Raw genomic sequence first — 72,089 nt, forward strand, 5'->3', positions numbered from 1 at the left:
GGGATGGGGGGCACCTTAATGGGGGGATGGGGGGGCACCTTAATGGGGGGATGGGGGGGCACCTTAATGGGGGGAGGGGGGGCACCTTAATGGGGGGATGGGGGGGCACCTTAATGGGGGGATGGGGGGCACCTTAATTGGGGAGGACGGGCTCGTGATAATGGCTGGAGCGGAATAAGTAGGAATATTATCAACTATATCAAACACGTAGTTTGATGCCATTACATTCGCTCCGTTCCAGCCATTATTATGAGCTGTCCTCCCCTCAGCAGCCTCCACTGGTGTGTATGTGTGTGTGTGTGTGGGGGGGGGGGTGTGTGTGTGTGTGTGTTTGTGTGTGTGTGTGTTTATGTGTGTGTGTGTGTGTGTGTGTGTGTGTGTTTGTGTATGTGCGTGTGTTTATGTGTGTGTGTGTGTGTGTGTGTCTGTGTGTGTGTGTGTGTGTGTGTGTGTGTGTGTGTGTGTGTGTGTGTGTGTGTGTGTGTGTGTGTGTGTGTGTGTGTGTGTGTGTGTGTGTGTGTGTGTGTGTGTGTGTGTGTGTGTGTGTGTGTGTGTGTGTGTGTGTGTGTGTGTGTGTGTGTGTGTGTGTGTGTGTGTGTGTGTGTGTGTGTGTGTGTGTGTGTGTGTGTGTGTGTGTGTGTGTGTGTGTGTGTGTGTGTGTGTGTGTGTGGGTAGCTTAGTGGGTAAGAGCGTTGTGCCAGTAACCGAAAGCTCGCTTGTTCTAATCCCCGAGCCGACTAGGTGAAAAATCTGTCGATGTGCCCTTAAGCAAGGCACTTAACCCTAATTGCTCATATAAGTTGCTCTGGATAAGAGTGTCTGCTAAATGACTAAAATGTAATGTAAAATCTGTGTGTGTGTGCTGTAGCTGAGGTCTCTTGGGAAAGTATTAGTGTGTCAGTTCCATGGTTCTTTTCTTTCAGTTCCACTGGCTGGTCCAGGAGAGCCTAACAGAGGGCCACAGACAGCTCATATGGAGGCTAAACAGTCATCACACTCAGGGGCTATTCATATAGCCTTCACTGGAGATGACAAATGGGTATACATACAATCTGTAAACATGAGCTGTTAGTTATGTTTATCTCAGGATTAATATTCTATAAATTTAGGTCATGTTTTCTCAGAGGCATTTCAGATAGCAGTCACATGTGATCGTATGATAACCGTCAAATGCGTGATCATTTACCACTATCAGATATTCTGATAAAAGTCCTCTCCTTCTCACGTTATCACACAACAACATGTATTTCCAAAAAGAAAATCCAGTCAATTTAGAAATGGGATCGAATGCATAATACCCATTATAAAACACACAAGAACAGCACAAAACAGACAATACAGTATGAAAATGTATGCACTCACTAACTGTAAGTCGCTCTGGATAAGAGCTTCTGCTAAATGACTAAAATGTAAATGTCAAATGTGTATTTTAAATACGTAAAGGAAGTAAGCTGTAAATGTGGGCATATTTCATGAATGTGATAAGACTTAATTTGCCAACATAAAAATTATAGACTGAAAAGTAGAAACAGCATTTAAATTCTACCTTATTCTGCCACTGCTATAGTGTTATCTATACTCCAGAGAAATAGAGAGCATATTCTATTGTAAAATGTTGTTTTAGCACATCATCTGAATGTAAAGCATCTGCCAATATGACATACACCACTTTCAATGAGCTGCTGCGTTTTCCATTGTGCTTTCCCCTATGGTTACAAAGCAAATTAATTAACATGATACAGAACAAGGTAGGATGCAAATGTTGGAGGCCTCACTTTAGACCTGGGTATCCCTTTGTCCCCCTTTCATTGGACCAAATGATTTCATTGGGTCTCTCTGATTGTGCTCAGACACAGGAAGGAGCATCCATACAAGCCACAATACGGTATCAAATTGAATTCCCATCAAAACGGCTGGCTGCCACAGAGGCCACAGCGGCCCGGGAGATCAATGAAGATCTGCATTAAAGCAAAGCGCTGGTCTGAGATGGGAGATTTCTCCCAAATAAAAGGGCCCTTCACCAAGAACAAAAAGGGGCCCTGAAAACCAATGGGATGTTTGGAGAGGAAGAAAGAAAAGAAATCAGTTGGGTAGGGAAGGTAAACTGTCTGAAATAAATACATTTCTTTCCCTGTCGTTTTGATTTACTGTTCTAAATCAACAAGTTCAAACGTACCATTTTTATGTTATTTTAAAATAAAACATATTTCACCTTTATTTAACCAGGTAAGCGAGTTGAGAACAAGTCCTCATATGGTAGCCGGATGTTTTTGATATATGACACATACTTGTTTTGGGCCAAGAGCTGGCAATCAGACTAGAAGTAAGACAAGTAAGATAAAAAAGTTTATCCAAAAAATGTCTAACAAGATAACAGGTTATTTAAAAATGTTTTAATAAGAGTTAAGTAATACATTTAGGAACTGTAGATCTGCAGAAACATGTTCTCACACGTGAAGACAAATAAACAAAGAGGCATTCATCCTGTTTATATTAGTTGCATTACATTTTGAAGGTATTATGAGGAACTAGTATGAAACATGACGTGCTGCACAGGCGAGCACACAATAAGTGACAGTGTCTGAATTAAAAGTCTTTGTCTGCTTTGTTCCCTGCCTTGTCAGGGACGGCTCCAGGCATAAGTGAGATAAGCGGTTGCTTAGGGCCCCCGGCTGCTAGGGGGCCCCCGACCCCCCTCCAAAAATGATATATACAGTACCAGTCAAAAGTTTAGACACACCTACTCATTCAAGGGGTTTTCTTTATTTTTTACTATTTTCCACATTGTAGAATAATAGTGAAGACATCAAAACTATGAAATAACACACATGGAATCATGTAGTAACCAAAAAAGTGTTAAACAAATCAAAAATATATTTTATATCTGAGATTCTTCAAAGTAGCCACCTTTGCCTTGATGACAGCTTTGCACGCTCTTGGCATTCTCTCAACCAGCTTCATGAGGAATGCTTTTCCAACAGTCTTGGAGGAGTTGCCACATATGCTGAGCACTTGTTGCTTTTCCTTCACTCTGCGGTCCAACTCATCCCAAACCATCTCAGTCGGGTGATTGTGGAGGCCAGGTCATCTGATGCAGCATTCCATCACTCACCTTCTTGGTAAAATAGCCCTTACACAGCCTGGAGGTGTGCTTTGGGTCATTGTCCTGTTGAAAAACAAATGATAGTCCCATTAAGCGCAAACCAGATGGGATGGCGTATCGCAAAGGGTGGCTACTTTGAAGAATCTAAAATAGAAAATATAGTTTGATTTGTTTAACACTTTTTTGGTTACTACATCATTCCATATGTGTTATTTCATAGTTTTGATGTCTTCACTATTATTCTACAGTAGTATTATTCTATAGTAAAAATAAAGAAAAACCCTTGAATGAGTAGGTGTGTCCAAACTTTTGACTGGTACTGTATATGTATATATATATACTGAACAAAAATATAAATGCAACATTCAACAATTTCAAAGATTTTACTGAGTTACAGTTCATATAAGGAAATCAGTCAATTGGAATAAATTAATTAGGCCCTAATCTATGGATTTCACATGACTGAGAATACAGAAATGCATCTGTTGGTCATAGATACCTTTAAAAAAAGGAAGGGGCGTGGATCAGAAAACCAGTCAGTATCTGGTGTGACCACTATTTGCCTCATGCAGCGCGACATATCTCCTTCTCATAGAGTTGATCAGGCTGTTGATTGTGGCCTGTGGAATGTTGTCCTACTCCTCTTCAATGGCTGTGCGAAGTTGCTGGATATTGGTGGGAACTGGAACATGCTGTTGTACAGGTGATCCAGAGCATCCCAAACATGCGCAATGGGTGACATGTCTGGTGAGTATGCAGGCCATGGATGAACTGGGACAATTTCAACTTCTAGGAATTGTGTACAGATCCTTGTGACATGGGCCGTGCGTTATCATGCTGAAACATGAGGTGATGCCTTGGGATGAATGGAACGACAATGGGCCTCAGGATCTCTTCACGGTATCTCTGTGCATTCAAATTGCCATCGATAAAATGCAATTGTCTACCTTGTCCGTAGCTTATGCCTGCCCATACCATAACCCCACCGCCACCATGGGGCACTCTGTTCACAATGTTGACATCAGCAAACCGCTCACCCACACGATGCCATACACGTGGTCTGTGGTTGTGAGGCCAGTTGGACGTGCTGCCATATTCTCTAAAATGACATTGGAGGCAGCTTATGGTAGAGAAATGAACATGAAATTCTCTGGCAACAGCTCTGGTGGACAATCCTGCAGTCAGCATGCCAATTGTACACTCCCTCAACTTGAGAGATTTGTGGCATTGTGTTGTGTGACAAAACTGCACATTTGAGATTGGCCTTTTATTGTCCTCAGCACAAAGTGCACCTGTGTAATAATCATGCTGTTTAATCAGCTTCTTGATATGATACACCCGTCAGGGTGGGTAGATTATCTTGGCAAAGGAGAAATACTCACTAACAGGGATGTAAACAAAATTTGTGCACAACATTTGAGTGAAATAAGCTTTTTGTGCGTATGGAAAATGTCTTAGATCATTTATTTCAGCTCATGAAACATGGCACCAACACATTACATGTTGCCTTTATATTTTTGTTCAGTGTATACACATTAGGAACCCATTCGGGGGTCTCAATCTACTGTTCAGAGTAGAAACAGTAGAATAGACAAGGTGCGAGTTCAAAATGTGGTTGTGCATCAACAGTTTTTCTCTTGTTTTGTCAGTCACTGACAGTCAATCAATAAAAGCTATGTCAGCTAACACTTTTTTGATTGGTAAGTTGGTCTAGCCAGTTATCTAAACTTGTAGTAATCATTGCCGAATACCGACCGGGGGGCCCCATTGATTATGTTAGTCACTCTCACTCAGATATCATTAGCATGGCATAAGTTATGGTAAAATGTGTAGAATTGCAGGAAATTAGCTTTAAAACTGCAGAAATGTATCTCCGCCCCATGGCAAAATGTGTAGAATTGTAGGAAATTAGCTTTAAAACGTAATCAAGAAGGGTGCCACAAAAAAATGTGCCCGCTTGGTAGGGGGCCCCCGAATCCCCCCAATCTCGCTTAGGGCCCCCAAAAGACTATAGCTGGCCCTGTTCCTTATTATAACAGAAACATCTGCAGGGAGACATGCAGCAACTGGATTCAAAAGGTGTGTGAATTGATTCCTATTCTTGATTTCTTTGTGATTTGTTTTGTATAACAGTGATTAGAAGATTTGTTCTCTGAAAACAGTTGGTGTTGAAAGGTTGTCTCTGTCAACTACTGCTAGATAAACAATATTTGTTTGGTTTGATACCTTAAATTCATCATTCTCAATCCTAAGTATCCTTTCACAACATATATTCCCACAACATTGTTGTTTTTTCTTCAGGTTTTGACCCTGATTTCAGGTGAATTATGATATTGGTTCAATGTAAATGCATGGTGTGAATGTCTCTGATGTCTTCTGTTCTGAAAAAGAGATAAACCGAGAACACAAAGCAATATTCCATTCCAAACTTTTTTGTGCAGATGCCACCCAAACAGTGTACTCCACTCTTTCACATTCTCAGCATGTTGTGTCCCAGCCCGCCACATATACCTCATTGATGCTGCTCGCAGAAGCAGAACATTCCAGCTGCCACCTGAACATCTCAATATTTTTTTGTTGTTGAAATTTCAAGCTTGTATCTTGTTGATAAATAATTTGCAATAGTATAATGTATCAGACTAGAACATATTTGCAGGGGGCCATCGAGGTTAAAGTGCCAATCTCACCTTTTTAATTTTTTTTTTGGCCCTGAAGACAGTGATTTCCATATATAGAGTGACCAGGGTTTGTGTTGAGCACGAGCAATCGGGATGAAGCGGGCTGTGACACATATTGCTGTCAGAGATTGGAAATGAGGCCTGCTAACCTGTAGGCAGACTCACTGGACCAATCAGCTTTGTGCATTGCCAATGCATTACCCGCCACTAAAAATAATTGTGACTGTGAAGTTTTTTATCTGAGTCGTTGACAAACTTTACTCTTCAATGCAGTTTTGTAGAAATGCATTCTTATCCCTCCTGGAAGACATGTATCTACTTGAAACCTGCAAAATGGTTGCCACAGGGAAGGATTTCTTTTAATAGACCACAATAGGTTCCGTATGGGACACATTGTGGTTTTGGTAACAGATAGGTACCCTGCTGTATGTTCATATTCATTTTAACTTTTATCTGAAATTATTATTTTCACTCTCGTAAATTGTTCTTTAGAATTTTGAGGCTGGTGCTTTTCAAAGTGACGATCAATCTGCGAAAGGAGACATCAACGAATACGAAAAATCAACAATCCAGGATAATTAGGTATAATATAGACCTAGTACTGTATGCAGGGTAAACATCAACATTGTTGCTGCATTTATCAATAAAATTAAAATGTGTTTGCATTTTTACCATAACTCAGCAACATTTCATACAAATAGCTGATGAGAAATATATTTATAATATCTAGACACAAAATCCAAATGATTACATCCACATTCTGGAGGGAGCATTTAAATGAATCCCATCCCAAAGAAAGAAAGAAAACACAGTGTTCGGTGGGAAGCAAACGATACATGTAATCTCCCTTTCAGATTTGGCTACATTGTGTGTGGGGACTTTCTCTTAGGCCCATAGCTTGGGGTCCTTTTCTTGTGGGGTCCCTGTGATACTTGGGCAGGGCCTCTCTGGTACACAATGCAGGAGCAGTGAGGCAGAGTGGGGTGTAGAGACCACTCTTAACCCTGTTCTCAGGGAGCAGGGACAAAAAAAAATCAATACACTGACCCTCTCCGGCAGGGGCCAAATGTAAACAAATTGAAAAGGATTCGGACTAAACAGATTGGTGACTGAAACACACAGACTCAATATGGGGACTCCTACAATTGGAATGCCTCCGTGGCACTTCCCTAAACACTTTGCACCCTGAATCGTGCCACTCACACCAACACGGCAGTTCATTGCGAATCTTGTTTTGTTTCGTTTGTGCGTCAGACTTTTAACTTCAGACTACAAACCAGCAGGTATAACGCCACACACTCAGTATCTAAAGTATTTGAATTGTGCAACAGATTTCAGATCTGCCGTTTGATAAACAGACGTGCTACAACAACATAAGAGCCAAGGCATCGCCAGCAGTGTAGAGGTCGTAGATTCTCAGTCCACCGCTTGCTTTCCAAATCCTCTTCAGATGAGCCCCAGCATCCCCAGTATCCTCCTACACTGTATAGAACCTAAAGGCACAGGCAGAGAGCTCTCAGCGTGTCAGTGCTGCACGCTACAAGTTTAATTAATGGTTCTATAAAAGGTTTACTTTTTTTAAATGAGAGAATATGTTGTAGCTCTTCATCAAAGCACTTCATATTTCAGTGAGGTGGAATGGTGGTAGCACATTTGTGAGGCAGAACTAATGCTATATAAATCTCAAGTAATAAGCAGGCCCCGGGGACATCATCTAAATGAAGATTTTACAGCAATTTGAACCTGCCTGCAATTTTGATTCCAGCCTTAAGTGCATTTGTTTAACAGGTGCTTGAGATGCAAGCGTTTCCCCTCTCCGAAGTGTTGCTATGTCTCCTTTATTAATTTCTGGATTGGGTGTGGGCAGGGGACTGTGAAGAGAAAGGGGAGTTTACAAACACTAACCAAAGGTTCAGAGGGGGGCTGACTCTTACATTCACCGTATCTACTTGCTTCATTTGCAAACTAATTATTTAAACCCCCACAATCTGTTTGGGGTCAGCTCTTGTGTATTTTGGATACGCTTGGCTATTAGCATCACTGAACGCTTCAGATGTGTCAAGCCTGCTCCCCCTCCAGTGGTAGTCACCTACTTTAATTTCCCTGCAGGCCTCAAAGGGGGATGGATTCAACTAAAATCACAAGCTGTTTTTTTGGCAATCCTTTGTGGCCTATAATGAATCTAATGAATATAAAGAGAGAGGGGGGAGGGATGGAGGGGGGAGAGAGGGATGGAGGGGGAAGAGGGACGGAGGGGGGAGAGAGGGACGGAGGGGGGAGAGAGGGATGGAGGGGGGAGAGAGGGACGGAGGGGGGAGAGAGTGACGGAGGGGGGGAGAGAGGGATGGAGGGGGGAGAGAGGGATGGAGGGGAATACATTTTGACCACGCTGTGTTGCTTTTCCTCAACGATTTGTGACCCACAACAATGGGACAAGGGTGAACGTTTTTGTACCCTTAATTTTCCTTTGTGTTTCAGCTTCATCACTTTCACAGCACCACATTCAGTCAACAGTTAGATAATAATTGTTGACTCCACTGTCACTCGGACAAAAGGGAGGCTTTAAGATGAATCCCTAACTGTCATCGAGCCAGTAGAGCAGAAAAGGTGAAAATAAAACAACAGTCGAGTCAAAAGTAATATTTGCCAGGAGTTCCTAAATAGAGCCCTGAGGAACTGCCCTTCTTGTTTAACACCACAGTACTGTGTTGCCAGTTCTCCAGCCACCTTTTAAACCTGCACTTCTGAGAGGACTTGTAGCAGGAGTTTGGCACATTAATTAAAGGTGGTACATCTGATAGGAGTGTGACTGTGTGCAGGTGTTGGCCAAGTGGAGTCGTGGTGTATCTGTCAGAGCAGAGCACTGATTTCACAGGCCCCTCAGGTGGCAGGATCAAATTAACAGATCCGTTGTTCACCTCTTAAACCCGAATTCAGGTCAGGCCTTAAAACTCAAAGGAAAAGAGAAACTTTTAAGAAACTCTCCTCAACACATTTGTGTCTATTCTACAAAAAAACACGTACAAAACCAGAACACACCAGTAGACGTGTGCATTATGGAATACTGCCCATGAGAATGTGGAGGTGTCATAACCCTAAACATAGGTTGTCTGATACTGGATACATTTTGAACTTTGAGGGTTATCTCTCGTGGACGGATATGCACATTGACAGGGTTGATTATTTAAAAAACAGTTGTGTGTCACTGGTTGTTGTGAGTATGTTTTCCCAGGCCCTATAATCATTTCTATTCATAAGCATGCATCAGCAGCTGCCTCTGTGCATTGGAGATGACCATTATGCATCTATACTGCCAGGGAGAAACATCTTTCCCCACTTTTAAAGTGACTCAAGGTTCCTTTCAGGTATCACTTGCCATCTTTAAAAAAAAAATCTATATACCTAGTTCGACTTTAATGGGTATCTAATTTGAGTTATCAGTTTACAGGGCAGTAAGTAATCATTTGCATGAGTGCCCTAAGCAAATATGCTTCCATAAGCAGCCCATAGAATAGACTGGAATGGATTATACTCCATATTGGCTATGCCCCGATGATCAATGCTTTTAGAAATAGAGAGACCAGATAGTTTGGTCTGTTGGCAAAATCTTTAAGTCGAAATTGAAGCATTTCCCGCAAAACCCTCTCTACTTTTAGATGTTGTTCATGATAATGCCCTTTAGCCCCATGCTAGTCTTAGTTCCTACTAGAAACTGATCCGATAGGCCCGTTTTCTCCATAAGGTCAATACCAGGTAAAGTACACCAAGCTGAACACACATATAATATGGATTTGCACTGTCCCCCCCACATTCTGAAATTGCATTTTTGGCCCCCCCAGTTTTATCATTGGAATGTGACACAAACGAGACAACGGTGTGATTTAGGACCATGCGGATGCCTCCGAGCGGTCGGGTAGGCTGTTTGGAGTGTTTATCTGGCTGGATAAAAATAACAATAATAAGTATTATGTCCCCCCCACTTCTAAAACCAAAGTTGCGCCCCTGGCTGTCACTATTAGCCTCTTCCTCTCTAAATTGTACTGCCCTGTTCTGTGGCCCTGTTATGTACGTCATTGTGTGTATTCCTATGTGAGCTTGTAGCTAGTCAATTTTTTACAACCTTTAGATTTGAGTGTTAAAGTATTCAGCTCACCGGTAATCTTTTTCATTTTCCTCGAAGAAACCATTGCGGTCTGACCAATGACAACAAGGCTGAGCAGACGGAAGGTCAGTGTGATTACTTGAACCTGTCGGCTTTACGTGTAAAGGGGCTAACGTTACTGTGAACCTTCTGCCACTCACAACACTACTACTAATAGTCCTTAAGACACAGAGAAAGCCTCTGGTACCGTTTGATGATCTGAAACCACTTTGCCTCTGAAGTCCTGATAGTCTACCTGATAAACTTTACCATATGGAGGAAAGCTTTTCCTTTCGATTACCGTAAAGGATTACTGTAAAGGATTACTGTAAAGGATCAAATCAGGTGTAGTTTTCACCTTTCAGAATCTCTTTCAAAAAGCTATCACAGATGGTAAAACACAACAGATATTGACAGATATGTTCTCTCTATACAAGTTACTTAACTCTGTACAATGGTGACGGACACCCATAGACGTATGACTTGCTGATAAAAGAGCTGTACATTGTGAGGAAAGTGAATTACATTTGAATGTTTTTACATTTTAGCAGACGCTCTTATTCAGAGTGACTTCCAGTAGTGAGTGCATACGTTTTCATTCGTACTGCCCCCCCCCCCGTGGGAATCAAACCCACAACCCTGGCGTTGCAAGTGCCATGCTCTACCAACTGAGCCACACGGGAATCGACACTCAAGGTAAAGCCATTAGTTTATAAGGAGTAAGAACATCTCCACCGTTAACTGTTACAATACAAGTCTTGACATATTAATCTTATGACGCCCTGCCCACTTGACCCAGCTCCTGATCAAACGTCCTGCCCATTCAAAAACAAGCAAAACTTTGTTGAATATGAATTACGTTTGTCAAAACTATTCAGAATGTCAACGATATGTTCGTTCAGTTTTGACGAACGTAATTTATATTTAACACTAATTGGGTGTGCCTTTGTTGCCAGGTGTCTTAAGGTGAATAGGCCTTGATAGAACACAGCAGGATGTTCCATTGTGTGGGGTAAATAGGGGTACATTTCAGAAGAAAACAGGTTCAGCATTTTACTGGGTTACATCAGGCTTGTGTGTCTTCTGTTTGTTCCTAGACAGCTAATCGCCATTGCCGGTGGTGGGAGCGCCACTGTAGGAGGTTGATTTCAGGAATATGTCAGAATGATATATCAGACACTCAGATGCAAATAACACCAGACAGACAAACGCTAGAAAACCAACTCTAGAGATGTAAAGACTACAAAGTCTACCCACTCTCTATTTCCCTCCCAGACCATAGTCAGTATTATAGTATAGTTATATATATATATATATATTATATTATTATATTATAATCCTCTGTAGCTCAATTGGTAGAGCACGGCGCTTGTAACGCCAGGGTAGTGGGTTGAAACCCCGCGACCACCCATATGTAAAAATGTATGCACATATGACTGCAAGTCGCTTTGCATAGTCTGCTGAATGGCTTATTATAGGATTATATTATAGTGTGATGTGCTTGTTTGTGCACTATTACTGCAAAAGACAAAACTGGAAGAGTTGTTTCCAGTACACTATATCACATTATGCCTGCATCAATCAAACCTTCAACCAGCTGACTACCATTGTGAGACTACCTAAACCGTAGCACGGCCTGCATGCGACCTCATTGCCATGCCTACAATGATATTAGTAAACCCCTGACGGTGTTGTACTGCCTCTTTAAAACCACGCTGTTCAAATATATATATATATATATATATATATATATTGGCTAAAAGTCTATAAAGATTGATCAAAGTGATAAAGAATTTGTATCAAAAGTGACTCTGATTAAAGCTATCGGTTTCACCGCCGTAGAGGTGATGCTATTTTGCATGTGTCTGGTAATTTCTCCCAAGGAAATAACATCAATGCTAAAAATATTAATAACGTTGATGTGAGGGGAAATGTCACTTGATCAATGAAAACAAATCATGTAGACTGTGCTATGATTATCTGGAGTAGTGTGAATATTAATGCTACTGTCCAAATCAATGCAGGGGTTGCATTCATTGTCTCGTCAGTGGAGTCACGGTAAAGACATTTTCTTCCTATTATATTCCTGTTGCATCAGTAAGAATGATGCATCCGGGAGATGGCCATAGATAACAGATCATTGTTGAACAGCCGGAAGAACAAAACATTACTGATTTTATACTTTCTAACTATTAAGAAGGGATGCTCACATTTCAATTAATGTTAGTTATTTTGGTGTAATTAAGACATTATCTGGGATCATTCAAATGTACAGTACATAGCATTAGTATGTAGTGCAGCCCTCTTCAATTAACCAGTGGTGGAAAAAGTACCCAACTGTCATACTTGAGTAAAAGTAAAGATACCTTAATAGAAAATGACTCAAGTAAAAGTGAAAGTCACCCAGTAAAATACTACTTGAGTAAAAGTCTAAAAGTATTTGGCTTTAAATAAACTTAAGTATCAAAAGTTAATTTAAATGCTAAAATATACTTAAGTATCAAAAGTAAAAGTATAAATCAATTCAAATTCCTTGTATTAAACAAACCAGACGGCCACATTTTCTTGTTTTTTTCAGACATAATTAGCAAACGAAGCATGTGTTTAGTGAGTCCGCCAGATAAGAGGCAGTAGGGATGACCAGGGATGTTCTCTTGATAAGTGTGTGAATTGGACAATTTCCTGCTAGACATTCAAAATGTAACGAGTACTTTTGGGTGTCAGGGAAGATGTATGGAGTAAAAGGTACATCATTTACTTTAGGAATATAGTGATGTAAAAGTAAAAGTTGTCAAAAATATAAATAGTAAATTAAAGATACCCAAAAAAGCTACTTAAGAAGTACTTTAAAGTATTTTTACATAAGTACTTTACACAACTGCAATTAACTGGTATGAAATACAAGACAGTACTGTGGAAACTTTTTGATTGGGGAGCACATCTTCTCATGACTCTACCCACAGTGAGTAGCCTAGCAAGGTACAGTTGAAGTCGGAAGTTTACTTAGCCAAATACATTTAAACTAAATGTTTCACAATTCCTGACATTTATCCTAGTAAAGGTTCCCTGTCTTAGGTCAGTTAGGATCACCACTTTATTTTAAGAATGTGAAATGTCAGAATAATAGTAGAGAGAATGATTTATTTCAGCTTTTATTTATTTCATCACATTCCCAGTGGGTCAGAAGTTTACATACACTCAATTAGTTGGGTAGCCTTCCACAAGCTTCCCACAATAAGTTGGGTGAATTTTGGCCCATTCCTCCTGACAGAGCTGGTGCAACTGAGTCAGGTTCGTAGGCCTCCTTGCTCGCACATGCTTTTTCAGTTCTGCCCACACATTTTCTATAGGATTGAGGTCAGGGCTTTGTGATGGCCACTCCAATACCTTGACTTTGTTGTCCTTAAGCCATTTTGCCACAACTTTGGAAGTATGCTTGGGGTCATTGTCCATTTGGAAGACCCATTTGCGACCAACCTTTAAAAATATATATATATTTTACCTTTATTTAACTAGGCAAGTCACAGTTAAGAACTAAATCTTATTTGCAATGACGGCCTACACCGGCCAAACCCGGACGACGCTGGGCCAATTGTGCGCCGCTCTATGGGACTCCCAATCACGGCCGGTTGTGATACAGCCTGGAATCGAACCAGAGGGTCTGTAGTGACGCCTCAAGCACTGAGATGTAGTACCTTAGACTGCTGCGCCACTCGGGAGCCTTTAACTGACTGCTGTCTTGAGATGTTGCTTCAATATATCCATACAATTTTCCTTCCTCATGATGCCATCTATTTTGTGAAGTGCACTAGTCCCTCCTGCAGCAAAGCACCCCCACAGCAAGATGCTGCCACCCCCGTGCTTCACGGTTGGGATGGTGTTCTTCGGCTTGCAAGATACCCCCTTTTTCCTCCAAACAAAACGATGGTCATTATGGCCAAACAGTTCTATTTTTGTTTCATCAGATCAGAGGACATTTCTCCAAAAAGTATGATCTTTGTCCCCATGTGCAGTTACAAACCGTAGTCTGGCTTTTGTATGGCGGTTTTGGAGCAGTGGCTTCTTCCTTGCTGAGCGGCCTTTCAGGTTATGTCGATATAGGACTCGTTTTACTGTGGATATAGATACTTTTGTACATGTTTCTTCCAGCATCTTCACAAGGTCCTTTGCTGTTGTTCTGGGATTGATTTGCACTTTTCGCACCAAAGTACGTTCATCTCTAGGAGACAGAACGTGTCTCCTTCCTGAGCGGTATGACGGCTGCATGGTCCCATGGTGTTTATACTTGCGTACTATTGTTTGTACAGATGAACGTGGTACCTTCAGGTGTTTGGAAATTGCTCCCAAGGATGAACCAGACTTGTGGAGGTCTACAATTTTTTCTCTGTGGTCTTGGCTGATTTCTTTTGATTTTCCCATGATGTCAAGCAAAGAGGTACTGAGTTTGAAGGTAGGCCTTGAAATACATCCACAGGTACACCCCCAATTGATTCAAATGATGTCAATTAGCCTATCAGAAGCTTCTAAAGCCATGACATCATTTTCTGGAATTTTCCAAGCTGTTTAAAGGCACAGTCAACTTAGTGTATGTAAACTTCTGACCCACTGGAATAGTGAAATAATCTCTGTGTAAACAATTGTGGGAAAAATTACTTGTGCAAAGTATGACAACCGACTTGCCAAAACTATAGTTTGTTAACAAGAAATGTGTGGAGTGGTTGAAAAAACAAGTTTTAATGACTCCAACCTAAGTGTATGTAAACTTCCGACTTCAACTGTATATACTGTGAGTAGCCTAGCTAGGTGTATACTGTGAGTAGCCTAGCTAGGTGTATACTGTGAGTGTCACGATCGTCGATAGATGAAGCGGACCAAGGCGCAGCGTGATAAACGTACATCTTTTATTGAAGTACACCACACGAACAAAACAACAAACGAAACGTGAAGTCCTAGGTTAACACAAACCTTTCGGAACAAGATCCCACAATGACTAGTGAAAACAGGCTGCCTAAGTATGGTACCCAATCAGAGACAACGAGCTACAGCTGCCTCTGATTGGGAACCACCCTGGCCAACATAGATCTAACCGATCTGGAACGAAAACCATAGCAAACAAAACATAGAAAATCCACACCCTGGCTCAACAATTAAGAGTCCCCAGAGCCAGGGCGTGACAGTGAGTAGCCTAGCTAGGTGTATACTGTGAGTAGCCTAACTAGGTGTATATGCTGGCATTATTGTATCATTGTCCATTAAATCACTGAGAGCAATGATAACATTTATTTCCTCAGGGCCTAGCTGGGCCTGGTTAGGTTGTAGTTTTCCTTGGCAGGAGGATGCTGCATGGGGTCAAACACACCACATCTCCCTAAAATAATGGCCCTGAATATCAGTTACATCTCTCATGAAAGCATTTTTCAATGGAGGGGACTTCTGCATACTTTTCCAGCGAATGCTTTTGAACTAGATATAATGTCATCCGTGCTGCAGAGATCTTCTGCCTTTGTGTATCTATCTGAGGAGAGAATATCTAGGCCTATCGGTTGGCCAGGGTGGTTCCCAATCAGAGGCAGCTGTAGCTCGTTGTCTCTGATTTGGAACCATACTTAGGCAGCCTCTCTAGAACAATGTTAAAAACAGATTAAGACCATTACCATTATTGTCATTTTTCAAAATATTTGTTTTGCAGTCAAAGTAAAAAAATAATATTATAGAGAATAACTACATCTCACTTTCTCTACAGGAGGGAAAAAAATCACAAGCTTATCTTTCCATCCAAATTGACCCAACTTTTTTTTTAAATCCCACGTGTCGCGCACAAACCCACATGACAGGCCACTTCAGACCTTGTGAGCTCACCAAACAAAGTTAGCCGAGGACATGGCTAGTTCAGTTTACTGTGTCAAACCCAGGGGACGGGGGAAAAGGGGGGTCATTCAACTGGCAACAACAGCACACAGTGATATCAACACGAGATGGGTGTGGGAGAAAAGCAGCAAAATGTTAAGTTGTTTGCTATACTTCATTTTCTCAGCTTCTACCTTTCAGTTTCCAACAAAGGTAGACTACTATTTTCGACATTATCAGGCAATATAAAGCTCATCGGAGAATCTGAGGTGTTAGAGTGTTTCTTTTTCATTTTCTGACAGTGAAACAGTGTCAGATTATCAGTCCATCTGTATTACTGGTTCGGCTTCAGTCAGATGCGTTCAACATAAAGACATGCGGCTCATGTCAAACTGCGCTGTGTGTGAGCGCTCTGTGACAGTCGTTTCAGCGGATAGTGTCACGATAATCTAAGAATGCGAGCAGTATTAAATACATCTCACATTTTCAGTGATAAAACTGCAAGACAAAAGCAAGTGACTAAATAGCTCATGCAAAGGAAACTTTTTATGAAAAGCACAACTGTTTGTAGCACGTAATTTCCAGTGGGAAAAAAACAACAACATCAACCACCAACATAATTCACTTAGTTAAATCTTTCTCCAAATAAATCAAATTAACAGCCCAGTTAGTATACTCAGTCCCACTTTATCAGGCATCCAGACCATTGTCCGTGGGGAGTTCACTTTTAGACTGACTGTTTACTGGCTGAAAGGCTAGGTATGCATCTGAAGCCACACAGGCAAGATAATGTATACCATGCAACAAAAGCAGACAAATCACTGTGCATTAAGACTGACCGTACAAAAGACAACAGCAGCTTGCATCAACACTATTTAGAACTCTCCACATGGCATTGAAGAGATGGGCGTGGCCTCAGTATTGCAGCGAAGCCGGCACATTGTGCGAAGGTGAAAAGAAGTCTAATGAACAGGAAGCCTTATTTGACAGAGCTGACAGTAACCATACAACGACGCCATTGTGGGCCTGCCACCAAGCCTGTGGGTCTCTACATTAGGAGAGAGTAACCCCAGAAGACACACCGTGCCGTTGGACCGACGTAAATGGAGGCCAACAATAACGGGGGTTATAACGGGGGTAGGTGAATGCACCAATTTGTAAGTCGCTCTAGATAAGAGCGTCTGCTAAATGACGTAAATGTAAATGTATATGTAAAGGCGCATCAATAAGATGTCTGCGCCTTTACTCAATGCTGCACGTTAACATGCACAGAACGTCACAGCTCTCATGACCCTGGATAAAAGCCCCCCTGGACAGATGGAACTTTAAAGTACATGTCGATTTTTTTTTACCAGGAAATCCTTTCATTTTAAAAGCAAGTTAAAATACATTTCACACTTTTAAAGTGGAATCAAGTTTAACAGGGAAAACTTGACACATATACACACACGGGGCCATGTACACACACACAGAAATACTTGAACACACACACACACACACACACACACACACCAATGGCCCCTGCCTCAAGCTCCATCAATCTTCTGACAAAGGGATGACCTCACCAATAAGCATTCCCTCCTTAAGCTTTAAGCAATAAGTAACCTTATTTACTGATGAGATGAGATCCCTATTGTCTAGCCCTCCACTTTGCTCTTTTATCTCGCAGCTGAGGAATCAAACAGCATTTTGCTAAGGTGACGGAGCATGCACAGGATTCAGAGCTAAAGCATACAAAGGATTTCCTATCTGGTGGCCTTTTCACACGGCATCAGGCTTAGCCAGTTGAAAACAGCAGGACCAGGTAGAGATCACTGCCTCACTAAGCCCGTGGGTTTTTCCAAAGTATCCCCCTGTTTTTTACAGGGGACTTACACTGCATGTGATATTTGAAATGTAAAAGAGCATTAATAGATGCTTGTCATTTTTCATGTTTGTAGAGAAAAATTATGATACTAATAATATATTTTGGTGTTTGTCAAATTAAGTCAGTATTATGATCTCTCACATGTTGAGCAGAAGGTATATTTTACAAATCATGCATTCCTGGACTTTCACAATTATTCATTACAAAGTGGTATTGATTACATGCAATTACGATGACTGATCTTCATTTGACAGTTAGGCTCTGTCCGAAGACAGTTTAGGGTAATGGGACATATAGCAGCCAAGAGAGCTTACCTTTCACTCCAGACAAGTACATCTACCACCTAGCTATATAATTACAGGTGTAACTAGTATCCAGTTCTTGGTAAGTCAGCTAGGGGTGGGGACAAAACTGCTGAGAGCATGATATGCCAAATACAATGGAAAGGGATGGCATTATGGCATTAACAATCAAGCCATTGCAATGTTTTTGACTAATAAATAAAGTCAGAATATGTCTTAATGTGAAATATTTTTCAACGTTGTCAACCTTTTGGATTCTATTTCCTTATATATAAGACTAATACAATATAGACTAATATAATATATAGACTAATACAATATAGACTGATACAATATAGACTAATACAATATAGACTAATACAATATAGACTAATACAATATAGACTGATACAATATAGACTAATACCATATAGACTGATACAATATAGACTAATACAATATAGACTAATACAATATAGACTGATACAATATAGACTAATACAATATAGACTGATACAATATAGACTAATACAATATAGACTGATACAATATAGACTGATACAATATAGACTGATACAATATAGACTAATACAATATAGACTAATACAATATAGACTGATACAATATAGACTAATACAATATAGACAGATACAATATAGACTAATACAATATAGACTGATACAATATAGACTGATACAATATAGACTGATACAATATAGACTAATACAATATAGACTAATACAATATAGACTGATACAATATAGACTAATACAATATAGACTAATACAATATAGTCTGATACAATATAGACTGATACAATATAGACTGATACAATATAGACTAATACAATATAGACTGATACAATATAGACTGATACAATATAGACTAATACAATATAGACTGATACAATATAGACTAATACAATATAGACTGATACAATATAGACTAATACAATATAGACTGATACAATATAGACTGATACAATATAGACTAATACAATATAGACTGATACAATATAGACTAATACAATATAGACTGATACAATATAGACTAATACAATATAGACTGATACAATATAGACTGATACAATATAGACTGATACAATATAGACTGATACAATATAGACTGATACAATATAGACTAATACAATATAGACTAATACAATATAGACTGATACAATATAGACTGATACAATATAGACTGATACAATATAGACTAATACAATATAGACTGATACAATATAGACTAATACAATATAGACTGATACAATATAGACTGATACAATATAGACTGATACAATATAGACTAATACAATATAGACTAATACAATATAGACTGATACAATATAGACTGATACAATATAGACTGATACAATATAGACTAATACAATATAGACTAATACAATATAGACTGATACAATATAGACTAATACAATATAGACTGATACAATATAGACTAATACAATATAGACTGATACAATATAGACTGATACAATATAGACTAATACAATATAGACTGATACAATATAGACTGATACAATATAGACTGATACAATATAGACTAATACAATATAGACTGATACAATATAGACTGATACAATATAGACTAATACAATATAGACTGATACAATATAGACTAATACAATATAGACTGATACAATATAGACTGATACAATATAGACTAATACAATATAGACTGATACAATATAGACTGATACAATATAGACTAATACAATATAGACTAATACAATATAGACTAATACAATATAGACTGATACAATATAGACTGATACAATATAGACTAATACAATATAGACTGATACAATATAGACTAATACAATATAGACTGATACAATATAGACTGATACAATATAGACTAATACAATATAGACTGATACAATATAGACTGATCCAATCATCTGATTGAACGTGTGGAGGAGAAGACAAACCATTGTGTTATAGATTGGAGAGGAAATACAGGGAAAGTTATAAGTCACATAGTTCTCCCAGTTTTTTTTAGTTCCACTTGAGTTTAACTTTTCAGGGAAAACAAACAAGAATTTGTTGTAATATCTGAAGCCTTCCAAGGCAAGAAACAACACAGAAAAAAATAAAACATATATTTTTTAACAAGATATAATGCCACTTTATATCACATTTCATCCAGTGTCAGAGCAAGTCTCTTAAAATGTGCTATTTGTTGTTTGTTTTCGGAGTGGTACATAGACAGTCATGTCAGGCCTTGGGAACTTGTCAGACATTCAGTTTGCCGGTGCTTTACAAAAGCTGAACACACAGTCTCAGGGGAATCACTCAAGACTCCCTATCTCTCCCCCCCCCATGTCACCAGACAAGAACAAAGCCCCCATAGTCATTTCTCCTAATTTCACTACAGCCTGTCGAAATCCTGTTTTCCTTTTCTCCCTCTCTTCAACAAGTACTTTATGCTGGGATCAGTCAGGTCTGAGCCGCCCACAAAAACCTGCGGCTCTCTCTACGCCGTCTTTCAGAACAAAGTTTGACACAACACAACTCCCTGCCATTCACTTCCCTACACCATGCAATTTGTTTCCATTTGTCAAACAGCATTATCCTCCACAAAAGGAAATGCTGGCACAATAAAAAGTAAAAAAACAAAAACAAACATTGTCCCATCAATCCAAAATGGCCGCTTGACTAGCTCTTTATTAGCCCTAACAAAACAACCTTTCACAATTTGCAGTACTTTCTCTTGTTATGGATACTTTTCATGGCACTATGTGTTCACTCAATTGATAATGAAACACCTTTTTACAGAATAAAATGCCTATACACACACCTCTTAAAAATCAGCACCACCATGTCATATGTCTCTTAAAATGCGGACAGGCTAACTGACACAGTCTAAATTCATCCATCATGTCATTCCTCCCCATTGTGCTGACTCTGTACAATGGGGAGGAATGACATGATGGATGAATTTAGACTGTGTCAGTTAGCCTTAGTTTATTAGTTTATTTCTTCATTGTGTGGCTGGCTAGGTTTCTCTTTGTGTTGCTCAGACGGCTATCTATTAGAGCTCCTTCAGCACTACGTTGACAGCATGGCTATTTCCCACCTATTCAGATATGTCTTAAAATGGCCCTATTTTGAGAAACGTGGAAGGTATCAGGTTAATAATACTTATTGTGTCAACTTTGTTGTTGCCTTTCTTGCGGCAGGCCTTATCGAGGGGCGAGCAGAGAGGATATATGCCGACTGTGATTGTAGATTGTGCCCTGAGTATTCCTATTGTGGCGTGCGCTGCAGTCCCAGACAGTTTGTGAATGCTGTCAACGCTGTGTCAGGTGTATTAGCACTTTGGAGAGCCAGGCTGCTCCAGTTGCTGTGTGCCTCAGCCCTCCCTCAGCCCTCCCAGGGCCCTAGCCACCAGCCTGACACCCGACACAAAGTAATCACAGATCACAGCATTTAATCACTGAAACAAGCACTCCAGAGGACCCCCGTGTCAATATCCCACTCTCTCATTATCTGTTCAGATTGCACATCCACACTGTCAGATAAACAGAGTGGAAAATTAAGATTAAAAATATGGTAATTTCATTTCAGGCAGCCGGCTTCTCTCACTGGCCCATTATGCTATTGATTACCTCTCAATTCAATTTCTCTTTCAAAATAAACTTTAATCTATTTGCAACCCAACAATTCAACTCCCGCGGGGCTATTTGAGAGTACGTAACCATTTAATGTGACGCAGGCTGAAATTTCACTGGCGTTAATGAATTGTGTAAATCAGGCAGCTTTGAAAGCACCTAATGGCCAGTTCACGACCCACATCTCAGCCGCTTTCTAGAGCCTACTTAACAAAGGCTAAATACTGCCATTTCGACTTAACTGTTTACTGACACCCCTCTCCAAATGTGGTGTGATTACCGCTTGTTCTCAGCTTGAGGATAGTAGTGATAGAATCCATTCATACCCAGAAGTCAAATTCCACAGATGATGAGAAATTATCAGTCACCCATAGAAACCTGGACTGGATTTATAAACACGCAGCAGCGGGATGATCAGGTGATCAGAGTGGGGGAAAACATGTTGATAGTACACACACTTGATTTCTTCAAAAGCATTCATGCCTTTTCATATCATGTTATAGCTTCTTTGAGTGGACATCTACTGTACCTGCTAAAACATAATCCATCTACTTTTGACCTGCTTTTCATTCAATAGCTTTATCCAAGAAAAGAGGTAGCGATATAGTCCTACTCCAATCTGGTTTTATAAGACAATCAATGAATACTGTGCAATTACATAGAATTGATATTCTGATCAAAGCACAATGATTCATTAAAACAATGAGACAGGCATATCCTCTCTGACCTTATTTGTCTTCAAACACAAGTACACACGAGGGGGCAGGTAGCCTGGCAGTTAAGCGCGTTGAGCCATTAACCGAAAGCTTGCTGGTTTGAATCCTTGAGCCGACTAGGTGAAATATCCGTTGATGTGCCCTTGAGCAAGGCACTTAAACCTAATTGCTCTGGATAAGAGCGTCTACTAAATGACGTCAATGTAAAATGAGTACAACATCAATTTGACTTAAAACTTTTCAGACTCACAGCCTGTGTATGCCGATCACATGCGACACATACGATGTCTTGAACAAGGCATTGTGAAATCAAGAGCTGGATGATATTTGGTCAGTTCTGGAACAGTTTGTGAGGCATCCTTGGTCCTGTATGGCTCAGTTGGAAAAGCATGGTGCTTGAAATGACACGATTGTGGGTTTGATTCCTGGGGCCACCAACACGTAGAAATGCATGCACGCATGACTGTCAGTCGCTTTGGATAAAAGCTTCTGCCAAATGCCACACAGTATATTATTATTATATTATCCTCATGTTGTGGACAGCACAGAGGGCCGCAGTACACGGGTCAAAGGTCATACAATGGTGTCCGGTCTGTCACAGCGCCGTCTCAAAGACGACACAGCTCCCCTCAGACGGGCTCATGTCCGTCAGTCCGTTAGTCACGTTGGAATGTGTTTTGTTCATATGGACCTGAAAGGGTCAAATTATAGACCCAAGCTACAGTAGAATCCGAGGGGGAGTCTGTGAATGGCTGATTTAGGATGGATCTCAGGCTGGATTGAGGAATTTGTCTCCCACAGGAGTATGAGATCATGCAAAGTGGTTATTTTGGTCTCGTAAGAACTATGAAATTCTGAGATAATCACAACAAAAAATCTAGACCTCAACACACTGGTTGCTAACCGAGTCTATGCTGTTTAACATGACTGTTTAGCACGGATACAAGATCTAAATCAAGATCTTTCAACCACTTTCAAAATGAACATACAAACGCTCATTCAACATGGCTATTGAAATATTGTTGTTTTCTACAGAGAGCCAAAGGTGTACTTTTATCTAGTTCCAGCCGGCATAAAGAGGCTATGACAAGCCAAGTATTTTGGTAACACAAATGCATAAGGAGAGGGGAAAACAGGTGAAAACGTTAGCCACAGTATCAGATATACAATTCACTTGAATCACGTCAGTGTACCTGCCTGAGAAACTGCAAGAAAGGTATGTTACGGGAACACAGGAGGTGGCGATGGGGTGAGGTTGTGTTTCTCTAAGCGGGAGGTAAGCTTGTCTTCTTCTTTATATGGTGTCGACTAAAGCTTAAACCATGTATTTAGATTGTAGGTAGGTATTGTAGTTAGGTATTGTAGGTAGTTTATCTAGGTAGTTATTGTAGGTAATTATTGTAGGTAAGTATTGTATTCGCTGAGCCCGGTGAAGCACAAGGCTAGCTAATCCACTACCTGGACCAATAAAGCTAGCTAGCTAGCGGGTAGCTACTGGTAACTATCAGCAACTGTGGATAGTTGTTTCCAATGTTACTTCACGCTTAAGAGTACCTGTAATTATGCCAGCTAGCTACCTACCATTCAGCTGTTTTTCTAACCTCATTATCTGAAGCGTTAACGTTAGGTAGTTAGTAGCTACTGTACTCGAAATGTAGCTAGCTTGTTGCTACCTGGATAGCTAACTAAACAATAGCTGGAACGACCTAGCTGTAATGTTTGGAGACGCTTTCTCTCCGTTGGGACATACGCGAACTGGCTAAGTCGATTCAGTAGCTAGCTTTACACTTAACTAGCTAACAGTAGCTACTAAGGGTAAGTTATAACCTACATTTATTTTTATTTTATTTTTACATACTGGTAACCAGAGTCGTTCAAAAGGAATTCAAGACATGGGTGACTAGTTAACGTTAGCTTGCCTCTCTCTGTGTGTTTCATACCATGGGAGGAGGGGTTGGTTCGTTGACAGAGAGCAATGGCTAGCTAATATGCTAACTATTCTAGCTAGCTAACTAACTGGCTGAATAAGTTGACGACGTACTCACTCAAACTGTCAAAACTAACCCCAAAACTTTTCACAACGTTAGACACGGACACGAATGATCTGTTTAGCGTGTTAACACACTATTTGTAGTTTGTTGTAACCGTGTATTGGTGCTAAACTGTGTTATTGGAAGCTAGCATGCTAGTTAGCTATGGCGTCATAGGATACGGTGCCCTGGGTGGTTTTCACGGAAGAATACTGTACCATGTTAGCTAGCTGAATAAACTAAGTTAGAGTCTATTCCTAAAAAACATTGAACCGATGTAGTTTACAACAATTATAATGTCTAAAGTGGAAGTTGGGAGAGTTATATTTGAGTGTTTCAGTGAAACGTAAGAGAGGGAGGCCCCGCTCTCTCGCTTTCCCAGATATTTTGTAAATTTCATTCCGATCTCCTTTGCATTATTGTAGCCTTTTCTGTAGCCTGTCAACTATGTGTCTGTCTATCCCTGTTCTCTCCTCTCTGCACAGGCCATACAAACGCTTCACACCGCGTGGCTGCTGCCACTATAATCTGGTGGTCCCTGCGCGCACGACCAACGTGGAGTTCCAGGTCTCCGTTAGCCTCTGGAACTGCCGTTCTGCGGCCAACAAGGCAGAGTTCATCTCAGCCTATGCTACCCTCCAGTCCCTCGACTTCTTGGCACTGACGGAAACATGGATTACCACAGAAAACACTGCTACTCCTACTGCTCTTTCCTCGTCTGATCATGTGTTCTCGCATACCCCGAGAGCATCTGGTCAGCATGGCGGTGGCACAAGAATCTTCATCTCTCCCAAGTGGACATTCTCTCTTTTTCCCCTGACCCATCTGTCTATCTCCTCATTTGAATAATAATAATATATGCCATTTAGCAGACGCTTTTATCCAAAGCGACTTACAGTCATGCGTGCATACATTTATATTTTTGTGTATGGGTGGTCCCGGGGATCGAACCCACTACCTTGGCGTTACAAGCGCCGTGCTCTACCAGCTGAGCGACAGCATGTGCCATGCTGTCACAGTCACTAGCCCATTCAAGCTTAACATCCTTATAATTTATCGCCCTCCAAGTTCCCTTGGAGAGTTCATCAATGAGCTTGACGCCTTGATAAGTTCCTTTCCTGAGGATGGCTGGGTGAACCTCACAGTTCTGGGTGACTTTAACATCCCTATGTCTGCCTTTGACTCATTTCTCTCTGCCTCCTTCTTTCCACTCCTTTCCTCTTTTGACCTCACCCTCTCACCGTCCCCCCCCCCCCTACTCACAAGGCAGGCAATACACTTGACCTCATCTTTACTAGATGCTGTTCTTCTACTAATTTCACTGCAACTCCCCTCCAAGTCTCCGATCACTACTTTGTATCCCTTTCTCTCTCGCTCTCCTCCAACACTACTCACTCTGCCCCTACTCAGATGGTAATGTTCCGTCGCAACCTTCGCTCTCTCTCTCCCGCTACTCTTTCCTCTTCCATCCTATCATCTCTTCCCTCTGCTAAATCCTTCTCCCTCCGATCTCCTGATTCTGCCTCCTCAACCCTCCTTTCTGCATCTTTTGACTCTCTATGTCCCCGATCCTCCCGGCCGGCTCGGTCCTCCCCTCCTGCTCTGTGGCTTGACGACTCATTGTGAGCTCACAGAACAGGGCTCCAGGCAGCCGAGTGGAAATGGAGGAAAACTAGGCTCCCTGCGGACCTGTCATCTTTTCACTCCCTCCTCTCTACATTCTCTTCCTCTGTTTCTGCTGCTAAAGCCACTTTCTACCACTCTAAATGTCAAGCCTCTGCCTCTATCCCTAGGAAGCTCTTTGCCACCTTCTCCTCCCTGCTGAATCCTCCTCCCCCTCCCTCCTCCCTCTCTGTGGATGATTTCGTCAACTATTTTGAAAAGAAGATTGACGACATCCGATCCTCATTTATTAAGTCAAATGACACCGCTGGTCCTGCTCACACTGCCCTACCCTATGCTTTGACTTATTTCTCCCCTCTCTCCAGATGAAATCTTGCGACTTGTGATGGCCGGCCGCCCAACAATCTGCCCGCTTGACCCTATTCCCTCCTATCTTCTCCAGACCATTTCTGGAGACCTTCTCCCTTACCTCACCTCGCTCATCAACTCATCATTGACCGCTGGCCATGTCCCTTCCGTCTTCAAGAGAGCGAGAGTTGCACCCCTCCTCAAAAAACCTACACTCGATCCCTCCGATGTCAACAACTACAGACCAGTATCCCTTCTTTCTTTTCTCTCCAAAACTCTTGAGCGTGCCGTCTCTAGCCAACTCTCCTGCTATCTCTCTCAGAATGACCTTCTTGATCCAAACCAGTCAGGTTTCAAGACTGGTCATTCAACTGAGACTGCTCTTCTCTGTGTCACGGAGGCTCTCCGCACTGCTAAAGCTAACTCTCTCTCCTCTGCTCTTATCCTTCTAGACCTATCTGCTGCCTTTGATACTGTGAACCATCAGATCCTCCTTTCCACCCTCTCCGAGTTGGGCATCTCCGGCGCGGCTCACTCTTGGATTGCGTCCTACCTGACAGGTCACTCCTACCAGGTGGCGTGGCGAGAATCTGTCTCCGCACCACATGCTCTCACCACTGGTGTCCCCCAGGGCTCAGTTCTATGCCCTCTCCTATTCTCTCTATACACCAAGTCACTTGGCTCTGTCATATCCTCACATGGTCTCTGCTATCATTGCTACGCAGACGACAAACAATTAATTTTCTCCTTTCCCCCTTCTGATAACCAGGTGGCGAATCGCATCTCTGCATGTCTGGCAGACATATCAGTGTGGATGTCGGATCACCACCTCAAGCTGAACCTCGGCAAGACGGAGCTGCTCTTCCTACCGGGGAAGGACTGCCTGTTCCATGATCTTGCCATCACGGTTGACAACTCCATTGTGTCCTCCTCCCAGAGTGCAAAGAACCTTGGCGTGACCCTGGACAATACCCTGTCGTTCTCCACTAACATCAAAGCGGTGACCCTATCCTGCAGGTTCATGCTCTACATCATTCGCAGAGTACCTTACACAGAAAGCGGCACAGGTCCTAATCCAGGCACTTGTCATCTCCCGTCTGGATTACTGCAACTCGCTGTTGGCTGGGCTCCCTGCCTGTGCCATTGAACCCCTACAACTTATCCAGAACGCTGCAGCCCGTCTGGTGTTCAACCTTCCCAAGTTCTCTCATGTCACCCCGCTCCTCCGCACACTCCACTGGCTTCCAGTTGATGCTCGCATCTACTACAAGACCATGGTGCTTGCCTACAGAGCTGTGAGGGGAACGGCACCTCCTTACCTTCAGGCTCTGATCAGACCCTACACCCAAACGAGGGCACTACGTTCATCCACCTCTGGCCTGCTAGCGCCCCTACCTCTACAGAAGCACAGTTCCCGCTCATCCCAGTCAAAGCTATTCGCTTCTCTGGCACCCCAATGGTGGAACAAGCTCCCTCACGACGCCAGGACAGAGGAGTCACTGACCACCTTCCGGAGACACTTGAAACCCTACCTCTTTAAGGAATACCTGGAATAGTTAAAAGTGGCCCCTCTACCCCCCCAAAAAAAAATAAATAAAAAAAATAAAGATAGTGGTTGTCCCCCTGGCTATCATAAGTTGAATGCACCAATTTGTAAGTCGCTCTGGATAAGAGCGTCTGCTAAATGATGTAAATGTAAATGTAATACTCCCAACTCAGGGATTCTCATTCAGCTCGAGAGCTTGGTATCAGATGATTGAATGTATTTAAAACTTGACTGACAACTATAGAAAGTTCACACTTGGTTCTCAGTATTTTACTCATTTCAGTTTGTGGCTGTGGAGATACAGTTCTCTCTCAAACTTTTTCTTATTTTAAAAAGACCTGTTTGAAGTTGCAATATTGTATCTGTAGTCCCTGACAGATGGAATTGAATGATGAATAGCTACCCAGACCTTATCTGGAGAGTGGCTGAAGGGGAAATACATCACAAATGAATTTCAAATAAATTGTTTTATTATATATATATATAAGGACGTGTTCTATTACTGTAATCCCCATAGAAAGTTGATCCCAAATTGAGACAAAGTTAAAACCCAATATTTCTAAATAGATATAAAGCAAAGAAAGCTACTTTTCTAGAATGGTTTCTGAAATGATTTGAGAATTACATTTTTGGAAATAGATTACACGGACGATTCTCCCGAGTGGCGCAGTGGTCTAAGGCACTGCATCGCAGTGTTAGCTGTGCCACTAGAGATCCTGGTTTGAATCCAGGCTCTGTCGTAGCCGGCCGCGACCGGGAGACCCATGGGGCGGCGCACAATTGGCCCAGGGTAGGGGAGGGAATGGCCGGCAGGGATGTAGCTCATTTGGTAGACCATGGCGTTTGCAACGCCAGGGTTGTGGGTTCGATTCCCATGGGGGGGGGGTATGAATTAAATAAATAATGTATGCAGTAACTGTAAATCGCTCTGGATAAGAGCGTCTGCTAAATGACGTAAATGTAAAAAAATATCTGGTTAATGTAAAATGACAAAAAAGGCTATTTGTATCATGAAATAAACTTTTGGTATAGAATACAGAAATACTTACAAGCCCTTAACCAACAATGCAGTTTTAAGAAATAATAATAATAATAAAAAGACTGTAAATGTGTGAACTGAGAGTTCTGACTGAGTTAGGACAAAGGAGGAGGGCCTGGTTGGTTGGGTGGAGCAGGGAGGCTGCCTCCTGGTTGGTTGGGTGGAGCAGAGGGCTGCTTCCTGGTTGGTTGGGTGGAGCAGGTAAGGCTGCCTCCTGGTTGGCTGGGTGGAGCAGGGAAGGCTGCCTGCTGGTTGGCTGGGTGGAGCAGGGAGGCTGCCTCCTGGTTGGCTGGGTGGAGCAGGGAGGCTGCCTCCTGGTTGGCTGGGTGGAGCAGAGGGCTGCCTCCTGGTTGGCTGGGTGGAGCAGGGAGGCTGCCTCCTGGTTGGCTGGGTGGAGCAGGGAGGCTGCCTCCTGGATGGCTGGGTGGAGCAGGGAAGCTGCGTCCTGGTTGGCTGGGTGGAGCAGGGAGGCTGCCTCCTGGTTGGCTGGGTGGAGCAGGGAGGCTGCCTCCTGGTTGGCTGGGTGGAGCAGGGAGGCTGCCTCCTGGTTGGCTGGATGGAGCAGGGAGGCTGCCTCCTGGATGGCTGGGTGGAGCAGGGAGGCTGCCTCCTGGATGGCTGGGTGGAGCAGGGAGGCTGCCTCCTGGATGGCTGGGTGGAGCAGGGAGGCTGCCTCCTGGATGGCTGGGTGGAGCAGGAGGGCTGCGTCCTGGTTGGCTTGGTGGAGCAGGGAGGCTGCCTTGTCTGTTTGTAGATCACTCTTTCCTGGTTCTGAAGCAGAGCGTAGGGCTCATCATAGTCCTGGATCCTCCCAGCATCTAGAACCTGCAATCAGACACAGGGGAGAGTAGTAGGGCGAGGGCCACACAGCCTACATACTTACCTGCTTAAAAACTATCACTGGTGAGTGATCCACACAGACAATAGAGGGTGAGTGGGAAACTGTAGTTCTTTACTGTCTCAGAACCATCCATGGGCTCCCGAGTGGCGCAGCGGTCTAAGGCACTGCATCTCAGTGCTTGAGGCGTCACTACAGACTAGTTTGATTCCAGGCTGTATCACAACCGGCCGTGATTGGGAGTCCCATAGGGCGGCGCACAATTGGCCCAGCGTTGTCCGGGTTTGGCCGGTGTAGGCCGTCATTGTAAATAAGAATTTGTTCTTAACTGACTTGCCTAGTTAAAGAAAGGTAAAAAAAAGTTAATAATAATTCATGTGACTCACGCCTTCAACAAACACCAGGGTTTGTTTCTGCCTGACGGGGCTGTGGACATTCCCTGTTGGTGCTGTGAAAGTGTGTCAGCCAGATGGTCTAAGCATGGTTATCCATGCATTTATCCATGCATGCATTTCAGCACCGCAAGGGTGATCCTCAACTGTGTCAAAGGCAACGGATCTGCGCAGACGACACCATTTTGTACACATCTGGCCCTTCATTGGACACTGTGTTAACAAACCTCCAAACGAGCTTCAATGCCATACAACACTCCTTCAGTAGCCTCCAACTGCTCTTAAACACTAGTAAAACTAAATGCATGCTCTTCAATCGAACGCTGCTGGCACCAGCCCACCCGACTAGAATCACCACTCTCGACGGGTCTGACCTAGAGTATGTGGACAACTTCAAATACCTAGGTGTCTGGTTAGACTGTAAACTCTCCTTCCAGACTCACATTAAGAATCTCCAATCCAAAGTTAAATCTAGAATCGGCTTCCTATTTCGCAACAAAGCCTCCTTCACTCATGCTGCCAAACATGCCCTCGTAAAACTGACTATCCTACCGATCCTTGACTTCGGCGATGTCATTTACAAAATAGCCTCAAACACTCTACTCAGCAAATTGGATGTAGTCTATCACAGTGCCATCCGTTTTGTCTCCAAAGCCCCATACACTACCCACCACTGTGACCTGTACCCTCTTGTTGGCTGGTCCTCACTACATGTTCGTCGTCAAACCCACTGGCTCCAGGCCATCTATAAATCACTGCTAGGCAAATCCCCGCCTTATCTTAGCTCATTGGTCACCATAGCAGCACCCACCCGTAGTCTGCGCTCCAGCAGGTATATCTCACTGGTCATTCCCAAAGCCAACACCTCCTTTGGCCGCCATTCCTTCCAGTTCTCTGCTGCCAATGACTGGAACGAATTGCAAAAATCTCTGAAGCTGGAGACTCTTATCTCCCTCACTAACTTTAAGCATCAGTTGTCAGAGCACCTTACCGATCACTGCACATGTACACAGCCCATCTGAAATTAGCCCACCCAACTACCTCATCCCTATATTGTTATTTATTTTGCTCTTTTGCACCCCAGTATCTCTATTTGCACATCATCTCTTGCACATCTAGCATTCCAGTGTTAATACTAATTGTAATTATTTTGCACTATAGCCTATTTATTGCCTTACCTCCATAACTTGCTACATTTGCACACACTGTATATTATTTTCTGTTGTATTTTCTGACCTTATGTTTTTTTTACCCCATATGTAACTCTGTGTTGTTGTTTTTATCGCACTGCTTTTCTTTATCTTGGCCAGGTCGCAGTTGTAAATGAGAACTTGTTCTCAACTGGCTTACCTGGTTAAATAAAGGTGAAATAAAAAAAAAGAAAAGGACCATCATGTCTCTGTCATCACAGGCAACGTAAACCAGGTAAAGAATAGCTCCTTTTCTAGGATCTCCACAAAGGCCTAGCATTACATTCTGGCTACCTTTAAACAAGGTACAATTGGCAATGCCCACTCTATAACATCATAAGTCTAATTTTGGAACAGTAACACATAGTATTATAGAACTAGTGTCATCAACAACAGAACACTGTATCTCTGCCTTAGCTAGCTCCATAGAACATATGCAAGCCTATGAGTTTCCTACTCAAGAAAACTCTCCCATTCATCAAGGGTGCAGCTTAATCATTTGGACGAGACAATTCAGGTGTGTCCCAAGTCTGTTCTACCAAACAGCGTGACAATCTGGGGGCGTTTGACCCTTGGCTTTTCTCTTTGCTCCTCTCAATGGCCAGCCAGTCACAGGGTCAGCCAGTGTCCTGGCGGATAGGAAACAAATGCTGCCACAAACGGCACTAATTGGCACCTCTGCAGGCAGTGGGCTGGAAGAGGCCAAAGTGTCACGGGGGCCACGGGCTGGCCTGGGTACCTCTCTTCCCGCCTGGCCTCACTGAGAGGGGGTATGACAAGGGAGTGATGGGTCCGGCTGTCACTTAGAGCTAAACTCTGTGTAGTACTTTGCTGGAATGGCTGATTGTAAAGTCTGACCCTGAGCTATTATTTGATACTGTATTGTACAGTAGGAAGAAGAAATGTGTGCAAGCTATTTCATATCAAGTGTATCTACAGTACTGTGAATGACTCAGTGAAGATGAAGAAGAATGGCTATTACTTTGCCTAAGAAGAAGTGCAGACGCAGTGCTAGCCTCACCGAGATCAGGTCACAGTCGATGATATGATGGTGTTGAATCGGCGGGTGATGGTGAGCACAGTACACACTCTGAACGTCTCCCTGATGGTCTGCTGGATGAGGCTGTAAGCTCTACAGGAGCAGGGGGAAGAGAATATCTCAGCATCCACACAGAAACAATACTCTCTTCCTTTACCCCTGGGCAGGGATTTTATTTTACACATCAAAACAAAGCTAAGGCTAATCCTTAGCTAGATATGGGCAGCTGTACTGAAGTTCACAGGATAGAGTTACAGTGTCACAGTACCAGAGGCCATAGCTTTGAATGACTCCCTGCACATTGACTCGGTACCAGTAACCCCTGTATATAGCCTCGCTATTGTTATTTTTACTGCTGCTCTTTAATTATTTGTTACTTTTATTTAGTATTATTTTATATTGTTTTATTTAGTGTGATTTTTGGTTGTTGTATTCTTTCTTAAAACTGCATTGTTGGTTAAGGGCTTGTAAGTAAGCATTTCACTGTAAGGTCTACACCTGTTGTTTTTCGCACATGTGACAAATACAATTTGATTTGATTTGATTTATGCATGAAGGTTTAAAACATTCTATCTACTTTCATGTTTTAGTTAGATATTTTTGTTCATTATGTTTTTGTTCTATGAAGGTAAAATGGAATGTATGGGAAGGACTCAAGTTACAACATGAGTTACAACATTACAGTGACAACTAGCAGAAACATGAAGGTCAAAGTGTTCTCACCTGGGGTCCATGTTAGCAGTGTTCTCACCTGGGGTCCATGTTAGCAGTGCTCTCACCTGGGGTCCACGTTAGCAGTGTTTTCAACTGGGGTCCACGTTAGCAGTGTTCTCACCTGGGGTCCACATTAGCAATGTTCTCACCTGGGGTCCACATTAGCAGTGTTCTAACCTGGGGTCCACGTTAGCAGTGTTCTCACCTGGGGTCCATATTAGCATTGTTCTAACCTGGGGTCCATGTTAGCAGTGTTCTCACCTGGGGTCCACGTTAGCAGTGTTCTCACCTGGGGTCCACATTAGCAGTGTTCTCACCTGGGGTCCACATTAGCAGTGTTCTCACCTGGGGTCCACATTAGCAGTGTTCTAACCTGGGGTCAACGTTAGCAGTGTTCTAACCTGGGGTCCACATTAGCAGTGTTCTCACCTGGGGTCCATGTTAGCAGTGTTCTCACCTGGGGTCCATGTTAGCAGTGTTTTCACCTGGGGTCCACGTTAGCAGTGTTCTCACCTGGGGTCCACATTAGCATTGTTCTAACCTGGGGTCCATGTTAGCAGTGTTCTAACCTGGGGTCCACGTTAGCAGTGTTCTCACCTGGGGTCCACATTAGCAGTGTTCTCACCTGCGGTCCACATTAGCAGTGTTCTCGCCTGGGGTCCACATTAGCAGTGTTCTAACCTGGGGTCCACGTTAGCAGTGTTCTAACCTGGGGTCCACATTAGCAGTGTTCTCACCTGGGGTCCATGTTAGCAGTGTTCTAACCTGGGGTCCATGTTAGCAGTGTTCTCACCTGGGGTCCACGTTAGCAGTGTTCTCACCTGGGGTCCATGTTAGCAATGTTCTCACCTGGGATCCACGTTAGCAGTGTTCTCACCTGGGGTCCATGTTAGCAGTGTTCTCACCTGGGGTCCATGTTAGCAGTGTTCTCACCTGGGGTCCACGTTAGCAGTATTCTCACCTGGGGTCCACGTTAGCAGTGTTCTAACCTGGGGTCCATGTTAGCCGTGGCCTCGTTGATGATAAGGATCCGGTTCCGTCTGTGGATGGTGCTGGCCAGATAGACCAGTTGCCTCTGACCCACGTTGAAGTTGGAGCCAGACTCAGCCAGCACCGTCCCCAGCCTGGCAGGCAGCTCCTCCACCACAGCCCTCAGCTGCACCTGCAGAGAGAGGAGATGGAGCAGGGACCCTCCATTACCTCTGGAGAAAGGCCTCCCAGGGGGATCTCTTTAAAGAGCCATCCAACACACCATTAACCGGTTGGCACTATGCAGGGCCAGGTCCATAGATGACTTTGGCCACTGCCTCTTGCTTTTATCCATGCCAGCAAACCCATTGAGGAGCGGGGAGACTGGGGACCAGGAGCTGGAGTCCTTCGCTGTGGGGGAAGCCTGCCTTCATCCCCCACAGCACAACACAGCATCTCCCCAGCACTTTGAATGACTCCCAGTTACAAGCTGCCTGAATGGCAGCATTGTGCAGCTGGAACGAGGGATCCCCCCATGGGCCGCCAAGGGGGAAGCATTCAGAGCACATCGCTGGAGTACCTCTCCCAGCGCATTCCACAGGTCCTCGTCTGTGCGCTGGCTGAAAGGGTCCAGATGAAGAGGACAGGGCCCTGCATAGGGATGGATGGATATAGAAAGAGAAGGCCATGGCCAGTTAGGATAATGACAAGGGGGAGACGTTTTGAAAGAGTTAAGACAGCTTGCATAGAGCAGTGCTATGTGTGAGGGAGAGAAGAGTTGTTCACAATGGGGCCTGCGTCGCCACACTCAGGAGCCATGTACAGTGGGGAAAAAAGTATTTAGTCAGCCACCAATTGTGCAAGTTCTCCCACTTAAAAAGATGAGAGAGGCCTGTAATTTTCATCATAGGTACACGTCAACTATGACAGACAAAATGAGAAAAAAAAATCCAGAAAATCACATGGTAGGATTTTTAATGAATTTATTTGCAAATTATGGTGGAAAATAAGTATTTGGTCAATAACAAAAGTTTCTCAATACTTTGTTATATACCCTTTGTTGGCAATGACACAGGTCAAACGTTTTCTGTAAGTCCTCACAAGGTTTTCACACACTGTTGCTGGTATTTTGGCCCATTCCTCCATGCAGATCTCCTCTAGAGCAGTGATGTTTTGGGGCTGTCGCTGGGCAACACAGACTTTCAACTCCCCTCCAAAGATTTTATATGGGGTTGAGATCTGGAGACTGGCTAGGCCACTCCAGGACCTTGAAATGCTTCTTACGAAGCCACTCCTTCGTTGCCCGGGCGGTGTGTTTGGGATCATTGTCATGCTGAAAGACCCAGCCACGTTTCATCTTCAATGCCCTTGCTGATGGAAGGAGGTTTTCACTCAAAATCTCACGATACATGTCCCCATTCATTCTTTCCTTTACACGGATCAGTCGTCCTGGTCCCTTTGCAGAAAAACAGCCCCAAAGCATGATGTTTCCACCCCCATGCTTCACAGTAGGTATGGTGTTCTTTGGATGCAACTCAGCATTCTTTGTCCTCCAAACACGACGAGTTGAGTTTTTACCAAAAAGTTCTATTTTGGTTTCATCTGACCATATGACATTCACCCAATCCTCTTCTGGATCATCCAAATGCACTCTAGCAAACTTCAGACGGGCCTGGACATGTACTGGCTTAAGCAGGGGGACACGTCTGGCACTGCAGGATTTGAGTCCCTGGCGGCGTAGTGTGTTACTGATGGTAGGCTTTGTTACTTTGGTCCCAGCTCTCTGCAGGTCATTCACTAGGTCCCCCCGTGTGGTTCTGGGATTTTTGCTCACCGTTCTGGTGATCATTTTGACCCCACGGGGTGAGATCTTGCGTGGAGCCCCAGATCGAGGGAGATTATCAGTGGTCTTGTATGTCTTCCATTTCCTAATAATTGCTCCCACAGTTGATTTCTTCAAACCAAGCTGCTTACCTATTGTAGATTCAGTCTTCCCAGCCTGGTGCAGGTCTACAATTTTGTTTCTGGTGTCCTTTGACAGCTCTTTGGTCTTGGCCATAGTGGAGTTTGGATAGTGACTGTTTGAGGTTGTGGACAGGTGTCTTTTATACTGATAACAAGTTCAAACAGGTGCCATTAATACAGGTAACGAGTGGAGGACAGAGGAGCCTCTTAAAGAAGAAGTTACAGGTCTGTGAGAGCCAGAAATCTTGCTTGTTTGTAGGTGACCAAATACTTATTTTCCACCATAATTTGCAAATAAATTCATTAAAAATCCTACAATGTGATTTTCAGGATTTTATTTTCTCAATTTGTCTGTCATAGTTGACGTGTACCTATGATAAAAATTACAGGCCTCTCTCATCTTTTTAAGTGGGAGAACATGCACAATTGGTGGCTGACTAAATACTTTTTTCCCCCACTGTATGTCTCAGTCACCAGATCTCAACCCAATTGAACACTTATGGGAGATTCTGGAGCAGGGCCTGAGACAGCGTTTTCCACCACCATCAAGAAAAAAACAAATTATGAAATTTCTTGTGAAAGAAAGGTTTCGCATCCCTCCAATAGAGTTCCAGACACTTATAGAATCTATGCCAAGGCACATTAAAGCTGTTCTGGCGGCACGTGGTGGCCCAACGCCCTGTTAAGACACTTTATGTTGGTCTTTCCTTTATTCACTTGGCTGACTTTTCTCCAGGCTATAAAATGCAGCTTGGAGCAGGTCTGTGTGGACTGTGTGAGCTCTGTGTATTTACAGTGAGCTACACACCTGTATCAAGGTTCAGTCGTACAACCACCCTTAAGAGAATAAATACAGCTCTTTATTGTAGTGCAGTCAAAACAGCTCGCCTCTCCAAAGGCACTGTTCCAGCATGCCCTTGTGTTTGCTGTTAACCTGGCAAACAGGAGCACGGCTAAATGTAATCACATCAAGCCTCCTACAACATATTTATTCAGAAATCCTACCCCAATGTACAGGGGACTCTCCTTTCTATCCATAACAAAAACATCAGGCCATTCACGGAACACTATAAAGCTAGCAGTGTTGGGGAAGCTACTCTGAAAATATACTGTAGTTTACCAAGCTACCAAATACTTCACACTAGAAGAAGTTAAGCTACACTAAAGCTACCCTTAAGAAAAATATAGTTTACTTAACTGAAGTTACTTAAAAAAAACAGTTCACTACTTCCAAACTACTTTGTGAAAAAATATCAGATCTAAATCTGAAATGTCATAGACTACAAATTGCAAGAACAGATCTGTAGTCAGATGTTAAATGAATGTCTAATTTAGCCTATTAAACACCATAAGTGAGAATTAGGGAGGTCTGATGCCAGTAGTTAGCTACACCACAACATGGCTAAACTGAAAACACTACCACGTTTTGAATTTAGTTCAACGACCACCAAGCTACTGCAAAATGTAGTTAAATTATTAGTTGAACTACATGTAGTTCACTACTCTCCAACACTAAAAGCTAGATAACATTTTCATGGGATAATTTCCTCATTATTTTATCACTAAATACTTGAGGGCTTTTCTTCTGCGACACACAACAGAGTTTATGGGCATAATGATAAGATGATGATGAGAAACTGTCCCGTCCACAATGCAGTGGAGGGAAGACTATAATACATCAACTTTACTCAAGATGCTAATCTGACCTCCTATCAAGATAGAATGTTGACCTGGCAACGGCAAGATAGAATGTTGACCTGGCAACGGCAAGACAGAATGATCACCTGGCAACGGCAAGATAGAATGTGTGTGAACACACAAACATACACACGCCTCAACAGACTTTTGTGTCAGTCTCGAAAAACCCATGGCAAGTGTTCAACTTTGAGCAGATCCCTTGAAAACAGAGCTGTGAATTTGAAGCATTCAGAAGTGCATCCCTTTCTCTCTAAAAACCTAAAAATGGTTCCACCTCTCTACTCCCAATGAGCTTTTCCCTGCCACCAGCAGACAGACTTGTCATTAAGCCAGCTCAGGTCCCAATTCAGACTATATAGTTTTGTACTCGATGTTAAGTTGAAAAAACACCTCCAACAATCATAAGGCCTTTGCCGACAAATTCATTTTGAGATTTTATTCCTGAGATTTCAATAGAACCTAAAATTGATTATTTGTAATGCCATATACTAATAAAAGTTTATCATATTCAAATCTGAGGGGAGCTGGAGAATAATAAAAGTCCTCATTGGCAATTTATAGATTACATACAATCTGAAGATTCCACATCATGGCCACAAGCATCTTATATCAAGTTATTTTCTATTTGAAAGGCTGAGTGAATATCACTTATACTATGAGATATGTCAGGGGAGATATAAAAAACGAGTTTGAAATGTACATTTGTACAGTGGCTTGCGAAAGTATTGACCCCCCTTGGCATTTTTCCTATTTTGTTGCCTTACAACTTGGAATTAAAGTGGATTTTTTGTGGGTTTGTATCATTTGATTTACACAACATGCCTACCACTTTGAAGATGCAAAATATTTGTTTTTGTGAAACAAGAAATAAGACAAAAAAACGGAAAACTTGAGCGTAAATAACCATTCACACCCCCCAAAGTCAATACTTTGTAGAGCCACCTTTTGAAGCAATTACAGCTGCAAGTCTCTTGGGGTATGTCTCTATAAGCTTGGCACATCTAGCCACTGGGATCTTTGCCCTTTCTTCAAGGCAAAACTGCTCCAGCTCCTTCAAGTTGGATGGGTTCCGCTGGTGTACAGCAATCTTTAAGTCATACCACAGATTCTCAATTGGATTGAGGTCTGGGTTTTGACTAGGCCATTCCAATACGTTTAAATGTTTCCCCTTAAACCACTCGAGTGTTTCTTTAGCAGTATGCTTAGGGTCATTGTCCTACCTGAAGGTGAACCTCCGTCCCAGTCTCAAATCTCTGGAAGACTGAAACAGCTTTCCCTCAAGAAATTCCCTGTATTTAGCGCCATCCATCATTCCTTCAATTCAGACCAGTTTCCCAGTCCCTGCCGATGAACAACATCCCCACAGCATGATGCTGCCACCACCGTGCTTCACTGTGGGGATGGTGTTCTCAGGGTGATGAGAGGTGTTGGGTTTGCGCCAGACATTTTCCTTGATGGCCAACAAGTTCAATTTTAGTCTCATCTGACCAGAGTACCTTCTTCCATATGTTTGTGGAGTCTCCCACATGCCTTTTGGCGAACACCAAACATGTTTGCTTATTTTTCTCTTTAAGCAATGGCTTTTTTTCTGGCCACTCTTCTGTAAAGCCCAGCTCTGTGGAGTGTATGGCTTAAAGTCGTCCTATGGTCAGATACTCCAATCTCCACTGTGGAGCTTTGCAGCTCCTTCAGGGTTATCTTTGGTCTCTTTGTTGCCTCTCTGATCAATGCCCTCCTTACCTGGTCAATGAGTTTTGGTGGGCGGCCCTCTCTTGGCAGGTTTGTTGTGGTGCCATATTCTTTCAATATTTTAATAATGGATTTAATGGTGCTCCGTGTTCAAAGTTTCAGATATTTTTTTATAACCCAACCCTGATCTGTACTTCTCCACAACTTTGTCCCTGACCTGTTTGGAGAGCTCCTTGGACTTCATGGTGCCGTTTGTTTGGTGGTGCTCCTTGCTTAGTGGTGTTGCAGACTCTGGGGCCTTTCAGAACAGGTGTATATATACTGAGATCATGTGACAGATCATGTGACACTTAGATTGCACACAGGTGGACTTTATTTAACTAATTATGTGACTTCTGAAGGTAATTGGTTGCACCAGATCTTATTTAGGGGCTTCATAGCAAAGGGAGTGAATACATATGCTGTGAGAGTGTGATTTGAAGGAGTCAGGCGCAGGAGGGTAAATCACAGAATAAAGAGTTTATTCCATAGTACACAGTTACGCTGGATAGCGTCAACAGCACAGTGCGTAATACAGGCGCACTGGAACACAATACAGGCACACGGGGAGAAATAACCCCGGCAATACAAAGTACGGGTAGCTCAATCGAGCTACACTCATCTTCACATAAAACAATCACCCACAAGGACAAGGGGGCAGAGGGAACACTTATACACGGACTAATGAGGGGATATGAACCAGGTGTGTGTAATTGACAAGACAAGACAAATGGAATGATGAATAATGGAGCGGCAGTGGCTAGTAAGCCGGTGACGACGAACGCCGAAACCTGCCCGAACAAGGAGGGGAGGCAGCCTTGGTGGAAGTCGTGACATATGCACGCACCCCTTTTCCGTTATTTATTTTTCAGAATGTTTTGAAACAAGTTATTTTTTTCATTTCACTTCACCAATTTGGACTATTTTGAAATCCAATCTTGGTAATATTAGTAATACCAATCATACTACGCGTCTTTCAATCTTGCCAAAATAAAGGAAACAAATGAGCAAATGAGGGCTACAAAGTACGTATATTGAAAGCAGGTGCTTCCACACAGGTGTGTTTCCTGAGGTTCCTGAGATTTTAACAGAGGAAAAATAAGACATGAATCTTTACTCATTGATCATCTCTATTCTGTATGTGTGCAGATAGAGTGCTGCTACTCTGAGCTAAGTCACGTCACTTATGAGTTTAGAACAGAAGTCATCTAATACTACCTCCCCACCCCCCATTCTGCCCTGTTTGTGGCTTTACCCATGATGCAACTGCCTTTCCCCCTGTCAGAACGAGCAGTGCCCAAAATGAAAACATCTCTTCCAGATCACTCAGAAAAACAAAAACAATAACAGTTTTAATACAGGAGTGAATCTTTATCTGGTAAGCTATTGCTACAAAAAACTCATCAAAGTCATACCATAGACCTTAAATTAATAATGCACTTGTTTTGAAGAAATCTTGGCTGCAGAGTGTGAAATGTTCAACACTTGGGCTAAATTATGTTGGTAGGCCTATGAGGGGGACTGTGAGGATGGGGGTGGTGGAGAAGAGAGAAGTCTTCTAAGCAGCTTTTCTGATGTTTCGGGGGAAGAGGGCTAATCTCCTGTCACTGACAGGAAAGGGAACTGATTTGCTCTACTCTGCTCTGAGCTGGGCCATGGGAGTCTTTTCCCCTCGTCGCCGCAGAGCACTGACACTCACCCGCGGGATGGCATTTTCCTAAATCCATATCACTTTCAACAAGCGAAAATAAAGTTAAACTGTCTCAAGGCATCCGTTTGCCTCACTTTCCAAAATCCCCTGAGTGACGACTTTGCTTTGAAACCAACACGGACGTAAAAAGCAGGCCAAAACTCACAAAGGTGGGAGGGTTTGGGTTATCAATAGAAGAGCTTTGCACCTCCTTCAGGGTTATCTTTGGTCTCTTTGTTGCCTCTCTGATTAATGCCCTCCTTGCCTGGTCTGTGAGTTCTGGTGAGCGGCCCTCTCTTGAGAGGTTTGTTGTGGTGCCATATTCTTTATATTTTTTAATAATGGATTTAATGGTGCTCCGTGGGATGTTCAAAGTTTTTTTTATAACCCAACCCTCGGATTCAGATTCCCAAAGATGGGCTTCTAATTAATCAGCAATATCACATTGCTGCTTGGATTCAAACAAAGAATATAAAAAGCTATCTGAATTCAATCTAGACATCACCTTGTGGAATCACTATACGCAAGTATGGACATTGAATAGTAGTAAATGTAACACCTGGACACCTTTTCTCTGGATCTGAATACCGTGATTATGTTCTTCAGGACTGTCCGCGCTGTAGGAGAAGTTGACCCGGTCGAAGGTGATGAAGCCCTGCCTGGCCCAATCAGGCGGAGGGTGTTTGTCCATCTCCCAGGGTGCTTCACTCTCCAGTTCTGTGTGCTCCAGCACCCTCTCCACTGACGTCATCTGGACAGTCAGAACATTATTACAGAACCAGTGTTATTCTATGGCCATGAACAGGATCAGCTATACATTAGCATTTTAAAAACAAACATTATTTCACCTTTATTTAACTAGGTAAGCCAGTTGAGAACAAGTTCTCATTTACAACTGCGACCTGGCCAAGATAAAGCAAAGCAGTGCGATAAAAACAATAATAACACAGAGTTACATATGGAATAAACAAAAACGTACAGTCAATAACAGAATAGAAAATCTATATACAGTGGGGAAAAAAAGTATGTAGTCAGCCACCAATTGTGCAAGTTCTCCCACTTAAAAAGATGAGAGAGGCCTGTAATTTTCATCATAGGTACACGTCAACTATTACAGACAAAATGAGATTTTTTTTCCAGAAAATCACATTGTGTCATAAGGTGCTGAAGGTGGGTGTGGTGTATGAATCAGGCGCAGGACGCAGAGGCTCAGTCCAAAGGCTTTAGTGCAAAATTCACACAAAACAAAAGCACAATAAGCCTGAAGGCGAATACTAGGCGCACACAGGCGACAAAATAAACGGCGCACAAAACATGTGCAAAGTAACCACTCCAAAACACTGGAGGGAAATAGTAGCTCCAACACGTAACAGAAGCGCAATCACACACAAACACAGACACACACAACGAGAACTAAATAGAACACTAACGAGGACTAACTAGACACAGGTGTAAAACATTAAGACCAAACCAAACGAACATGAAACATAGATCGGTGGCAGCTAGTACTCCGGGGACGACGACCGCCGAAGCCTGCCCGAACCAGGAGGAGGAGCAGCCTCGGCCGAAACCGTGACACATTGTAGGATTTTTAATGAATTTATTTGCAAATTATGGTGGAAAATAAGTATTTGGTCAATAACAAAAGTTTCTCAATACTTTGTTATATACCCTTTGTTGGCAAGGACACAGGTCAAACGTTTTCTGTAAGTCTTCACAAGGTTTTCACACACTGTTGCTGGTATTTTGGCCCATTCCTCCATGCAGATCTCCTCTAGAGCAGTGATGTTTTGGGGCTGTCGCTGGGCAACACGGACTTTCAACTCCCTCCAAAGATTTTCTATGGAGTTGAGATCTGGAGACTGGCTAGGCCACTCCAGGACCTTGAAATGCTTCTTACGAAGCCACTCCTTCGTTGCCCGGGCGGTGTGTTTGGGATCATTGTCATGCTGAAAGACCCAGCCATGTTTCATCTTCCATGCCCTTGCTGATGGAAGGAGGTTTTCACTCAAAATATCACGATACATGGCCCCATTCATTCTTTCCTTTACACGGATCAGTCGTCCTGGTCCCTTTGCAGAAAAACAGCTCCACCCCCATGCTTCACAGTAGGTATGGTGTTCTTTGGATGCAACTCAGCATTCTTTGTCCTCCAAACACGACGAGTTGAGTTTTTACCAAAAAGTTCTATTTTGGTTTCATCTGACCATATGACATTCTCCCAATCCTCTTCTGAATCATCCAAATGCACTCTAACAAACTTCAGATGGGCCTGGACATGTACTGGCTTAAGCAGGGGGACACGTCTGGCACTGCAGGATTTGAGTCCCTGGCGGCGTAGTGTGTTACTGATGGTAGGCTTTGTTACTTTGGTCCCAGCTCTCTGCAGGTCATTCACTAGGTCCCCCCGTGTGGTTCTGGGCTCACCGTTCTTGTGATCATTTTGACCCCACGGGGTGAGATCTTGCGTGGAGCCCCAGATCGAGGGAGATTATCAGTGGTCTTGTATGTCTTCCATTTCCTAATAATTGCTCCCACAGTTGATTTCTTCAAACCAAGCTGCTTACCTATTGCAGATTCAGTCTTCCCAGCCTAGTGCAGGTCTACAATTTTGTTTCTGGTGTCCTTTGACAGCTCTTTGGTCTTGGCCATAGTGGAGTTTGGAATGTGACTGTTTGAGGTTGTGGACAGGTGTCTTTTATACTGATAACAAGTTCAAACAGGTGCCATTAATACAGGTAACGAGTGGAGGACAGAGGAGCCTCTTAAAGAAGAAGTTACAGGTCTGTGAGAGCCAGAAATCTTGCTTGTTTGTAGGTGACCAAATACTTATTTTCCACCATAATTTGCAAATAAATTCATAAATAATCCTACAATGTGATTTTCTGGATTTTTTTTCTCTCAATTTGTCTGTCATAGTTGACGTGTACCTATGACGAAAATTACAGGCCTCTCTCATCTTTTTAAGTGGGAGAACTTGCACAATTGGTGGCTGACTAAATACTTTTTTCCCCCACTGTACAGTGTGTGCAAATGTAGTATGTTATGGAGGTAAGGCAATAAATAGGCCATAGTGCAAAAAAAATACAATTTAGTATTAACACTGGAGTGATAGATGTGCAGAAGATGATGTGCAAATAGAGATACTGGGGTGCAAATGAGCAAAATAAATAACAATGTAAATAACAATATGGGGATGAGGTAGTTGGGTGGGCTAATTACAGATGGGCTGTGTACAGGTGTAGTGATCGGTAAGCTTCTCTGACAACTGATGCTTAAAGTTAGTGAGGGAGATAAGTGTCTCCAGCTTCAGAGATTTTGGCAGTTCGTTCCAGTCATTTGCAGCAGAGAACTGGAAGGAATGGCGGCCAATGGAGGTGTTGGCTTTGGGGATGACCAGTGAGATATAACTGCTGGAACGCATATTATTGGTGGGTGCTATGGTGACCAATGATAAGACGGGGATTTGCCTAGAAGTGATTTATAGATGACCTGGATCCAGTGGGTTTGGCGACGAATATGTAGTGAGGGCCAGCCAACGAGAGCGTACAGGTCACAATGGTGGGTAGTATATGGGGCTTTGGTGACAAAACGGATGGCACTGTGATAGACTACATCCAATTTGCTGAGTAGAGTGTTGGAAGCTATTTGGTAAATGACATCGCCGAAGTTAAAGATCGGTAGGGTAGTCAGTTTTACGAGGGCATGTTTAGCAGCATGAATGAAGGAGGCTTTGTTGCGAAATAGGAAGCCGACACAAAGCTCTCCCTCGCCCTCCATTTGGCAAATCTGACCATAACTCTATCCTCCTGATTCCTGCTTATAAGCAAAAAGTAAAGCAGGAAGCACCAGTGACTCGGTTAATAAAAAAGTGGTCAGATGACGCAGATGCTAAGCTACAGGACTGTTTTGCTAGCACAGACTGGAACATGTTCCGGGATTCTTCAGATAGCATTGAGGAGTACACCACATCAGTCACTGGCTTCATCAATAAGTGCATCGATGATGTCGTCCCCACAGTGACCGTACGTACATACCCCAACCAGAAGCCATGGATTACAGGAAACATCCGCACTGAGCTAAAGGATAGAGCTGCCACTTTCAAGGAGCGGGACTCTAACCCGGACGCTTATAAGAAATCCCGCTATGCCTTCCGACGAACCATCAAACAGACAAAGAGTAAATACAGGACTAAGATTGAATCGTACTACACTGGCTCTGACGCTCGTCGGATGTGGCAGGGCTTGAAAACTATTACAGACTACAAAGGGAAGCACAGCCGCAAGCTGCCCAGTGACACAAGCCTACCAGACGAGCTAAACCACTTCTATGCTCGCTTCGAGGCAAGCAACACTGAAGCATGCATGAGAGCACCAGCTGTTCCGGATGACTATGTGATCATGCTCTCCGTAGCCGATGTGAGTAAGACTTTTATGCAGGTCAACATTCACAAGGCCGCAGGGCCAGATGGATTACCAGGACGTGTACTCCGAGCATGTGCTGACCAACTGGCAAGTGTTTTGACTGACATTTTCAACATGTTCCTGACTGAGTCTGTAATACCAACATGTTTCAAGCAGACCACCATAGTCCCCGTGCCCAAGGACTCTAAGATAACCTGCCTAAATGACTACCGACCCGTAGCACTGACGTCTGTAGCCATGAAGTGCTTTGAAAGGCTGGTCATGGCTCACATCAACAGCATTATCCCAGAAACCCTAGACCCACTCCAATTTGCATACCGCCCCAACAGATCCACAGATGATGCAATCTCTATTGCACTCCACACTGCCCTTTCCCACCTGGACAAGAGGAACACCTACGTGAGAATGCTATTCATTGACTACAGCTCAGCATTCAACACCATAGTGCCCTCAAAGCTCATCACTAAGCTAAGGATCCTGGGACTAAACACCTCCCTCTGCAACTGGATCCTGGACTTCCTGACGGACCGCCCCCAGGTGGTAAGGGTAGGTAACAACACATCTGCCACACTGATCCTCAACACGGGGGCCCCTCAGGGGTGCGTGCTCAGTCCCCTCCTGTACTCCCTGTTCACCCATGACTGCATGGCCAGGCACGACTCCAACACCATCATTAAGTTTGCCGACGACACAACAGTGGTAGGCCTGATCACCGACAACAATGAGACAGCCTATTGGGAGGAGGTCAGAGACCTGGCCGTGTGGTGCCAGGACAACAACCTCTCCCTCAACGTGACCAAGACAAAGGAGATGATTGTGGACTACAGGAGGACTGAGCACGCCCCCATTCTCATCGACGGGGCTGTAGTGGAACAGGTTGAGAGCTTCAAGTTCCTTGGTGTCCACATCACCAACGAACTATCATGGTCCAAACACACCAAGACAGTTGTGAAGAGGGCACGACAAAGCCTATTCCCCCTCAGGAGACTGAAAAGATTTGGCATGGGTCCTCAGATCCTCAAAAAATTATACAGCTGCACCATCGAGAGCATCCTGACTGGTTGCATCACCGCCTGGTATGGCAACTGCTTGGCCTCCGACCGCAAGGCACTACAACTACAGAGGGTAGTGCGTACGGCCCAGTACATCACTGGGGCCAAGCTTCCTGCCATCCAGGACCTCTATACCAGGCGGTGTCAGAGGAAGGCCCTCAAAATTGTCAAAGACTCCAGCCACCCTAGTCATAGACTGTTCTCTCTGCTACCGCACGGCAAGCGGTACCGGAGTGCCAAGTCTAGGTCCAAAATACTTCTCAACAGCTTCTACCCCCAAGCCATAAGACTCCTGAACAGCTAATCATGGCTACCTGGACTATTTGCACTGCCCCCCCACCCCATCCTTTTACGCTGCTGCTACTCTGTTAATTATTTATGCATAGTCACTTTAACTCTACTCACAGTTACATATTACTTCAACTACCTCAACTAGCCGGTGCCCCCGCACATTGACTCTGCACCGGTACCCCCCTGTATATATAGCCTCCCTACTGTTATTTTATTTGACTTCTGCTCTTTTTTTCTCAACACTTTTTTTGTTGTTGTTTTATTTTTTGTTAAAAATAAATGCACTGTTGGTTAAGGGCTGTAAGTAAGCATTTCACTGTAATGTCTGCACCTGTTGTATTCGGCACATGTGGCCAATAAAATTTGATTTGATTTGATTTGATTTAACTTTGGATTGGAGATGCTTAATGTGAGTCTGGAAGGAGAGTTTACGGTCTAACCAGACACCTAGGTATTTGTAGTTGTCCACATATTCTAAGTCAGACCCGCCGAGAGTAGTGATTCTAGTCGGGCGGGCGGGTGCAAGCAGCGTTCGATTGAAGAGCATGCATTTAGTTTTACTAGCGTTTAAGAGCAGTTGGAGGCCATGGAAGGTGTGTTGTATGGCATTGAAGCTCGTTTGGAGGTTTGTTAACACAGTGTCCAATGAAGGGCCAGATGTATACAAAATGGTGTCGTCTGCGTAGAGGTGGATCTGAGAGTCACCAGCAGCAAGAGCGACATCATTGATATACACAGAGAATAGAGTCTGCCCGATAATTGAACCCTGTGGCACCCCCATAGAGACTGCCAGAGGTCCAGACAACAGGCCCTCCGATTTGACACATTGAACTCTATCTGAGAAGTAGTTGGTAAACCAGGCGAGGCAGTCATTTGCGAAACAAAGGCTATTTAGTCTGCCAATAAGAATGCAGTGATTGACAGAGTCAAAAGCCTTGGCCAGGTTGATGAAGACGGCTGCACAGTACTGTCTTTTATCGATCGCGGTTATTATATCGTTTAGGACCTTGAGCGTGGCTGAAGTGCACCCATGACCAGCTCGGAAACCAGATTGCATAGCGGAGAAGGTACGGTGGGAATCTAAATGGTCGGTGATCTGTTTGTTAACTTGGCTTTCAAATACTTTCGAAAGGCAGGGCAGGATGGATATAGGTCTGTAACAGTTTGGATCTAGAATGTCACCCCCTTTGAAGAGGGGGATGACCGCGGCAGCTTTCCAATCTCTGTGGATCTCAGATGATACGAAAGAGAGGTTGAACAGGCTAGTAATAGGGGTTGCGACAATTTCGGCGGCTATTTTTAGAAAGAAAGGGTCCAGATTGTCTAGCCCAGCTGATTTGTAGGGGTCCAGATTTAGCAGCTCTTTCAGGACATCAGCTATCTGAATTTGGGTGAAGGAGAAGCGGGGGCGGCATGGGCAAGTTGCACCGAGGGTGCAGAGCTGGTGGCCGGGGTAGGGGTAGCCAGGTGGAAACCATGGCCAGCCATAGCAAAATGCTTATTGAAATTCTCGATTATCGTAGATTTATCGGTGGTGACAGTGTTTCCTAGCCTCAGTGCAGTGGGTAGCTGGGAGGAGGTGCTCTTATTCTCCATGGACTTTACAGTGTCCCAAAACTTTTTGGAGTTAGTGCTACAGGATGCACATTTCTGTTTGAAAAAGCTAGCCTTTGCTTTCCTAACTGCTTGTGTATATTGGTTCCTGACTTCCCTGAAAAGTTGCATATCGCGCGGGCTGTTCGATGCTAATGCAGTACGCCACAGGATGTTTTTGTGCTGGTCAAGGGCAGTCAAGTCTGGGGTGAACCAGGGGCTATATCTGTTCTTAGTTCTGTATTTTTTGAATGGGTCATGCTTATTTAAGATGGAGAGGAAAGCACTTTTGAAGAACATCCAGGCATCCTCTACTGACGGAATGAGGTCAATATCCATCCAGGATACCCGGGCCAGGTCAATTAGAAAGGCCTGCTCGCTGAAGTGTTTTAGGGAGCGTTTGACAGTAATGACGGGTGGTCGTTTGACAGCGGACCCATTACGGACGCAGGCAATGAGGCAGTGATCGCTGAGATCCTGGTTGAAGACAGTGGAGGTGTATTTAGAGAGTAAATTAGTCAGGATGATATCTATGAGGGTGCCCATGTTTACGGATTTAGGGTTGTACCTGGTAGGTTCCTTGATGATTTGTGTGAGATTGAGGGCATCTAGTTTAGATTGTAGGACGGCCGGAGTGTTAAGCATATCCCAGTTTAGGTCACCAAGCAGTACGAACTCTGAGGATAGATGGGGGGCAAGTAATTCACATATGGTCCAGGGCACAGCTGGGGGCTGAGGGGGGTCTGTAGCAAGCAGCAACAGTGAGAGACTTATTTCTGGAAAGGTGGATTTTTAGAAGTAGAAGTTCAAACTGTTTGGGCACAGACCTGGATAGTATGATAGAGCTCTGCAGGCTATCTCTATAGTAGATTGCAACTCCGCCCCCTTTGGCAGTTCTATCTAGATGGAAAATGTTGTTGTTCGGAATGGACATTTCTGAATTTTTGGTGGCCTTACTAAGCCAAGATTCAGACACTGGTAGAACATCAGGGTTGGCAGAGTGTGCTAACGCAGTGAATAATTGAGCCGGTCTCCGCATGTATGGGGTGTGGGACAAAGGAGCTCTCTGAGGCTGGTTGAGCTGAACTTGGGGCTCTACAGTGAAATTGTATAATAAGAACTAACCCAAACAGCAAATGGCTAGGCATATTGATATGGGAGAGAGGCATAATACAATCACAGGTGTTATTCGAGAGGGCTAAGACAACAACTGGTAATGGCGACGAAAGTTTGGGCTGAGGATAAACAGATAAACAGGATGGGGTACCGGGTAAAGGAACAGTCCAGCAGGCATTAGCTGTGTAGTTGAGTGATCATAAGGTCCAGTGAACAGCACTAAGTAAGTCCGGGAGCAGATCGTAGGCTTCTAAAGCACAGGCGAGCAGGAGGCACGGCTGTTGATTGCTCGTGCTAGCGGGCCGGGGCTAGCAGATGGATCTTTGTGGTCATCGCAACGGGAAGCCTGTTGATACCACATCAGACGATTACGTCGGCAGACCAGTCGTGATGGATCGGAGGGGCTCCGTGTCAACACTATGAGGTCCCGTCCGGTTGACAGAGAGGTAGATAGCCGGGAGATGGGCCTGGCTCGAGGCTAGCTCAAGGCTAACTGGGGCTAGCTTCAGACAGTGGTGATTAGCCAACAACAACAACAGCCACTCGGTTGCAGCTAGCTAGTTGCGATGATCCGGTGTTAAGGTCCAGTGATTCCGGCAGAAAATCCGATATGCTCTGGCTCGATAGCACGATATGCAGACTGTGCAGACTGGCCGATAATTGTCCAGGTTAGAGCTGGCTGGTAGGCAGTGCAGGCCACGGACAATGGTGAAGACCACTAACGGTGGCTAATAGCAAGTAGCTAGTTAGCTGGCTGGCTAAAGGTTCTGGATAAAAATAAATAATAGAATCCGTTCCACATTGGGTGAGGCGGGTTGCAGGAAAGTATATTTAGTTAATTGAGAAATATATACGAAAATATATACGAAAAAGAAAAAGAAAAAACAGGCTATTTACATGAGGACACTATAGAAAACACGACCGCACTGCTACGCCATCTTGGATGACTAGAATCTACTAGATCTATATTTCACATATTATTTGAACGGCAATATTGGACTGTTTTATCTTTGTATTTATTGAACTATTCTTTAACCAGGTAAGTCAACACATTGATGTTTCAGTAAATTAGATTGTACCATGTTCTTCAACGCTGCTCTCTGTCTGACTCCCCACTGGAACATCCCGATGAGGGTCACTGCATAGGACACAACCAGGCCCATACAACCAGGCCCATACAACCAGGCCCACACAACCAGGCCCACACAACCAGGCCCACACAACCAGGCCCACACAACCAGGCCCACACAACCAGGCTCACACAGCACCTGCCTTCAAGTCTGTCACAACAGCATAAAGAGAGACTCACTCACTGTACTCTATATGCAGATATATATGGGTTATTCTATGGCAGCCATACCATACTGTTCCATTCCTGAGGAACAGGCAGCTTCAGGCAGTGATGCTGATAAATATGGAGCAGATGCCATCCAGACGCACAGCGAACCATCCGGACGTGGTCAGGAATAAGAACCAGGCCTCTGTCAACAAACACAGAATAATTCATAACTATTACATTACACAATATCAGAATTGTAATTATGTGTGTAGAGTTGTAGTTAGATGTAAATTCTGACCAGAGTGAAGGTCTTGATGTGTGTCAACCATCTGCTGGATCCTCTACTGGCCTTTGAAGGCATGGATGGTCCACAGCAGGCCGTGGAGGGAAGAGAACAGGTGGAAGAAGACTGGTCTCCGGGCTGTAGGGGAACATAATACTGAATGAAGAAGTGTAGAAGACTGGTCTCCGGGCTGTAGGGGAACATAATACTGAATGAAGAAGTGTAGAAGACTGGTCTCCGGGCTGTAGGGGAACATAATACTGAATGACGAAGTGTAGAAGACTGGTCTCCTGGCTGTAGGGGAACATGATACTGAATGAAGAAGTGTAGAAGACTGGTCTCCGGGCTGTAGGGGAACATAATACTGAATGAAGAAGTGTAGAAGACTGGTCTCCGGGCTGTAGGGGAACATAATACTGAATGAAGAAGTGTAGAAGACTGGTCTCCGGGCTGTAGGGGAACATAATACTGAATGAAGAAGTGTAGAAGACTGGTCTCCGGGCTGTAGGGGAACATAATACTGAATGAAGAAGTGTAGAAGACTGGTCTCCGGGCTGTAGGGGAACATAATACTGAATGAAGAAGTGTAGAAGACTGGTCTCCGGGCTGTAGGGGAACATAATACTGAATGAAGAAGTGTAGAAGACTGGTCTCCGGGCTGTAGGGGAACATAATACTGAATGAAGAAGTGTAGAAGACTGGTCTCCAGGCTGTAGGGGAACATAATACTGAATGAAGAAGTGTAGAAGACTGGTCTCCGGGCTGTAGGGGAACATAATACTGAATGAAGAAGTGTAAGTAGAAACACTTATATTACAAACAGTGTCTCCATTCCATTTCTTTCAAAATAACACATCATATTGCTATTCTGTAGAAAGCTGGTTAAATCTCACTTGAATACAGGCACAATAACTCATTTCATTGTATGTTCTGCCATTGTTAGGCTATAAAAGCTGAGCTGACATGATAGTTAAAGTCACACTCCAGCTATTTTGGAACTTTTCGTGTTTAAAAACAATATTCCACATACAGTTGAAGTCAGAAGTTTACATACACCTTAGCCAAATATATTTAAACTCAGTTTTTCACAATTCCTGACATTTAAGCCTAGTAAAAATTCCCTGTCTTAGGTCAGTTAGGATCACCACTTTATTTTAAGAATGTGAAATGTCAGAATAATAGTAGAGAGAAAGATTTATTCAAAGTTTTATTTCTTTCATCACATTCCCAGTGGGTCAGAAGTTTACATACACTCAATTAGTATTTGGTAGCATTGCCTTTAAATTGTTTAACTTGGGTCAAACATTTCAGGTAGCCTTCCACAAGCTTCCAACAATAAGTTGGGTGAATTTTGGCCCATTCCTCCAAACAGAGCTAGTGTAACTGAGTCAGATTTGTAGGCCTCCTTGCTCGCACACGCTTTTTCAGTTCTGCCCACATATTTTCTATAGGATTGAGGTCAGGGCTTTGTGATGGCCACTCCAATACCTTGACTTTGTTGTCCTTAAGCCATTTTGCCACAACTTTGGAAGTATGCTTGGGGTCATTGTCCATTTGGAAGACCCATTTGCGACCAAGCTTTAACCTTCTGACTGATGTCTTGAGATGTTGCTCCAATATATCCACACAATTTTCCTTCCTCATGATGCCATCTATTTTGTGAAGTGCACCAGTCCCTCCTGCAGTAAAGCACCCCCACAGCATGATGCTGCCACCCCTGTGCTTCACGGTTGGGATGGTGTTCTTCGGCTTGCAAGTAACCCCCTTTTTCCTCCAAACATAACAATGGTCATTATTGCCAAACAGTTCTATTTTTGTTCCATCAGACCAGAGGATATTTCTCCAAAAAGTACGATCTTTGTCCCCATGTGCAGTTGCAAACCGTAGTCTGGCTTTTTTACGGAGGTTTTGGAGCAGTTGCTTCTTCCTTGCTGTGCGGTCTTTCAGGTTATGTCAATATACAGTGAGGGAAAAAAGTATTTGATCCCCTGCTGATTTTGTCCGTTTGCCCACTGACAAAAAAATTATCAGTCTATAATTTTAATGGTAGGTTTATTTGAACAGTGAGAGACAGAATAACAACAAAAAAATCCAGAAAAACGCATGTAAAAAATGTTATAAATTGATTTGCATTTTAATGAGGGAAATAAGTATTTGATCCCCTCTCAATCAGAAAGATTTCTGGCTCCCAGGCGTCTTTAATAGAGGTAACGAGCTGAGATTAGGAACACACTCTTAAAGGGAGTGCTCCTAATCTCAGTTTGTTACCTGTATAAAAGACACCTGTCCACAGAAGCAATCAATCAATCAGATTCCAAACTCTCCACCATGGCCAAGACCAAAGAGCTCTCCAAGGATGTCAGGGACAAGATTGTAGAGCTACACAAGGCTTGAATGGGCTACAAGACCATCGCCAAGCAGCTTGGTGAGAAGGTGACAACAGTTGGTGTGATTATTCGCAAATGGAAGAAACACAAAAGATCTGTCAATCTCCCTCGGCCTGGGGCTCCATGCAAGATCTCACCTCGTGGAGTTGCAATGATCATGAGAACGGTGAGGAATCAGCCCAGAACTACACAGGAGGATCTTGTTAATGATCTCAAGGCAGCTGGGACCATAGTCACCAAGAAAACAATTGGTAACACATTACGCCGTGAAGGACTGAAATCCTGCAGCGCCCGCAAGTTCCCCCTGCTCAAGAAAGCACATATACAGGGCCGTCTGAAATTTGCCAATGAACATCTGAATGATTCAGAGGAGAACTGGGTGAAAATGTTGTGGTCAGATGAGACCAAAATCGAGATCTTTGGCATCAACTTAACTCGCCGTGTTTGGAGGAGGAGGAATGCTGCCTATGACCCCAAGAACACCATCCCCACCGTCAAACATGGAGGTGGAAACATTATGCTTTGGGGGTGTTTTTCTGCTAAGGGGACAGGACAACTTCACCGCATCAAAGGGACGATGGACGGGGCCATGTACCGTCAAATCTTGGGTGAGAACCTCCTTCCCTCAGCCAGGGCATTGAAAATGGGTCGTGGATGGGTATTCCAGCATGACAATGACCCAAAACACACGGCCAAGTCAACAAAGGAGTGGCACATTAAGGTCCTGGAGTGGCCTAGCCAGTCTCCAGACCTTAATCCCATAGAAAATCTGTGGAGGGAGCTGAAGGTTTGAGTTGCCAAACGTCAGCCTCGAAACCTTAATGACTTGGAGAAGATCTACAAAGAGGAGTGGGACAAAATCCCTCCTGAGATGTGTGCAAACCTGGTGGCCAACTACAAGAAACGTCTGACCTCTGTGATTGCCAACAAGGGTTTTGCCACCAAGTACTAAGTCATGTTTTGCAGAAGGGTCAAATACTTATTTCCCTCATTAAATTGCTAATCAATTTATAACATTTTTTACATGCATTTTTCTGGATTTTTTTGTTGTTATTCTGTCTCTCACTGTTCAAATAAACCTACCATTAAAATTATAGACTGATCATGTCTTTGTCAGTGGGCAAACATACAAAATCAGCAGGGGATCAAATACTTTTTTCCCTCACTGTAGGACTCGTTTTACTGTGGATATAGATACTTTTGTACCTGTTTCCTCCAGCATCTTCACAAGGTCCTTTGCTGTTGTTCTGGGATTGATTTGCACTTTTCACACCAAAGTACGTTCATCTCTAGGAGACAGAACGTGTCTCCTTCCTGAGCGGTATGACGGCTGCGTGGCCCGATGGTGTTTATACTTGCGTACTATTGTTTGTACAGATGAACGTGGTACCTTCAGGCGTTTGGAAATTGCTCCCAAGGATGAACCAGTGGAGGTAAAAAAAAAAAAATCTGAGGTGTTGGCTGATTTATATTTTATTTTCCCATGATGTCAAGCAAAGAGGCTCATATTGACTCAAATTACGTTAATTAGCCTATCAGAAGCTTCTAAAGCCATGACATCATTTTCATTTTTAAAAATGTTGGGGTAGATCAGCTTAATATTGCAGATAGATTGTAACTTATATCAGGCACAGTCAACTTAGTTTATGTAAACTTCTGACCCACTGGAATTGTGATACAGTGAATTATAAGTGAAATAATCTGTCTGTAAACAATTGTAGGAAAAATTACTTGTGTCATGCACAAAGTAGATGTCCTAACCGACTAACAATACATTTGTGGAGTGGTTGAAAAACTAGTTTTAATGACTCCAACCTAAGTGTATGTAAAATTCCGACTTCAACTGTACACCCAGTCACTGCAAAGATAGAGGCGTCCTTCCTAACTCAGTTGCCGGAGAGGAAGCAAACCGCTCAGGGATTTCACCATGAGGCCAATGGTGACTTTAAAACAGTTACAGAGTGTAGCCCTTTCCTGCAGTCAAATGACCTAGTGTCCCCATGGGTGGAATGTTATTCATATTTTTAATAAACATTTAAAAAACCCAGCAGAAAATCTGGTGTTTCTATGTCAAGCAGTTTTGTTACATTTCAGTCTTTTGTGATGTGTATAAAGTGTAATATTGGGATGCAAACTCAAAATTGTATACATTTCAGCTCTATATCTGACATGGTACAGGTGTCTCCTTTTTTTAAGCCCATAACCATGTGTGTGAGGTGTATACTTTCAGTAGATATATTTAGGACTACCAAGAAACACTCTTGTTTGACTCTGATTTAGTCCACTGCAGTAAAAGGTTAATGGCTGTGATAGGAAAAAACTGAGGATGGATCAACAACATTGTAGTTACTCCATAATACCAACCTAAATGACAAAGTGAAAAGAAGAAAGCCTGTACGGAATAAAAATGATCTAAAACATGCTTCCTGTTTGCAATAAGGCACTAAAGTAAAACTGCAAAACATTTGGAAATAAATTAACTTGATGTCCTGAATACAAAGCATTATGTTCGGGGCAAATCCAACACAACACATTAACAAGTTTCATATTTTCAAGCATAGTGGTGGCTGCATCATGTTATGTGTATGCTTGTCATCAGAAAGGACTGGGGAGTTTTTAGGATAAAATAAATGGAATAGAGCTAATCTCAGGCAAAATCCTAGAGGAATACTTGGTTCAGTCTGTTTTCCAACAGACACTGGGAGACAAATTCATCTTTAAGCAGGACAACAACCTAAAACACAAGGCCAAATATACACTGGAGTTGCTTACCAAGACGACATTTAATATTTCTGATTGGCTGAGTTATAGTTTTGACTTAAATAGGCTTGAAAATCTATGGCAAGACTTGAAAATGGCTGTCTATCAATGATCAACAACCAACATGACAGAGCTTGAAGAATTTTTGAAATGCAAATATTGTACAATCCAGCTGTGCAAATCTCTTAGAGACTTACCCCAAAAGACTCAAGGCTGACTCACAGTTATAGTTATTTAGTTCAGTTACCTTCACTTTCTTGGGTACAGGAACAATGGACATCTTGAAGCAAGTGGGAACAACTGACTGGGATAGGGAGAGATTTAATATGTCTGTAAACACTCCAGCTAGCTGGTCTGCACATGCGCTGAGGACACGGCTTGGGATGTTGTCTGGCATTGCGAGGGTTAACACGCTTAAATGTCTTATTCACTTCAACCACGGAGAACGAGAGGTCACAGTCCTTGTGAGCGGTGGTGGCCCGTGTCGGTGGCACTGTGCTTTCCTCGAAGCGGGTGAAGAAGGTGTTTAGCTTATCCGGGAGCAAGGCGTCGATGTCCGCAACGGGGCTGTTTTTCCCTTTATAATCCGTGATTGTCCGGAGTCCCTGCCACATACGTCTCGTGTCTGAGCCATTTAATTGTGACTTTGTCTATGTACTGACGTTTTGCCTGTTTGATGCTTTATGGAGGACATAGCTGGACTGTTTAAACTCGTCCATGTTTCCACTCTCCTTGCCGTGGTTAAATGTGGTGGTTCACACTTTCAGTTTTGTATGAATGCTGTCATCTATCGTCACATTGGGAACAATATCCTCTATGCACTTCCTGATGAACTCAGTCACAGAGTCAGTGTATACGTCAATGTTATTCTCAGAGGCAACCGGAACATATCCCAGTCCACGAGATCAAAACAATCTTGAAGCATAGATTCTGATTGGTCAAACCAACGTTGAACAGTCCTTACCATGGGTACTTCCTGTTTAAGTTTTTGTCTATAGGAGGAGCGGAGCAGAATGGAGGTGTGATCTGATTTGCAGAAGGGAGGTTGGGGGAGGGCCTTGTAGCTGTCCCGGAAAGGGCAGTAGCAATGGTCAAGAATTCTCGTTGAGCGAGTAGTGCAGGAGATGTGTTGATAAAAGTGTTTTCCTCAGATTTGCTTTATTAAAGTCCCCAGCTTCAATAAATGCGGCCTCAGGATACGCGTTTCCAGTTTACACAAAGTCCAGAGTTCCTTGAGAGCTGTCGTGGTGTCAGCTTGAGGGAGAATATACACGGCCGTGACGAAGACCGAAGAGAATTCTCTCGGGAGGTAATGCGGAAGGCGTTTGATGGTGAGGTATTCCAAAAGAACACAGAGGGAGAGAACAGAGACTGAACACAGAGGGAGGGAGACAACAGAGCTCAACATCAGCCCAACATCAGTTCAGTCAATGAACTCCTGCTGACTTGTGGGTTAGTAGGTTTGAGGCAGTTAACCTCCTGCAACATATTTTGCCATGGAGAAGAGAAAAATGTGTCATTTTATAGCTAATCTCATGCTATAAAAAAAAAAAAATCCCATGAGGCTGGGATAAAAATGTGTAGTTTTAAAGCTCCTTTCTCCAATTCTACACCTTTCGCCATTGCTTATGATGTTTTCATATGCTATCTGGGGGGGGGGGCCCAACGACATGTTCATGTGCTATCTGGGGGGGCTCTTCCTCTGTGGCTCACCTCACCAACCCTAACCCTAACCCCCGGGGGCTTTCCCTTCGACACCTGAGGTTTCAGCCTCCCTTGACGAGTCGCTGTGGCCTCAGCCAGTAGGCATCGTATAGTCACTGTGACAGGCTGAGAGCAGTGGGAACCACACTGTTGGTGTCTGATACAGCAGCATACCCCTCATATAGGCCTCAATAACACAATGACTCGTCACTCTTGTTAATGGCCACCTGACACAGGTAGACCGCTGGCCACATGCAATCTGATGCCTGAACGGGAGGGACTGCAGGCGGTGACACAGCAGCACTGACGACAGAGAGAGAGGGCATTGCAGTGCCTGATTTCACTGTACTATGAGGTGACTGTCATTGTTTTAACTTCATGGATAGAGTAGATAGTACTCTATTCACAAATATGACCTTTGTATGGGCCTATAGTGTCGTGGTATTCTTATAGTACAAACAATAATACAATTAAATCTGAAAATGATTTAAATTGAACTAAACAGTTTAACTTGGTAGATTGAATTATGATATACCTGTATGAGAGTCCTAAAAGATATACTGCCGCCACAAATTTCATGTGCACTAGATTGCTGATAAAATGGAAACCTCACACCCTGAAATTATAGACAACCTCCGAGATGACTCCTAAGAGAGGAACAGGTTAGGATCAGTATGTTACCTTCTATGGTCTCAGACCAGCCCTCCCAGATTAACATTTAATTTAGCACCTTAATTACGGATGAAATCGGGCGATTAAGCGCACGTTTAAGCATGATCACCTTCAATGTCGTTTTATGATGAAAAGCCACTCAATTCTGTTTACAGTGCAGATAAGAAGGTATTACCAGCCCCACCATCGCCGCGCTGCAGCACACACAATCAAACTATCAAACTACTGAGCACAACTGATCCCGAGAATTTCACAGTACATAAATTCCAATCTAGGCCATGATGGAAGGCTACCGGACTGCAAAGTGAGATTGGAGTGACGCACACTATTACCGCATGTTATCCAAGCTCACACTGTGTCAGTGAATCCCAAACTACCCCCTCGCCCCTAGCAACCAAACTACCCCCTCGCCCCTAGAAACCAAACTACCCCCTCGCCCCTAGCAACCAAACTACCCCCTCGCCCCTAGCAACCAAACTACCCCCTCGCCCCTAGCAACTCACTCGGAGGGCAACAAGCTCTCACAGTCTCACTGCAGAATTAGACGTTCATCCACGTTCTCCAAACGTCAAAATGTCAAAATTGCTCCAAATGTCAAATTACACAAAGTGTTTTTGTCAGTGTTTGACTTGGACTGAAATAGGTGCCGGTACTGATTTTTGGGTGCCGGTACTGTTTACATTTAGGTGCAGGAGATCCACAATACTTTTGAGCTAATATTCTATAAGAGGAACAGGAGCTCAAGCAGTAGAACTTTTGAGGTGCCGGTACTCGAGTCAAGCACTGGTTGTTGTTGCTTCTGCTGCGCTGTATCCTTCCATTTCTCCAAAGTCAAATTTCAAAGTTAAGGGTTAAGTTTAGGCGCTCATTCTTATGGTTAAGGTTTGGGATAGGGTTAAAAAGCAGTGTCCACGACTGGGATCCAACACGCAACCTTCTGATCCAGAGTCATGGGATTACGCCCCCCACCCCCGTCCACAACGCCCTAGCAAAACCCAAGCCTACTTGATGGTATTAGCGCTCACTTTTGCCCCTAGTGGACGGTTTTGAAGGCATTTCCAGACGTCCTCAGAAGATGGATAGATGTCCAATTTTGACGTCAATCTTGAACGACCTGGCTGCGGAGGGCCCTCCTTTATCAGGTGTTGCTGACGAAACTCCAGGGGTGACTTCCAGAGAGTGGCGATGGGATCAATATACCCATCAACTTCGGGACACACTCCTGACTTGAATGATGCAATTAATGTTCCACTTTTAAATAATAAAACAAGCATGAAATTCCCCCTGTTGCTTTACAAGATATAAACCTCAGTAAGAGTTAAACATTTAATTTGGGAGGTATTTCATCTGTTACATGTGTCAAGTCTCAAAATCAGACATAACCAAATGCACGTGTCATATAATTAGACACGCCTCTCCATTCTTTTGTATGATATTGCACAAACGCCAAACATATCGCAGTGCGTGTCAGGATAGCACTTCGCTCTGAAGCCTTCAGCCTCGCTGGTTCGGTCAAAGTGGCTATCTGAGGGTCACGTGCAAATGGCGGAGGCGCACGTGAACGCTCAAATGGAGGGCCGAGGGAGAAGGGGAAAGGGGTGATTTGGGATTCAGCCAGCCAGTGACTGGCACAACTATTTACACGTTTCAACAAATGTGTATTGTATTTTCTGTCAAGCTGAAATGACACTATGGCTGCGTCCGAAATCTGGCATCCCTACTACATATTTCAAATCAAATCAAATCCAATTTATTGGTCACATACACATGGTTAGCAGATGTTATTGCGAGTGTAGCGAAATGCTCGTGCTTCTAGTTTCGACAGTGCAGTATCTAGCAAGTAATATCTAATATCTATTTAAACGGCATACTGTGTACTAATTGTACTGCATGCTATTTAGAACCTTCTGTTCAGTAAAAATGATTGCAGTAAGCAACAAATAGCATACTATGCTCATCCTACAGAGAATGAGTAATCTAATGCGCAAATGTTTTGATTCCGTCCATTCGTTTATTTTGGTACAGCGTGTCCCCTCAGCTGATTATCACCTGTTGTCAGAAAACACGTTGGTCTCGAAATACGATTATCTTCCTCAATAGACGGGTTGGTTGGTTGTTTAGGAACAAAAAACCGACTTGTGTGCAACTATGGGGCAAAACAGACAGGGTTGGCTTAGATTGTTGACAACATGTTACAGTTGTTGGTTAGCTAGCTAGGAGACTTTGAGCCATAGCATAGTCAAACTGGCATCAGTCAAAACACCTCAAAACAAGACATGGTAACTAGAACAACATAGAACTAGCTGAAACAAGCTACGATTCCCCACATGGGAGTTTCTTGTCATTGTTGCAAAAAAAAAAAAAAAAGCCTACTATTTAGAATGCAAGTACCGGTATTCGGAGATGGCCATTATTTCAACTAACTTTTCTTTTTTTCATTTCGCTACAGTGATATGTCATGATGTACAGTAGCATGCAACACTAGTACAATCCTTTTCACATCCCTAGGATTGGACCAAACTGCCGTGGTTGTAGTCTTGTGTAAAGTCTATCTACTATTGGTCTACTGCTGCTGGACCCAGTGTGCACTACACTACTGTCTAGTGTGAGTGTCTGACAGTAGGGTCATCTGAGGCGGAGGAAGGAGATAGGAAGCAGGATTCATTAGTCCTGCTTACTGCCTCTCCTTCTCCCCTGGGCAACACTGTCGCCAAGGCCCTAGCTGTTTGGTCTCAGCCTGGTCTGCCGCTTATCATGTCAGCATCGGAGAAAACCACGGCCCCCACCCACACTACACACAGATGAGCCTCGATAAGCACAGACCCACACCCCCCTCACCAAGCCCCTGTCCACGTCACATAGATCCCCCCCCCCCCCCATCCCCCCTCCTCTGCCTGTCCAAGGCGAGCCATAGCCCGCTGCACATTAAAGTGGATAAAAGCTTTTGTATATAAACAGTTTAAATAAAGCATTACCTTTAATTGCTCTTTAGCCAGATAATAAAACTACTGTAGGCATGCGATGCCATGCAGCCCATTCAGGCTAACAGGGCACACTGCTGGGCCCAAAGACCATTGACATCTCTACTGACCCCTAATTGCTTTATTTTGGAGGTGATACCATCAAGTCTTTGATGTCCAAATAAATGTAGAAAATTGAAGTTAATTGCTATATTTGTGCTGGGCGCTGATAGTGACTGTTGCTCCACAGTGGAACATAAACACATCCCTCCGGACATGAGGACTTCTTTACAACTCCTTTTCATCCTCCCTGTATTTAGGGATAGTGTGCAGGGTTTCTGAGAGAGAGAGAAGTCTGCTGGGAAGAAAACGCAAACAAAACCGGAAATAGAGGGAGAAGAAGAGTCAAGTTAAATTCAACAAAAACTGTCATTGCTGATTTTGTTTCACACCACACACTTTCCCTGACAGAGTAGGGTTAGGATTTCCCTGACAGAGTAGGGTTAGGGTTTCCCTGACAGAGTAGGGTTAGGGTTAGGGTTTCCCTGACAGAGTAGGGTTAGAATTTCCCTGACAGAGTAGGGTTAGAGTTTCCCTGACAGAGTAGGGTTAGAGTTTCCCTGACAGAGTAGGGTTAGGGTTTCCCTGACAGAGTAGGCTTAGAGTTTCCCTGACAGAGTAGGGTTAGGGTTTCCCTGACAGAGTAGGGTTAGGGTTTCCCTGACAGAGTAGGGTTTCCCTGACAGAGTAGGGTTAGAGTTTCCCTGACAGAGTAGGGTTAGGGTTTCCCTGACAGAGTAGGGTTAGGGTTTCCCTGACAGAGTAGGGTTAGAGTTTCCCTGACAGAGTAGGGTTAGAGTTTCCCTGATAGAGTAGGGTTAGGGTTTCCCTCACAGAGTAGGGTTTCCCTGACAGAGTAGGTTTAGGGTTTCCCTGACAGAGTAGGGTTAGGGTTTCCCTGACAGAGTAGGGTTAGGGTTTCCCTGACAGAGTAGGGTTAGGGTTTCCCTCACAGAGTAGGGTTAGGGTTTCCCTCACATAGTAGGGTTAGGGTTTCCCTCACAGAGTAGGGTTAGGGTTTCCCTGACAGAGTAGGGTTAGATTTTCCCTGACAGAGTAGGGTTAGAGTTTCCCTGACAGATTAGGGTTAGGGATTCCCTCACAGAGTAGGGTTAGGGATTCCCTGACAGAGTAGGGTTAGGGTTTCCCTGACAGAGTAGGGTTAGGGTTTCCCTCACAGAGTAGGGTTAGGGTTTCCCTGACAGAGTAGGGTTAGGGTTTCCTTCACAGAGTATGGTTAGGGTTTCCCTGACATAGTAGGGTTAAGGTTAAGGTTTCCCTCACAGAGTAGGGTTAGGGTTTCCCTGACAGAGTAGGGTTAGGGTTTCCTTCACAGAGTAGGGTTAGGGTTTCCCTGACAGAGTAGGGTTAGGGTTTCCCTGACAGAGTAGTGTTAGGGTTTCCCTCACAGAGTAGGGTTTCCCTGACAGAGTAGGGTTAGGGTTTCCCTGACAGAGTAGGGTGTCCCTCACAGAATAGGGTTAGGGTTTCCCTGACAGAGTAGGGTTAGGGTTTCCCTGACAGAGTAGGGTTAGGGTTTCCCTGACAGAGTAGGGTTAGGGATTCCCTCACAGAGTAGGGTTAGGGATTCCCTGACAGAGTAGGGTTAGGGTTTCCCTGACAGAGTAGGGTTAGGGTTTCCCTGACAGAGTAGGGTTAGGGTTTCCCTGACAGAGTAGGGTTAGGGTTTCCCTGACAGAGTAGGGTTAGGGTTTCCTTCACAGAGTAGGGTTAGGGTTTCCCTGACAGAGTAGGGTTAGGGTTTCCCTCACAGAGTAGGGTTTCCCTGACAGAGTAGGGTTTCCCTGACAGAGTAGGGTGTCCCTCACAGAATAGGGTTAGGGTTTCCCTGACAGAGTAGGGTTAGGGTTTCCCTGACAGAGTAGGGTTAGGGTTTCCCTGACAGAGTAGGGTTAGGGTTTCCCTGACAGAGTAGGGTTAGGGTTTCCCTGACAGAGTAGGGTTAGGGTTTCCCTCACAGAGTAGGGTTAGGGTTTCCCTGACAGAGTAGGGTTAGGGTTTCCCTCACAGAGTAGGGTTTCCCTGACAGAATAGGCACAATAACATGTAGGGGTCAGTGCTACTGAAACAAAGCAAGGCCGTTCCACAATAGGAGTGACCCAATCTATTCTACTCTGCTTTGGGCCTTTATTTTACCCCTAAAGGCCCAGATGCCGGTGCCTTTCTTTGGGAGAAATGACCGTGGACACCTCCTTTCTGGGCCATTTTCACTTCATAAACCTGCAGTCAATGTGTTTTGTGTGTGGTGAGGGGGGCCTGACACATATTGTGGTGGTCTCGGTCGCTGTCTACATTGGTGGCTGAAGTAGTCCCAGGATTAGGCCATTGTGTGCTTTGAAAAGTTAAGAGAAGTCACTTATTTGAGCTCAGTCAAGCTGCTGATTTCCACCCCATTTTGGAAATAAGAGAAAGGCTTTGAAATGCTCTCTCTCTCTCTCTCTCTCTCTCTCTCTCTCTCTCTCTCTCTCTCTCTCTCTCTCTCTCTCTCTCTCTCTCTCTCTCGTCTCTCCCCTCTGTCTCGCTCTCTCTCTCTCTCTCTCTCTCTCTCTCTCTCTCTCTCTCTCTCTCTCTCTCTCTCTCTCTCTCTCTCTCTCTCTCTCTCTCTCTCTCTTCTATAAATCACTAGCATCCACCAAAAAGCCATACAATCACCCCCTTCTCTCTCCCTCTCTCGGTCTCCCTCTATCTCACACACACACACACACACACACACACACACACACACACACACACACACACACACACACACACACACACACACACACACACACACACACACACACATATCAACAAACCCATAAACACCAACAGACAAGCATTTTGTGGAAACAGGAAGGAAACCACAACACAGGTCTCACAATAACAAAATAGCAACTTCATAGTCAAAGCCATCATTTTGTATCATCCTCCTCCAGAGTTGTTGGTGCTGTCTCAGGGGAAAAGACTAGGGTGTGGGATCTGGGTTCCCAGGCTCATAGCAGAGGTTGGCTGAGTCAGGAGAGGTGCCAGACTGCAGTGCCATGGGAGGCCAGACCACACAGACATTCCAGGATCTTTTCACAGGAAGCCAGTTCCTACCCGCCATCACATGACCACCAGTGGTACTGCTGGGTGTCAGAGTTACAACCCCCCCCACACACACACACAGGGACACAGAGAGAAAGAGAGGGAGAGAGAGAGAGAGAGAGAGAGAGAGAGAGAGAGAGAGAGAGAGAGAGAGAGAGAGAGAGAGAGAGAGAGAGAGAGAGAGAGAGAGAGAGAGAGAGAGAGAGAGAGAGAGAGAGAGAGAGAGAGAGAGAGCGAGACAGAGAGAGAGGGAGAGACAGAGAGAGAGAGAGAGAGAGAGAGGGGCAGAGAGAGAGAGAGAGGGAGGGAGAGACAGAGAGAGAGAGAGAGAGAGAGAGAGAGAGAGAGAGAGAGAGAGAGAGAGAGAGAGAGAGAGGAAGAGAGAGCGAGACAGAGAGAGAGGGAGAGAGAGAGAGAGAGAGAGAGAGGGAGAGAGAGAGAGAGAGAGGGAGAGAGAGAGAGAGAGAGAGAGAGAGAGAGGGAGGGAGAGAGAGCGAGACAGAGAGAGAGGGAGAGAGAGAGGGAGAGAGAGAGAGAGAGAGAGAGAGAGAGAGAGAGAGAGAGAGAGAGAGAGAGAGAGAGAGAGGGAGAGAGAGAGAGACAGAGAGAGAGGGAGAGAGAGAGAGAGAGAGAGAGAGAGAGAGAGAGGGAGAGAGAGACATATAAACACTAAATGATAAAAGTGGACTTTATGTAATAATAATGCCATTTAGCAGACGCTTTTATCCAAAGCGACTTACAGTCTTGCGTGCATAAATGTTTACGTATGGGTGGTCCCTGGGATCGAACCCACTACCCTGGCGTTACAAGCGCCTTGCTCTACCAGCTGTGCTACAGAGAACCACAGTTGTACGTGCAACAACTAAATAAAAGACACAAGTACATAACCAAAAAATGTATCTCACTGAATGTTTTTGGCCTCATTCTTGTGTTTTTGCCACCATGTGCAGCAAGACAATGGTCCTGTCAGCTAACAATGTTCAATAGGAATTGATGACATATATATTTCCATAGTGGAACCTTCTCTAGTTTTTCTCTGCCTTACCTGGTATGCGTGGTGCCTGGAGCCATTCTTCCCCTCCTCTGTCACCCGGCTGGTAAAGGCACCAGAGAAAGCCGGTGAAATCCCATACTACAGAGTACTCAGAGTTACGTCAGAGGCCTGCCACACAATGTGCCACGACATACAGTATCACACAGCGATCACCGATCCCCCCGCCGGTGGTTCCAAACAACGGCCATCCTCTGCTCTATGTGTCTTCAGTGTGTTTGTGTTACACCCAGACAGACTCTTCTCCTCCTTCCTCCAGACCAACGCTGCTGTAATTTATGACATGAAGCTACCTTGGTCTCTGTTTGTTACCCCACAGACACTGGTGAGACCAGGGTCAACCCCTCTCACACTAACACTGGTGAGGCCAGGGTCAACCCCACTCAAACTAACACTGGTGAGGCCAGGGTAAAGCCAGGATGAGGCCAGGGTGAGGCCAGGATGAGTCCAGGGTGAGGCCAGGAACAACCCCCCCCCAAAAAAATATAAATAAATTGGAAAATGTATTTGGGAAAAATTCTAACATCGCATTACATGCTAAATCCCCAACATCCCTCTGAAGTCACTTGAGGAATAACCCTCCACCATGGTCCCAACAGACTTGGTCTCTTAGCAGGTTTCTGCTGACAAACTCAATTTTAACTGACGGCCAATGAATGTATGTAGGGACCCCACAATTAGCGGTGTGACTTGGTCAAGACCCTTAACAAGGATGGGTCCATTCAGAGGCCCTGTATTGTCCTGCCCCCTCTCTCAAAGCACAGGCAACCCAGGGTTTAAAGGTCAAGTCCACACAAAGGCCGGCCGTCCCCACTTCCTGAAGTGCTTTTAATTGACATTTCTGTCTTTTCCCTATAACATAAAGCGGAAGAGAAAATAGCACTTTTTTCAATATACTAAATTGTGGCTAAATGAGAGCTGTGAAAAAAAAAATATGGCTTTGGGATGTAACTGGGTTCCTCAAGTTGAGGGAGTCCCCCTGTTGGGGAGTGTATGGGGGAGTGTTGAAGGCTGTGAAGTGCTCCCTCCACCATAAAGGGCCCGGCTCTGATGCAAATCCCCACACAGAGGTGGCCTCTCTCCACAGAGGGAGATAAACCAGTTAGGCCATTGTTTATGGAGTTTACTTTTATTACCCTGACAACCATTTAAACAATGACAGTGGGGAAATGTCCCTCCGAGAAGGAGCAACAATGGTCAGGATCTGTCCAGCTAATACTTTCATAAAAAGACTGAAAATCTTCCTTCCTGAAAGCATTAAAGAGCGCAACATAAAAGGCACCTGCAAACAAGAGCAGAAGGACTTGGCAAACAAAAGCCCTTTATCCAAGTGACGCCATCTTTGTCCTTCACACAATGAGCTTCCATTTTCTATCGCACCAAAAGACCGCATTGTGTTTACATACAGAACCAGCACTCTATCAGCGCTCCAATCTTAGTTTTGACCAGCTAGTTCAAATCAACAAAAGCTCTAACATAGGTTTCCTAGGCGACACATATTTTCTCACAGCCAAAAACAATGATGAACAAATTACAATAATTAAAAGATAATGTATGTTATTTGCGTATTGTTAATTAAACTTCAATTGTGTTTCTACAATAACAGATGGATAAACATGGAGATATAGCCTCTGTTCTGTCATGACCTAGTCTAGCTTTCAACGTTTTTTTATCAGTTGGTGCTAAAGGCCTTCCGCAACGTCCTTCTTTTACTCTGCCCATTATCCAACTTATTATTAAAATGGGGAAACTATGGTGGACAAAAAGCCTTTGTGCGTATGATCTATTGTGCTTTCACCATTTAAGATGCCCTTTGTCTCTTGTGAGATGGGTATCTGCCACAAACATCACTCAGGCATTGTGGAGGAGGGATTCGTTTTCAGTCCCGCTTTGTTGCCTTTCTTTGGCCCTAACCAAGGAGCCACGCCTGCTGCCCAAAACTGAATTGTGTGGTGAACATTCCGTCCTTTGTTGTGCTAGGTGCATGAGCGGGCTCATCTTCGTGGGCCTTTCTTTCCAGGGAGATGATTGTTGCGCTGCTGTGTGGTGGCGTTGGGTAACTTTACCTGGCTATGCATCAGGGTGATGTGTGGTGGCGTTGGGTAACTTTACCTGGCTATGCATCAGGGTGATGTGTGGTTGGGTGAGGTAACTTTACCTGGCTATGCATCAGGGTGGTGTGTGGTGGCGTTGGGTAACTTTACCTGGCTATGCATCAGGGTGATGTGTGGTGGCGTTGGGTAACTTTACCTGGCTATGCATCAGGGTGATGTGTGGTTGGGTGAGGTAACTTTACCTGGCTATGCATCAGGGTGATGTGTGGTGGGGTGAGGTAACTTTACCTGGCTATGCATCAGGGTGGTGTGTGGAAGGGTTGGATAACTCTACCTGGCTATGCATCAGGGTGGTCTGTTCATCCGTCCATCCGTTCGTCCATCCATCCATTCATCCATCCATTCATTCATTCATTCATCCATCCATCCAAATATTACATGGTTTTCATTCACACTCCCTCTCTTTGCCACTCCAGAGATCCTCCAACCTTCTCTTTCCTACCACTTCAACACCTACCACACCTACCACATCTATCACACCTACCACACCTACCACACCTACCACACCATCCACACCTACCACATCTACCACACCTACGACACCTATCACATCTATCACACCTACCACACCTACCACATCTGTCACATCTACCACACCTACCACATCTACCACACCTACGACACCTATCACATCTATCACACCTACCACACCTACCACATCTGTCACATCTACCACACCTACCACACCTACCACATCTATCACATCTACCACACCTACCACACCTACCACATCTATCACATCTACCACATCTACCACATCTATCACACCTACCACACCTACCACAACTACCACACCTAACACATCTGTCACATCTACCACACCTACATTTACATTTACATTTACGTCATTTAGCAGACACCACTTTACAATGTTTTTTTTATTTTTTATTTTTTTATAATTTTTTTTGGGGGGGGTGGGTTGGGGTAAGGGGGTGGTAGAAGGATTACTTTATCCTATCCCAGGTATTCCTTAAAGAGGTGGGGTTTCAAATGTCTCCGGAAGGTGGTGAGTGACTCCGCTGTCCTGGCGTCGTGAGGGAGCTTGTTCCACCATTGGGGTGCCAGAGCAGCGAACAGTTTTGACTGGGCTGAGCGGGAACTATGCTTCCGCAGAGGTAGGGAGCCAGCAGGCCAGAGGTGGATGAACGCAATGCCCTCGTTTGGGTGTAGGGACTGATCAGAGCCTGAAGGTACGGAGGTGCCGTTCCCCTCACAGCTCCGTAGGCAAGCACCATGGTCTTGTAGCAGATGCGAGCTTCAACTGGAAGCCAGTGGAGTGTGCGGAGGAGCAGGGTGACGTGAGAGAACTTGGGAAGGTTGAACACCAGACGGGCTGCGGCATTCTGGATGAGTTGTAGGGGTTTAATGGCACAGGCAGGGAACCCAGCCAACAGCGAGTTGCAGTAATCCAGACGGGAGATGACAAGTGCCTGGATTAGGACCTGTGCCGCTTCCTGTGTAAGGCAGGGTCGTACTCTCCGAATGTTGTAGAGCATGAACCTACAGGATCGGGTCACCGCCTTGATGTTAGCGGAGAACGACAGGGTGTTGTCCAGGGTCACGCCAAGGCTCATCGCACTCTGGGAGGAGGACACAACGGAGTTGTCAACCATGGAACAGGCAGTCCTTCCCCTTTGGAAGAGCAGCTCCGTCTTTCCAAGGTTCAGCTTGAGGTGGTGTTCCGTCATCCATACTGATATGTCTGCCAGACTTGCAGAGATGCGATTCACCACCTGGTTATCAGAAGGGGGAAAGGAGAAGATTAGTTGTGTGTCGTCAGCGTAGCAATGATAGGAGAGGCCATGTGAGGATATGACAGAGCCAAGTGACTTGGTGTATAGCGAGAATAGGAGAGGGCCTAGAACTGAGCCCTGGGGGACACCAGTGGTGAGAGCACGTGGTGAGGAGACAGCTTCTCGCCATGCCACTTGGTAGGAGCGACCGGTCAGGTAGGACGCAATCCAAGAGTGAGCCGCACCGGAGATGCCCAGCTCGGAGAGGGTGGAGAGGAGGATCTGATGGTTCACAGTATCAAAGGCAGCAGACAGGTCTAGAAGGACAAGAGCAGAGGAGAGAGAGTTAGCTTTAGCAGTGCGGAGAGCCTCCGTGACACAGAGAAGAGCAGTCTCAGTTGAATGACCAGTCTTGAAACCTGACTGGTTTGGATCAAGAAGGTCATTCTGAGAGAGATAGCAAGAGAGTTGGCTAAAGACGGCACGCTCAATAGTTTTGGAGAGAAAATAAAGAAGGGATACTGGTCTGTAGTTGTTGACATCAGAGGGATCGAGTGTTGGTTTTTTTGAGAAGGGGGTGCAACTCTCGCTCTCTTGAAGACGGAAGGGACATAGCCAGCGGTCAAGGATGAGTTGATCAGCGAGGTGAGGTAAGGGAGAAGGTCACCGGAGATGGTCTGGAGAAGAGAGGAGGGGATAGGGTCAAGCGGGCAGGTTGTTGGGCGGCCTGCCGTCACAAGTCGCAAGATTTTATCTGGAGAGAGAGGGGAGAAAGAAGTCAAAGCATAGGGTAGGGCAGTGTGAGCAGGACCAGCAGTGTCATTTGACTTAACAAACGAGGATCGCATGTCGTCAACCTTCTTTTCAAAATGGTTGACGAAGTCATCCACAGCACAGAGAGGGAGGGGGGGATTCAGCAGGGAGGAGAAGGTGGCAAAGAGCTTCCTAGGGTTGGAGGCAGATGCTTGGAATTTAGAGTGGTAGAAAGTGGCCTTAGCAGCAGAAACAGATGAAGAAAATGTAGAGAGGAGGGAGTGAAAAGATGCCAGGTCTTGTGAAAAGTGAAAAGATGTTCTGTGAGCTCGCAATGAGTCATCAAGCCACAGAGCTGGAGGGGAGGACCGGGCCGGCCGGGAGGATAGGGGACATAGAGAGTCAAAGGATGCAGAAAGGGAGGAGAGGAGGGTTGAGGAGGCAGAATCAGGAGATTGGAGGGAGAAGGATTGAGCAGAGGGAAGAGATGATAGGATGGAAGAGGAGCGAGTAGCGGGAGAGAGAGAGCGAAGGTTGCGACGGCGCATTACCATCTGTGTAGGGGCAGAGTGAGTAGTGTTGGAGGAGAGCGAGAGAGAAAAGGATACAAAGTTGTGGTCGGAGACATGGAGGGGAGTTGCAGTGAGATTCGTAGAAGAACAGCATCTAGAAAAGATGAGGTCTAGCGTATTGCCTGCCTTGTGAGTAGGGGGGGACGGTGAGAGGGTGAGGTCAAAAGAGGAGAGGAGTGGAAAGAAGGAGGCAGAGATAAATGAGTCAAATGTAGACGTAGGGAGGTTGAAATCCCCCAGAACTGTGAGGGGTGAGCCATCCTCAGGAAAGGAACTTATCAAGGCATCAAGCTCATTGATGAACTCTCCAAGGGAACCTGGAGGGCGATAGATGACAAGGATATTAAGCTTAAATGGGCTAGTGACTGTGACAGCATGGAATTCAAATGAGGAGATAGACAGATGGGTCAGGGGAAAAATTGAGAATGTCCACTTGGGAGAGATGAGGATTCCTGTGCCACCACCCCGCTGACCAGATGCTCTCGGGGTATGCGAGAACACATGGTCAGACGAGGAGAGAGCAGTAGGAGTAGCAGTGTTTTCAGTGGTAATCCATGTTTCCCGTCAGCGCCAAGAAGTCGAGGGACTGGAGGGTAGCATAGGCTGAGATGAACTCTGCCTTGTTGGGAGCAGAACGGCAGTTCCAGAGGCTGCCTGAGACCTGGAACTCCACGTGGGTGGTGCGTGCAGGGACCACCAGGTTAGAGAGGCAGCAGCCACGCGGTGTGAGGCGTTTGTGTAGCCTGTGCGGAGAGGAGAGAACAGGGATAGGCAGAGGCATAGTTGACAGGCTGCAGCAGATGGCTACAATAATGCAGAGGAGATCGGAATGAAATGAACTAAACATCTGGGAAAGGAGAGAGCGGGGCCTCCCTCACCACAACTCCCAAATATAACTCTCCCAACTTCCACCTCAGAAACTATAATTGTTGTAAACTACAGCGGTTCAATATTTTCTAGGAATAGACTAACTTAGTCTATTCAGCTAGCTAACTAGGTGCAGTGTTATTCCGTGAAAATCGTCTGGGCACTTAGTCATAAGATGCCACAGCCAGCTAGCATGTCGGACGCCAACAACACGGTTTAGCGCCAATACTCGGCCACAACAAACCACCAGTGTATCAA

The 72,089-nt window shown here is 44.2% G+C and overlaps 1 pseudogene; it reads right to left on the reverse strand.

The window, feature by feature from the left end:
• Nucleotides 1-29,599: 29,599 nt before the first annotated feature.
• LOC121554893 lies at nucleotides 29,600-51,419 on the reverse strand (annotated as a pseudogene).
• Nucleotides 51,420-72,089: the final 20,670 nt, after the last annotated feature.

This window comes from Coregonus clupeaformis, chromosome 40, assembly GCF_020615455.1.
Source record: "Coregonus clupeaformis isolate EN_2021a chromosome 40, ASM2061545v1, whole genome shotgun sequence".
NCBI lineage: Eukaryota > Metazoa > Chordata > Actinopteri > Salmoniformes > Salmonidae > Coregonus > Coregonus clupeaformis.